Source organism: Oryza glaberrima, chromosome 8 (assembly GCF_000147395.1).
Source record: "Oryza glaberrima chromosome 8, OglaRS2, whole genome shotgun sequence".
NCBI lineage: Eukaryota > Viridiplantae > Streptophyta > Magnoliopsida > Poales > Poaceae > Oryza > Oryza glaberrima.
The window spans coordinates 1,491,577-1,560,192 of record NC_068333.1 but is presented as its reverse complement, the minus strand read 5'-3'; the positions used below and the strand labels follow the sequence as shown (position 1 = coordinate 1,560,192).

The window sequence follows — 68,616 nt, the reverse complement described above, 5'->3', positions numbered from 1 at the left end:
ATTTTCAACAGTGAACTGGTGTTGCTGAGGCAGATGCTGAGGCTGTTTCCCTTTTGAGGGGATGGTTTGTGGCTCTTTTTCTTGTTATCTTTAACATAGTTAATAGAGCCACCATTGGACTCTTTGATTCTTTCCTCCTCTTGCACACAATTAGCGATGAGCTTTCCAAAATTCCATTTCTCTAGATTTATGTTGAAGTTGACAATAAAGTTGTCAAAATGCTTTGGCAATGAGGCCAAAACCAGATGGACCAGAAAGTCATCTGTGATGCCCAAATCCATTGGCTTCAACTTGGAAGCCATGTTGCTCATCCTAAGAATGTGGTCTCTTACACCACCCCCATGGTACCTCTCTGTCACAAGCTGCTTTATCAGCTGTGTCGCATAAGTCTTTGAAGAACCAGTAAACTGGCTCTTTATTCTTTCGAGGTACTCAGAGACGGTGTCACACTCTGGGATTGAGCCCAATATGGTTGGCTCAATCGTGTTCTTTACCACAGCCAAACATTTCTTGTTAAGCTCTGTTTGGCTGTGGTAAAGAACACGATTGAGCTTAACAAGAAATGTTTGGCTGTGGTAAAGAACACGATTGAGCCAACCATATTGGGCTCAATCCCAGAGTGTGACACCGTCTCTGAGTACCTCGAAAGAATAAAGAGCCAGTTTACTGGTTCTTCAAAGACTTATGCGACACAGCTGATAAAGCAGCTTGTGACAGAGAGGTACCATGGGGGTGGTGTAAGAGACCACATTCTTAGGATGAGCAACATGGCTTCCAAGTTGAAGCCAATGGATTTGGGCATCACAGATGACTTTCTGGTCCATCTGGTTTTGGCCTCATTGCCAAAGCATTTTGACAACTTTATTGTCAACTTCAACATAAGTCTAGAGAAATGGAATTTTGAAAAGCTCATCACTAATTGTGTGTAAGAGGAAGAAAGAATCAAAGAGTCTAATGGTGGCTCTATTAACTATGTTAAAGATAACAAGAAAACGAGCCACAAATCATCTCCCTCAAAAGGGAAACAGCCTCAGCATCTGCCTCAGCAACAACAGTTCACTGTTGAAAAGGATCAGTGTCTCCACCGCAAGAAGACATGACATTACAAGAAAGATTGTCCTGACTTCCTGAAAATGATCATGGCAAAGAAAGGTGAGAACATTATTACATTTGTAAATGAATCTCATTATGTTGGTTATTCTAGATCCACATGGTGAATTGATTCTGGAGCAACTATTCATGCGTGTAATTGTTTAAAGGAATTCCGTTCGACGAGGACTACGCAAAGAAGCGAAAGATCCATTAGAGTTGCCAATGGAGTTGAAGCAAAAGTTGAAGCTGTTGGAGATCTTCGCCTAGAGCTCGCGAATGGCTTCACACTTTTACTTCGAGATGTTTTGTATGTCCCTTCTTTGCAAACAAATTTAATAAGTGTATCGAAATTGGATTTTGATGGATATGATTGCCATTTTGGAAATGACAAATGTGAACTATAGTATAATAATGCATGTATTGGTCTTGTTGTGTTGCAAGATGAGCTTTATTTTTTATCTCTTTCTGAGAATGTGAATGTTGTGTCCTCGTTGACAAAAGAAAACAAGAAAAGAAAGAGAACTCCTGATGTCTCATCGAAATTATGGCACTGTCGTTTAGGCCATATTTCGAGGGGAAGAATTGAGAGACTAGTTAAGAATGATATTCTTCCTCCATTGGAGTTCTCAGATTTAGAACAATGCATAGAATGCATTAAAGGAAAATTTGTAAAGAGCATCAAAAAGGGTGCAAAACGAAGCGCAGGAATTTTGGAGATCATTCATACAGATATTTGTGGTCCATTTCCTATGAAAAGTGTGGATGGCTATGACTCGTTCATAACATTCACAGACGATTACTCCTGTTATGGTTATATTTATCCAATTAAAGAAAAATCAGAAGCATTGAATAAATTTAAGATATTCAAAGCTGAAGTTGAAAATCAGCATGATATAAAGATTAAAATAATAAGATCTAACCGTGGGGGGGAGTACTATGGTCGGCATACGCCTTATGGGCACGTCCCTGGACCTTTTGCAAGGTTCTTGCTAGAGAATGGAATAGTAGCCCACTATTCAACACCGGGCGAACCTCAACAGAATGGGGTAGCTGAAAGGCGTAACCGTACCCTTATGGATATGGTGCGCAGCATGATGAGCTACTCCACCCTACCATTGGGTTTATGGATGGAGGCGTTAAAAACCGCCATTCATATCCTCAATAGAGTTCCAAGCAAATCGGTGCCCAAAACACTGTATGAGCTATGGACAGGAAGAGTACTAAAGTTATACTGCGATAACAAACCTGCAGTAATGTACGCTCACAACAATCAGTCAAGTGGTGCTGCCAAACACATTGACATAAAGTACTATGTTGTGAAGGACAAAGTCCGGGATCAAACAATCAGTCTCGAGCACATTAGAACAAAAAGGATGCTCGCGGATCCGCTCACGAAAAACCTACCACCCAACGTGTTCAAGGAACATGTAGCCGGCATGGGTTTAAGGGAAGCCTTATGAATCCTGGACTACAGGGCCCAAAAGTTAAAGTATAATACAGATGTGTATAGTGGCTATCGAATCCATCGGCGATTATCCGTGACGATGAAACATGCTCTATGTGCAAATCTGTGATGGAATAGAAAAAGGCTAAAAGAAATAGTGAGATCAAGGGGGAGAATGTTAGATAGATCTACCTCCCCTTGAGCCCAACAGCACAAAGGGACCTTGACCCGTGCCCTGATCGGGGGACGCCCAGCCCATTAGCTGGTGGGCCCCCGTCACCCTGCGCCATATAAACAGAGGTGGAGGCCGAGGTGGCACACGATACGAGGTTCACTGCCACCGCCAACTCCACCCACAAAACCCTAACTGATCGAGGGGGCGCAGCCAGTGACGGGAAGCATCACGCCGCGTCACGCCTCGTCGTCCTCGCCTACGACCGCCGCCGTCACGACCACCGTCGCCGCCGTCCACGTCAAGCGCGACAACAACGACGATGGCCGGCGCCTCTTCCTCCTCCTCAACGTCAACCAGTCGCATCCCTAAACCCTCTCACTTCCCTCTCTGTTGTTTCATCCATATTTGTTCATCCACCCAAGAGCTCTACCCGACTAGATCTAAGGCTAGACGATCCTATAGAAAACCCTAACAGTGGATGGATGTACTCACACTCTTTGTCCAGGTCAAAGAAGGCTATGTTGTAGGCACAAAATCGAGTAGGAATTGAGCAAAACTGCTTGGGGGTTATATTCGGTGATCTCTCGGCGTCGAACCATGTTTAGAACTTGAACCACCTTCTCATCCTATGTGAGCTCTGGTTCACTGTCCAGCTCCCAATTCTCCTCCTCCTCCTTCAGAGCAGCCATATCACTTTGCTTGGCATCATCCTTAGCACACGGTTCATCAGAATCATCCCCATTCTTGTCAATGCCAAATATACTAGCGTGTTCTCCGGCCTGGCAGCCACCATAGCTGCAAAACAAGCAAAGTTTTGGTTTTGATGTTTCCCATCCAACAAACAAAAAAAAAATACTCCCTCCGTTTCATATTATAAGACTTTCTAGCACTACCAATATTCATATAGATATTAATAAATCTATACACATATATATGTTTAGATTCATTAACATATATATGAATGAATGCGGACAATACTATAAAGTCTTATAATATAAAACAAAGGAAGTACCAATTAAGAGGGATATACTGACTGACGCAAACGAGTGAACAAAGCAGAACAGATGTACATGAATGATGAATGATCGATCAATTAGTTGTGGATTATATATACTCACATGAGTAATCTTTCTCCGAGTCTATGAGGCTGCAATCACGCTCGGCAGGAATATCAAGAACTGTCAACGCCGCCTTCTCTTCCCATGTGAGCTCCCGCTTACGCTTGCCTGCAACAATTGGAAGATTCAGTCCGCCGCCGCCGACGTCGTCGATTACCATACCGCTCCGCTCGCTTTCGTCCGCCATCTTGACGCCCATGAAGAAGAAGAAGAAGAACACAGAAAGAAAGGGGACACAGGTAAGAAAGATTAGGTGTTGTTCATGGCCATACAATGCGATTTCGTCGAAGAATCGGAAGAGAGAATCGAGGCGATCGAGGAGTGTACCGGCCGTAGACGTGTTCGCTGGCAGTGGCAGCCCTGATCGCCCCCTTAGGGTTTTCTCTTTCTTTTTCCCCGATTATGAAGAGGCTAGGGTTTGTTTGGTGAGGACGAAGAGTAAGTTACCTGATGGGCCTTTTTCTTTGGAAAAGACTTAACCTGATGGGCCTATAAAGAAGGAAAACCCATTTCACCGCAGCGGATCGACTTCTCGGTTGCGGCGTGCTAGGGAGTCAAAGTATACTTTTTTCCTACAGAATATATCTTCACTTCATGGGCCACAGGCCCAGGTCCAGAATAAAAGGTGAGGAAGACTTGTCACGAGTCTTCCCCGCACCATCACCGAGCAAGACGATCAATCGAGAGAAACCCTAGTGCATATTCACTTTGGAGCCATTTTAAACCTTATCAAATTTTAGTAAAGTTATCAAAAAAAAAAAAAGTGGCCACATTTAGTTTACTGTTAAATTTTGGTAACTATATAAGAAATCCTACCAAAATTTTAGTATAGTTGCTAAAATTATCAAAATTTGGTAAGATTTATTTTGGCATCAAAAGTGAACAGGCCCGGGGAAAGAAAACCCCTTTCACCGCAGCTGCGATCGATCGACTTGTCGGTTGCGGCGTGCTAGGGTTCCAGGAGAGATCGCACTCGCACCACGTACGGTACGCTCGCCTCCTCGATCGATCCCCTCTTCCTCTTGCTATATCGATGCGAATCGCGCGCGCATGCAGTTAATCCCAAATTAACCCTCGATCTCAACCTCTCCTGTTCGAATTCGTCTTATTCTTTTCTCCTTGGCGGCAAGATGGGGGATGCGAGCGGGCTGTGCGCGATGATGGAGCCCAGCGGCAGCGGCGACGAGGGTCCGGCTGCTGCTGCTGCTGCGGTAGTGAATAATCCTATGCAAGTGCTCGACCTGGAGGGGGAATGTGAGTGCGCAGTCCACAAATGTATTTTATTTTATTTTTATTATTAAATTGTTCATCACACGTTGGTTGCTTGATGCGATGCATAAAAGAACAAATCTAAATATTGCAAATTTTGCTTCTCTTCTGAATTTATAGCTGTGGCTGGCCACCTGATCGAACAACAAACTAATGGCGATGACAGCATTGGCAAGATGGGTGAACTAACCAAGAAGGTCACCATGGAGAAGGAGGAGGAGCATGGAGGTGGTATGGCTGCTGGGAAGGAGGAGAAGCAGCAGCCAACTCATCTGAAAAAGCAGCAGCAGCAGGTGGGAAAGGTGAAGAAGAAGAGGCTCCCGGATTTTGGACAGGAGTTGACATGGGAGGAGAAAGCGGTGAGCGTTCTTGACATCGTTCGCCGCTATCAGTTAACTGAATACGACCCCAAGTCAAAAGAATTTACCCCTACCCAGGTCAGTTTCTGTTTCTGCAACATGGCATTCTTTGACCACGACAAAGAGTGTGAGTATCCTTTCACTTATTCTAAATTTCTAAATTTGCACGTATCATTTCATTCACTTGTCTAATTAGTTCTCGATCCGTTTATTCCTATGAATATATGTAAATTCAAGCAATATATACTTGTGAAAACTTCTTCCTCCCTATCTGTTGAGTCTCTAGATCGATGTCATGTGTAGTAATAATAATGTTCTTGTTCGATTTCTGTTTCTGGCCCAATTTTTGCAGCAAAAATTAGTCCTGGGTCTCCGATTCGCACTATCCCTTCCTCCAAGTTTGTGATGTTGGAAGGCTCTGTTAATGTCATTGCAATCAAGGTCACCGAGTCTGATTCAGGTTACCCCATCAGCATCTTTGGAACTGTGCTGGCGAGGGATAAGCAGGACTACAGATGTGTCTATTTGTTCAGGCGTGATAGGGACCATCCCCAACTCATCACCTCGCCGGTCTGTATCCGATTCGTTCCTCTTCTCGAACACATTATATTCTTGACATCGTCTGAATTATAAGTGACATGCTTTTCATTAAATCGATGTACGTGCAGGAGGATACACTAACTCTTACAGGCCCAAAGAGAGGGCTTGCTACCAAAGGATCCATGTATTTTGAGTTCAATTTGAAGATTAAGGGGGATGGGGCTACTGACAGATTTCAGCAAAGGTTTCATAGAACATGATGCCGTCGCTTATGAAAAGCCACTCAAGACTTTAGAACTAGAAAGTTTCATGAGTAGAGTGGCGTTTATCTATACACCTGTTCCTTATGCTGTGCAAGCTACCCTTGCTGTCAATTTCTTGGAGGGGCTGTCAAATTTCACCGGTACAGTAAGTGCTTGGACTACTGGGAATGTTGAAAATGAGATCATCTTATATGACAGTAGAGTGGAAGGGACAGAGACAAGTGTTAGGAATGATGGACGTGTTACATTAACTCGTAATATAGTAGCTGTCGTGTGTAAACACAAGCTGGTGCTCAAAGTTTGTGTGTTTGAGGGTGGAAGTGAAGTTGCATGTTTTAAGTTTGTTCTAGGGCATCGTAATGAAGAATGTACTCAGAAGAAAGGCCCTTATGTGCTGCAAGTGAAGGTTAGGTGGATTGGAATCATAGAACACTACAATCGGAAAATGTGGGAGCGTATTGGGAGATTTGGAAATATTTTATGGTGATAGTATGTGAAACTCTGGGTGAATTATATGTGGCGCATACATCTCTAGCGAAGTATCTTTGTTATAGGCTGTAAAATGGGGCATGTTTTCCCGAATTTCCACAAATTGCATATCCAGGTAGAACTGTAAAGGAAGGTGAAAATAATAAGAATGATAGTTGGTGTCATAAGATCAGAAGAAGAAAAAGAGGAGCTCACCTGCTGAAAGTCCAAGGGGACCCATAGCCCTTGGTCCCTCTTCAATCTCTTCCCAAAATCTCTGGTCCTCTGACAGACACAGTATGACTGTTTCTGTAAACCGCATCAGTAGGAATGTAGCAAACCTTTCCCCTACTAACAAATTAACATATATGCCACAGTGCTCGCATGACGTTTAACTTTGCATATAATTCCTGCAATAATATAGATGAGATGCTGCAAAAGGTAATGTAATAGCATAAGCAATAACAAGGAAAATTGTAAGCTGGATGCAACTCCTTTTAACATATAAACATGAAAGAAGGGAGTTATAGACCACAGATTCACAAAAATAGTTTGGTTTACCCATTGTAGGACAATCCATCCACAAAACAATATGCATTTTACAGTCGTTGGATAGTATTTTTCAGAATTTGAAGACATTAAACTTTTGTTGGTTTTTTTTCACCGGGCCGGCAAAGATGCCGGCCGAAGTATATTAAGATAAAGCAAAGAATGTACATTATTGGTTACAAGCAGGGCCACATCCCTTTTAAGAGAGACAGAAAAAGCCGTCGCTCAAAGGAGATGGGGAGCAAACACACAAAAGACCTCTCCCAACAGAGCTACAACAAGCCTTCTCACGGAGGAGGGATCAAACCCGCCGCCAGCCACGTTTCCCATTCATCCTTGATCGTCGCGAATAGGCAGGCTGGTGACGAGGCTCGGCCATCGAACACGCGAGCGTTCCATTCCTTCCAGATCAGCAAGTCACCAAAATCACGCCCGCGTCAAAGGTTTTCCTCTCCTTCTTGGTAACCACCTTGCGCGCAGCACACCACCAAGTGGGCAAGTCATCATCTGGCACTGCATGAAGGAGGCCAATCCTGCCCCTAACTAGCCCCCAAACTTCACGGGAGAAGGCGCAGTTAAGGAAGATGTGGGTGCAAGATTCGATATCTTTGGAGCAAAGATGGCAGATTGGAGCCAGATGCCATCCACGCCGTTGCAAATTATCAGCCGTAAGGCAGGCATTCTTCATGGCGCAGAACATAAAGAATTTGCAGCGTTCCGGTGCGCGTGACTTCCAAATAATCTTGCCCAGCAAACATCGAGTACGACCAGCGGATAGCAACAAGTAGGCTGACTTGACGAAGAAGGTTCCGTTCTTCGCCGGCCACCAGACCGCCGCGTCAGCCACCGCGGGCTCAAGCTGTATCGAGGAAAGTAGGTCCCAGAGGGCAAAGAAATCCAGGTAAGCCTGAATGGATAGCCCGCCCCTGATTTTGGTTTTTTAAATTTACAACTACAAATTCCTTCTGGTTAAAGCACAACTCAAGCAGAACTTTATTTCTTCCCAGATAAAATAGCATATCTGAACATTTACGACAATCCAAATTTCCTCCTGTGAAAATCCAATAATAGTTTATTACTACCAGATTACTATACACCCTCATGCTGTTTTGGCATGCTTCCTTTTATTTATTTTCATCAAAATATAGTCTTAAAAGAATATCTGACATGTGGTTCAAAATATCCTACAAAATAAGATTTGTGCACGATTTAGTTCAGAACTAAACCAACCCCAAATAAACAATAAAAATATAAAATAATCCCAACCAAATCTTCGATAACCAAAATAACATCTCCATGCATTCATAAAGAGAACTTCTGGTGCTACGGTACTTGTTAAATTTTTCAGGAAATAATAATCATATAGATCAGAGAGCACATGATGCAAAGACATATGCAAACTAAGCAAACCACACAAATAAACATTTAATTCGTTTACATAGGAACACTTACTGTGGTAGACCACAAGGGTATATCCTGAGCAACCACAATCGATGAATATATGTCAAGCATGTATTCATTACTAAAAGCTCCCAAGTTCACAAAACAATAGCTTTTGCCACATGTTGTAAAATGGACTGATCACCTAAGTACATTAGTCCTAGCAGGCAGTTGATCACAGCCCATTCCTAAATGGGCTGGAAACTGCTGCTTAAGCTTTAAAAGCAAACAAAGGCATGCAGCTGCACATAAATCCCACCTACAACCAGATGCCTAAGTGTTAATATCAAGTAGAACTGTACAAGTAGACCTAAGCTATCCTTCTCTACATATCTTTGTTAGGGCCTTCCAGTTTCTTGGAGAAACTAATATATAGAGCTTGGGACAGATCAATAGTAATAATAGGAATGTGATCCAATGATCATGAGTTGCTTAATGATAATCTACCAGGTGTTTTATTCTTCTTCAATTCATTTGCATGCTCAATGAAATTGCCCTGCAGCTAAGATTTCATTAATCTTTGATGGAAGCATCAATGTTCAAACAAACTATAAAGGATAAGAACTTAGAGCTGACCGGCACAAAAAGAAAAAGCATTAATTGCTTCCGGTGATTCGAATTAACAAGTTGCTAAAATTGGAATCATGGGGGCTTTCCCCTCGCAAATGCCTTACATTAAAGGATGCAACATCACAACATATAAAATCTCAAAATAGAGGATTGGCTTGCCCAGACATCATAGTATACGCGCGTTACAATTGCTGCAATCACACAGTAATATTTCTTCTACAATTGATGAATTTTGCATTTGTGCTTAGAAACATCTTGGCAAGCTGAATCACTGCAGCTAGGAGCACATTGACAAATATTAGCTGGCTGAATTCAAATGGATGAGGGCGCAGAGACTGGAGATAGAACCTGCAATGTCTGGTGGTGGAGCTCTCACTCACACTCTCACGGCCGCGCCGTCGAGTGCCAGACTGCCAGCTAGCCGGCTTCACCGTTGATCCATGGAGACCACAAGAACCATATGCATGCGTGTTCTTGTCCGCAGAAGCTGGAGTCCTAGGTTCAAACTGATCCAAACTATGGAGGAAATTAAGAAACAAGAAATTAGCGAAATATCCTGGAAATTTGAATCGAAATATTTGGAAAAAAAAAAAGGGAAAAATTGGGCAAAACTGCATGGTGGAGCACCTGACCACCACACCACTGCTCGCGTCGCGTCGCTGAGGACGCCGCCGCCGCCGCCTTCGCGCGTCGCCGCCCGCGCTCATGCCATTTACACCACCGGGAGGATGGGGAGGCTGCTGTTCCAAGATTAGCTTCCCCCGCAAGCTAGTGGAGCTAGCTAGCTACAACCAAGCAAGCCTCGGAGGACGAGGCGGAGGCGGAGGCGCGCGGCGGCCCCAGCCCCGGCGGCGACGGCGGCGAGGTGGGTGGGTGGGTGGGTGGGTGCGGCCACGACGAGGGTTTGGGAATTTGGATGGGTGGGGGAGGCATGGCATGATGTGCTAGCTGGACTCTCTCTCTCCCTCTCTCTCTCTCTCTCTCTCGCCAATAAGACAAAACAACCCATGAAAAAAAAAAAGAAAAGCAAGCAATGCAAAAAAGAAGAAGAAGAAGGCAGCCGTGGTGGCCGTGAGCCCATGCCTCTCCTCGGCTCCTCCCCGACGCCGCCGCCGCCTCTTCCCCACCGCGCGTGAGGAAGACGACCACCTCACCGTCCATCCACTCACACCAAAGCACTTGTACTCCCATTTCTCAACCGCTTCTTCTTCTTCTTCTTCTTCTTCTTCTTCTTCTTCTTCTAAAACCCTCTTAAACCCTCTCCATAGCATATCGCTTTACATCAATGGCGCCCAAGAGGAGGAAAGAGGCATCCACCTCCACCACTATCTCTCCCCCTCTACCCGTACGTTCTTCTTCCTCTCAATAAATTTCTCAACCGATCGATCGCAATTTCTCGGATTTTTTTTTTACTTGTAAAGTAATCGATCGGTGTGTATCTCTTATCTCATCATCTTTTTCTTGCATTGAACAGCCCGGCCATTCATCAATCTTCTACCTGGAGTTAAGCAATCTCGCCACAAGCTATGGACAGCTGATGTCCGCGATTTCATCTGAGGCTGAGGTTATCATAACTCTGGAATCGCCCTCCAACAGCAAAGGGGTAAAGCAGTTTTGCAAGATATCCGACAAGCTGTACACTCCGAGCGGTGGAACATTCCTAGTGCAGATCACACCAGATAACTCAAGTCCTTTGGAAGATCGGCTCACTCTGCTATTCAGATGGAAAGACCTATATTTCGAAGCATTTCATAGCAAAGGCATACAAGAGTTACTTATACCATTAATTAGTTTGCTTCCATATGCATGCATTCAAGTTGATCTTACTAAGAGGCTTGAAATTTTTACTCTGTATGCTCAAGAATTAATCGATTGGTCATCATCAACTGTGTTGTAAAATTATCTCGCCCTCATACATATATGTACATGTTTTTTTTCGTGAACGTGCAAAACGTCATTCTATTTAGACGAAAGTAAGTCTGTAAACATGTTCTTGCTCACATTCGATTTTAGAGTGCTAATTATATCACATTCCCTTGATCTCTTTTTCTGAACAATCAGGGAAATGGTACAGGATGGGGGATGCTGAGGAGACTCTCCCTCCAAGATCCCAGCTGAATTATCCCATGAAGGAGCATCAGGGAATTGTGAAGATCCCGTTTGAAACCACATATGCGAGTGTTCTTGGGAAGAAGTCGTTTCAATGTGCCCCGATGGGTCCGGGTAGTTTCCACGCACCGCTGCTACAAGACTCTGATGACATCCGGAGAGGTTCATAAAGATTCATTGAAGCAACTTCTGGGAGATGGTTTCCCACTCGCTTTACCTGTGATGGGTATCTCTGAGCCCCTAAGGTTTCCCCTTTACCAGGAGTGGCTTCAGAATGTGTTGATCTTAGCTGGTGCCTCTGATGGAGATCAGCTTGATCGCGATCCATTGGACAACATGTTCGATAAGGTAGTTCCAGCCGAGCACTCCGACAAGTTCAACGCGTGGGGGACAATTTCTGATTGCATGTATGAGAAAAGGGGTTTCAAGGAGCTAACATTCGAGGCGACAGCGAAGATGATTGGGATCATCAAGAGGAGCACAACATTTCCTTTGCCAAAACCAGAGCCTCAGTACCGGAGGAAGGGAAGCAGTTCATCTTCTAAAGGAAAAGAGATTTGACAACGGGCTGTCAAGATCGATAGAGGCTGAACAGTAACTATTAGATCGTCTGCTAGATACTAGTACTACATATAACTATAGCGATGCAAAAAAACCCTCACTTCTGTCATTCTGTTTTGTTTGTGTCATTGTTCATATCGTCCTCTTACAACTACTGGATTCAGAACTAGTGGCGGGTGTGTGCATGTGTAGCGGCCTTACAAACATGAGTAACTGTAGGTGAAACAGTCAGTAGCTAGTATGCATGAATGATCAATCGCGCGCTTGATTAATGATGTGATGATATGATGATCAATTTCGGATGCACTATATATATAGCTGCAATTCATTGGTTTATCTAGTGCATATAAATTGATTGGTTAATTTGACAAGCTAGCTAGGTTAATATGATTGGATATATACTATCTCCGTTTCAGGTTATAAGACTTTCTAGCATTGTTCATATTCATATAGATGTTAATGAATCTAAATACACATATATGTCTTGATTCATTAACATATATATATATATGAATGTGGACAATACTAGAAAGTCTTATAATATGAAACGGAGGAAGTACCATATATAAGGGTGATCCCTTATATATGGTTTCTAATCCTTCGAGAGGGTGATCCCTTATATATGGTTTCTAATCCTTCGAGAGGGTGATCCCTCTCCTACACCTTTTTCTCTCAAATTCAACACAAAATAGCTATGGATATTTCTAAAAGTTTTTTAACAATGTAGAGTATAGTGGCATTTATCACTCCACCAAAAAAAATCAAGTTCAAACACAATCTACACATTGAGGGGGGGGGAAAAGAGACTTGAGTGTGAATAGCACCTATACTCGATCATACGTCGGGTTTGCTTTTTCTCAACGTATGATTTTGGTAATTTAGAATTGAGATTTTGTGAAGTGGTCCTATATGTATGTCGTATGAGTGTTATCAATCTTAGAACTTTTTCATAATTATTTAGATGATGTTTAAATAAACGACAGGTCCTCGATGGATTAAAATAGTTTGATATATATTATCTATGTTCGTGTACGTGGCGCGTGCATCCTCTAGCTAATTAAGATGAATTCATTAATATAATTCCATATTTGCAATCCTAAGCTATAGGGTTGCATGCTCTTGTGTACGTGCATCTTCGATCCCATGCATCCAGCTGGGCCACAAGGCCCACACAACATGCATGCAAGTGCATAGTTTAGCTGCTTAGTTATTGTGAGGCAGCCAGAAACAAGTGCAACGGCCACCGGTGTAGAAGCATAAGCAAGTTCAATATATATACTCTCTCCATCGTGTAATATAAGAGATCTTAGATACTTAAGATATCAAGGAGAAAAAAAAGGACTTGGTATTTTTCTAAAGTTACAGTGAGAAATGTATGAAGCGGGAATGTGATTGGGGATAAGTCAAGAAGAAATTTAAATGAGAGATAATAATTAGAGGAAAAAGTAGTACTCCTTCCATTTTATATTATAAGTCATTTTAATTTTTTAAGTTAAAACTTCTCAAGTTTATAAAAAAATAGCAATATTTTTATCAAAAACAAACATATTATTAAAATATATTAAATATTAGTTTGAATAAAACTAATTTCGTGTTATAAATGTTGTTAAATTTATCTATAAATTTAGTCAAACTTACAAAAGTTTAATTAAGAAAAAAGTCAAAACAACTTATAATATGAAACAGGCGGAAGTACTGTAGAATCCTTTATTTTTTTTCTATCTATATATGTACATAAACGCTTGTGCGCACATTGGATGAGTCGATGTCTTCTTTAAATACTTTTTATTTTACTAACATAAAAACTAAAAAAATGTCATATTGTAACACGACAATATAGCTTACGAGGGGATCGCTAATTCACATATGGGTGTGACGAACGTGGGTCACGACGCGTCTAACCGATTCGGCTTTAGCTTTACCCCGTTGACGCCAAGGAGTCAAACGACGATTCAGAAAGTGCTCTAGGTCTTGTAAACTTTTAACTTGTGCAACAAACTTTCATTAAAAATATATGGAACTTTCATTTCAGATCACAAACCTTTCAATTGAAGTTTAAAACTTTATCTCAAAATCATGAAACTTCCAATTGAAAGATCTGCAACTTTTATCTCAAAATCACAAAATCTTTCAACTCAAATATGAAACTCTCGTATGAAAAAATCGCAAAAAACTTTCAGGCTCAACTTCTGAAGTTAAATTTTTTGAGTTGGAGCTCTACCAACGGATCTTTATAAAACAAAATTTATGTTAAAACTTAATTTTAGAGTTGATTTTGTAGGTTTTTTTCATCGTAGTTTATTTTACAACATTTGTTTTTAAGCGTTAAGAACATATATATAAAAGTTGTACCCATAAATAATAATTTTGTTGTTGCTAATAAACCAATAAACATAAGCATACGAAAAAATGAAGCTGTAAAACTTACACCCTTACGCTTGATCCTCCTTCGGATCATGCGAATATGCGATCTGCTCGATTTTCCGCGCATGCTGGGCTTGTTGGGCCTGTCTGCATGCAGAGCCAAGAACAAGGAATACTATTGAGTAATTATTTAACCAAAAGCCACTATATAAATGTTACTAATTACCAGTTCGTGCTTTTGCTCCTTCAATTCTATACTCCAATAAAATTCAGTTGCGCGGGATGACCTTCAGGAATAACAACCATGCATATATAGATTAATCAGCTTGTTTAATTAACAATAGACTGCATTGTTCCAGGAGTAACTCTTAATGCATGATGCCATACATGCTCTAATTAATTATGATCGCGAGAGCTAGGGTTAAATTGATATGCCAGAAGTCTGTAATCAGCCACAATATGTGGTGACAACATTTTAGCAAATCTGAACCGGAAATGGTTCAAAGAGCAAAATTTCACCTGCCGACCAAAGGCGTCTGATTAACTAAAAAAGTTGTTTTCTCCTAAAAAATTATGGTGGTATTTATTGAATGTGGAAAGTTTTAGAGTGCCATGTATTTGTCCATTAAAATTACCAGCTTAACAAAAATTATAATGATTTCCCCCTTGCAACGTATTTTAGATTTTCTTTTCTTCATTTCTAATCAACACTGGTTTCTCATTGCTATGCACTTGTTCAACGATACTCCTACAATATTTATAGTCGAATTGTTCACATTTAGCATCAAGCTTTTATCTCAGTTTGTCATTTAGACAGCAATTTATTAAGATAAATCCGATTAAGCTCCTGGTATGTATCACTTGAACTATGGTCCCACTCCCATGCTTACCCCAGATTTTCGAAGTCTGAACTCTCGGAGTTGTAGCAGTAGGTAGTACTAGTATTTACACTCAAATTTGATTGGTGGACAACCCATCTTTAACCACGGGTCACAACCCTTAGTAGTCCCGGTTTTGCAACCGGGATAATCCCGGGTAAAATAATTGGGACTAAAGATCCATCTTTAGACACCTCAAAGTTGTATATTATCACCAAAAATTTGGCATCTCCTCTCAAACTCAAGAATTTTTGAAGCATGTCTCGGGCTAGCTGGAGGAGGAGGAAGATATATATGGATATGAATTTTAGTCCCGGTTGGTAGGTTGGTGTTATCAAACGGATCTAAAAATCGACACGATCTTTAGTCTGGTTGGTAACCCCCGAGCCCTGACACGGTCTGACACAAACAACAGGGACTAAAGATCCCCCAAGCCCTGACCCGGTTTTTCGAGCAACCAGGACTATTGTGGAAATCGGCCGACCCAGTATAGATCACTTCTCTAGTAGTGTTTGGCACCTAGATTCGAATTAGAAAAATATTGTAAAAATTTAGAAGGCGCCAAGTTTCCTTCATGGAGTCCGTCTAACCGACGCCTATGGGCCAGTCTGACTGGCATGTTGGGTCGGTCTAACCGGCGGCATGTGGCTGGTCGACTAGTAGAGTCCGACTCCAAAGCGAATTTCGTCGGGTCTTGAGTTTCCTTACTCGGAAAGGTATGTTTTGGGTTTCCATCGGTTTCAACCCCAAGTTAGATATGGAGGAGGACCTGTAGAAGGCAAGCCCAACCACTTTATAAGGGCCAAGGCCGGTTCGATTCAAAGAACCCCGACAATCTATCTACGCAATCGAATCGTTCTTTTACATTTACTTTTCAGTCATGTTTTCTACATTACTCTATTTTCATCCATCTTTATCAGTTTGCGCCGTAAACCGTTCTTCTTCGCTGCGAGAGTACGATTAACCCTTTGTAGGTTTGTCCCGTAAACCTTCCGTTTGCCCACGAGACGGATAGTTATCCTCGTAGCGATATAAATCGGCCTAGAGGTTGATTTTGATCTCTAAATCGACTCTTCTAGCTAGTTCAGCCATTGTCTATAAAACTCATCTTGATTTGGCCCTTTCACTAGATTGGGATGGTTGGCGACTCTATATCACCATAAGGTGTTTAGTAGTCAATCGTGTTTTGCAGCTTTACCAGAAAAGTTGCCAACAAGTAGATGTTAGTTTCAGTTCCTGTAAGAACAATATAATTAAAAATATGTGAAAAAGATACTCATGCTACTTCTTGGTACACCCTCCTCCAGTTTTATAATCATTTTACAATTTAGCTTGGAGGTTAAAAGGTATTTTTCCTTCATCAGTTTGATCATGCAAGTTTCCATGCACGAGTGCTACTTCTACATGAGGTTGACTGGCAATTTGTCAACAGAAAATGGCATGCATTCTGATGTGACTCCAAAAGGTTGGTATGATTATTTTACTTTGGAACTTGCCTGTCCTAATTAATACTAGAAAAACGATTCTAGTTGTTCCATCACATTGATAAAGTGACGAGAAAAATCAATCATGAAACAGAAAAGTAGGCTTACAGAAGTTGTTCTTTCTTTGTTTTACATGCGCAAAAAACTCAATCCTATACTTTGTTTTCCATGCGCGCTCTTAGTTTTTACAAAAATTAAGAGTGTGATTTCTTACTACTATGCATTTCTAACTTATAAATGGTGTTTTATAAAAAATATATATAGAAAAGTTGTTTTAAAAAATTATATTAACCTATTTTTCATTTGATTAATCATACGCTAACGAGTCTCTCTGTTTTGCGTGCGTGGGATTAGTTACCAACCATGGGTGCAGAACACAGCCTTAGCTATCTATAAATACGAAAAGAGGTATAATAATGATGCGTAACAAACATTCTTGAGAGTTTTTATTTAAGTGGTCTCGTTTGCCAATTCATGATGTCAAATTGACCTTGCTGGTTGAGAAGATTTGTGGATGAAGGTTGCTACAATATTAGATTATTTATTTTCGTCTTGAAGAACTTATTGTTGTATTTTTAGAGGGAACTTATATTATATTACTTCGTATTTCAGGTACATGTCTACATATATATGCAAACATGCCATTTAGTTATATGCAAACATGCCGTTTAGTTTCCTCTTTCTCCCATGCATTGTTCATGTGATGCATCAGTACGATGATCAACTACAACAAGATGTCCACTGCCTTCTGCCTTTGTTCTGAAAAGTACATTTGGATGTGCCTAGCCTTACCAAACAACAAACTAGTTTAATTAACCATAGCACTGAGCTTAAGTATCCATCCGTATATGATTAGCTTAATTTCTGACTGCGGTGCAGCCACCTCATTTTCAACCGTCGAAAACCGCTACAAAATATTTTGAATGTTACTTTCTCCGGATTTTAATAAATGACATAATTTATTTTTATATATGATTGGTCGTTCATATTAATTCAAACAATTATGAAAATATAAAAAATGTAAATCATGTTTAAAGTTCCTTTAATTGATAAAAACAAACCAACAAATAATAATTTCTTAACTTTTTAATAAGACAAGTGATCAAATGTATATTTATTTGAAAGTCAGTGTCCTTATATATTAAAAAAAGGGAAGTATTAAACAGTAATATGAAAAATTATAAATCATCCATAAAGTGACTTTAATGATAAAATGAACCATAATAAAACAAATGATAATAACATAATTTTTTAATAAGACGAATAGTTTTTAAAGATCAGTGTCATCGTCCATTAAAAAGGTAAGCTTTAAACAATAATCTTCCGTGCTAATATGTGGAATTCTGACTTCTCCCAACTTTAGAATAGTACACCTTAATGCATTTACATAAAAAAATATAAAATCATAAAAAAAATATGTGAAACCAAGCATACATGTAAAATTAATATAAGTTTGAACCTCAAATTGTCTACTTTGTATTATTCCTACAGCTAATATATTACTCTCCTTTGATCGGTCTCTAATATCATGCAGCATTTATAAAACCAACTAAAACCACTTGGTTTTTGTGGTTCAGTCATTTCGCTCCGGCTCAAGTTCACAAACCACGCAATCGAACTGGGTTTTTTTTTTCTTTCGACAAAATTTGTTCGAGCCCCACTGGTTCTCATGAAAAGCGATGAAAACCACTCAAAAGCGTATTCAGTTGGTGGACGGTTTTATAAATCCTGATATCATGCATCATATATTCATGAGAGGAGGGAGGAAGTGTATATAAATATTGGTCATTATAGGTCCGTTCTTTTCTTATTAAGATATAGATTTTCCTTGGTTTTCATTAGCATTTCTTCAAATCGTCAAACGGTACGTTTCGTAAAAACTTTATATAATATAGAAATTGCTCGAGCCGAAGATACCTGCTACCTGCTAGTAAAATAATTTGGCTGACGTCCCCAGGGGACGAAACCCTAGCCGCCGCCGCCGCCCCTCCTCCTCCCTCCTCCGTGCTTCGCCGCCGCCGGAGCTAGTCGCCGGCAAAGCCGGGCGACACACTGGGATGGCGGTGGCGGGGCCATCCTCCTCGGCTTCACCTCGCCCCGGCGCGGGCGTGGCGAGGCGAGGTCGTGGCGACGGGGACGGCGCGGCGGTGGGGCTCTCCTCGGCTCTAGCGACGGGCGACGGCGTCGCCAGATCCGGTCACCTCGCTTTTGGCCGGGGTGACCGGCGAGGGCTCGGTCGACGCCGGCGCCGCTCCGCGGACCTGGCAGGGGGTGGCTAGCGGCGGCGATGGTGGCGGATGTGGCGGCGACGAAGTTGGCGACGGCGGCGGACTGCGGCGCGTGCCGTGACGCCGGCCCTCATCAAGAACCTCGCCGCCACGAGGGAGGCGCGGCGCCCTCGTCAATGCTCCGGCTGTGCGTGCCCGTGACGCCTTCCTCCATGATGCCGGCGACCCGCGCTTCGCGCTGCACCTCCGATCCGTGCCACCCCGGCCGGATCTGGACGGCTGGCGTCTGGCGGCGCTGGCTAGCGACGGTGGTAGCTGACGGTGGCAGCTGGACGGGGGTGGCCGTGGTGGTGGCCGTGGCGGTGGCGATGGTGGCTGACGGTGGCGGCTGGCGATAGTGCTGGCTATGGCGGTGGCGGTGGCGGCTGTCGACGGTGGTACCTATGGCGGCGATGGTTGAAGGCCATCATCCAGCTGTCGGTGCGTCGTCGGCGACGGCGGTATGTGGAGGCGGGGAAGGAGGAGTCCGGGTGCGGGCGTGCCGTCGACGGCGGGAAGAACTGTGGGCGGTGGCCTTGGCCGAATCGCTGAAGGGACAATGTTGTTGACCGACGACGATCCTTCTTGTGCGGATTGGTGGTGTGGGTTTGGACAGGGAATCGCGGGCGAAAGCCTTGCCGAGCCATTTGGCCGGTTGACAACGGCGACGCCGTTTGGCGTCGTTCCCCTCCTTGGAGGCGTTGTTTTAGCATACCCCTCTCCTTTCCCTACCATATTCTCCGGGTGAAAACCTTGCTTCGGTTCCGAACGAGCGGTAGCGGCGATCCACGTCGCATCCTCCTTGGGGGCACCGTTTTGGAGAAACCTCTTCGTGCAAGGTTATTGTCAATGGTGTATGCATTGGCTTCGAACTTCAGTGCTAGGATTTGATGAGGCCTTCTAGCTCCACATTTTGTTTTGCTTTTCTCAGTTTGGGTCCTCTCTTCTCTTGTTTGGTGTGTTCAATTTGTCTTGAACTACACTCTCTTCTGGAGTGGATCTTTGTTATAATTGGCTGTAGTTCTTTTTGAGCAAAGGCCAGGATATTATATTCCATTATCTAAAAAAAATAGAAATTGCTCTAAAATAATAAATAATTTTTTAAGAGCAAGTTTAGTAGTAGAGTCGACTACTAGGTATAAATTAATATTAGAATTAACTTCTATAATAGATAAGTTAGAAGGGTGTCTCTAATTTTCTTCTTCAATCTTTTTATTACCTATGTAATTGATGAATTTATCGTAAAGTATGTAAAGAACTAGCTCTTTCTTATTTTGTTTATTTTTTTCTCCACGTAGGCTTATAAATTGGTTTATAGCCAATTATTAAATTTTCTTTAAATTTGTAATAATTATAACTCAATTAATAACGCGCATTTTGCAAGCTCTTACTTAATCATTTATTATCTTTATCGGTTTCAAACTGGGCCCTAGGCCATAAAACAAACGAGTGGTTTAAATTCAAGTGTCTTCCATGATCCAAGCTGCAAACGCCATGGCTACTCATCAGAGGAGACACCCCAGTGTCGCCGCCGAGCTGGAGGGCACGCTGCTCATCTCCGGCGACCTCTTCCCCTACTTCCTCCTCGTCGCCCTCGAGGCCGGCGGCCCGCTCCGGGCCGCCGTCCTGCTCGCCGCGTACCCCGTCGCCGCCCTCCTCGGCGTCGCCCTGCCCGACGACGACCTCGCCGTCCGCGTCATGACCTTCGTGTCCACCGCCGGCCTCGCCGTCGCCGACGTGGCGGCGGTGGCGAGGGCCACGCTGCCCAGGTTCTTCCTCGCCGACCTCAGCGACGCCGCGTTCCGGGCCTTCGCGCGCCGCGACGCCGCCGAGAGGTACGTCGTGACGCGGCTGCCGACGGCCATGGTGGAGCCGTTCGTCCGGGAGTACGTCGCCGAGGGAGCCCGCGTCGTCGGGGCGGAGCTGCGGGTGGTCGGGGGGCGGTTCACCGGCGCGGCGGTGAACGGCGACCGGAGCTTGGGCGCTCTGCAAGCCGTTCTTGGGCGCGGCCGCCGGGTCATCGACGTCGGGCTGTGCTCCGGCGACGGCGCGGCGAAGCGGCAGCCGGCGTTCATGAAGATATGCCAGGAGCGCCACGTGGTGTCCACGCCGGAGAAGGCGCCGGCGGCGCCTCTTCCGAGGAGCGAGTACCTCCGGCCACTGATCTTCCACGACGGCCGCCTCGTCGGCCGGCCGGACCCGCTGGCCTGCCTCGCCGTCGCGCTCTGGCTCCCACTCGGTGCCGCCCTCGCCGTGACACGCATCCTCATCGCCTTCTTGCCCTACAGCGTCGGCCTCCTCCTCGCCGCGGCCACCGGCTTCCAGATAAGAGCGCATCTCGGCGGCGCGCCACCGCGGTGGCGAGGGGGCACGTTGTACGCGTGCAACCACCGGACGCTGCTGGACCCGGCGGTCCTCTCGACGGTGGTGCACCGGAAGGTGACCGCCGTGACGTACAGCCTCTCCGGCTTGTCGGAGATGATCGCGCCGATCCCGACGGTGCGGCTGACGCGCGACCGCGGCAGGGACAGGGTGATCATGCAGTCCGTGCTCGCCGGCGGCGACCTCGCCGTCTGCCCGGAGGGCACCACGTGCCGGGAGCCGTACCTGCTCCGGTTCAGCCCCCTGTTCGCGGAGATCGCCGGCGAGGTCACGCCGGTGGCCGTGCGGGCCGGCGGCGCCATGTTCCACGGCACGACGGTTAGGGGGTACAAGGGGATGGACTCCTTCTTCTTCCTCATGAACCCGGCGCCGTGGTACCATCTGCAGCTGCTCGACCCGGTGCCATCCTCTTCTGCCGCCGCCGACGGTGATGGCGGCGGTGGCGACGGCGGCGAGTCGAGCCGCGACGTGGCGAACCGCGTGCAGCGAGCGATCGGCGACGCCCTCGGATTCGAGTGCACGGCGCTGACGCGCAGGGACAAGTACCGGATGATCGCCGGCCACGACGGCGTCGACATGCGCGGCAACGCCCGCCTCTAGCATATGCAACGGAAGCAGATCCTCTCACATGCAGTAATTGGGTCACCGACATGTGGGTCCCACTTTTACTATGGCCCACATGTCAGTAGCTCAACTGCGCTGTAGTAAAATCAGAGGATCTCTTTCCATATGCAACCTATATACAGCACGTCGCATATGATAGGCTAAGATATTGTAACCTAGTACAATGAATCTGGTCGGACAAACGTAACCACCAGTCCAACTAATCTGGATAGAGCATTAGCCCAGAATCCGGATTCGTAGATATGTCCTGTCCGATAATATATTGCTATATTTTAAGACTGAGATAATAATTATTAAGTTGTAAGTGTATTAAATAAATCCTTTCAATATGTTCTTGGCACATGTTCGTAGTTTAGATCAATTAATCAGTTGCCAGATCCAAATTGACCAAAATTTGGTCTAATTAAGTGTTGTGTAGAATATTTTTATTTATGTTCGATTGTTTCATGCATCATGGGTGTCAATTCAGTAATGAGCAACCACTAGCTCTCATCCAACTTGCATTGAGTGCTTGGCAGCATGGCAATTTAAATCCAGTGGTGTGTATTTATTATCCTCAGGATAGATCATGGACACATATTCCAAATAAATTGGAGATATTTTTATTTATTATTATTCATTGTAGATAAAAAAAAACATTAAGCATGACTGTCTCCAACAAGAAGGGGCAGGCATGCATGCATGCATGCAGCTTGTTGTACAAACTAGCAACAGGTTCACTTGAAATGAACCATCTTCATTATTCTAGCTGTCTTTGTCTCAACTCTCCATCTCCAGAAGTTCAGAATGCTCATGGAATGCTGCAACATTTAAAAATGAACAAACATATATATAAGCCACCAGTTGCAGTGTTTAATAGTGCATGTACAGAATAATTAAATACCCAAAAAAATACTCTTTTTGTTAATAAATATTTTTTCAATTTTGTTAAGAATTAGTCAATACAGTATAGATTTGTTGACAATCTCATTATATTTGTGTTTGAAAACAGAACTACCTGGGCCATGACCCTGTGCGGATGTACCTGGATCTAAATTTGTATGGGCTTTGACAAAATATTACCAAATATGGACCAAAATATGTTGGCCCAGATCTTGGCGTTGGGCTGGGTCCAATCCTTTTTCTTTTGAAATACCTTTTAATTTTTTTAAAAAAAATTGTTGTTTGAAAATCTACTGCTATTTCTTTTGTTGGGAAACGCCCAGAAATCTTCCGGCTAGCTCCAACGCTAGATGATTTGGGTTCGAAGCCTTACCCATTCTAATTATTTAATAGTAGATCATTCATTAATATTCGTGCCTTTTTAAGTCCTATTTCTATTCTTTTGTTGTTTGAAAATGCTTACGTGTTGCAGTCGAAGTCGAGGCTGAGCGGGAACGGCAGCGGCGCGGCGCATTTGGCCGGGAGGTCGCGGATGGCGTCGCCGTTGAGCCCCTTGAACCGCGCCGCCGCCTTCTTCACGCAGTCGCAGGCGAACCGCCGCTCGGCGGTGCCGACGGGCAGCGTCCGGAGGTGCCTCACGCCGGCGCAGCAATCCCCCGACGGCGCCGCCGCCTTGCCGGTCAGGTACGCCACGCACGGCAGCAGGCTCGCGTCCACGTCGCCGCACGTCACCGCGCCGTCGACGACGGACACCGCCGCCGCCGCCAGCAAGCAGCCGGCCACCACCACCATCGCCACCGCAGCCGCTCCCTTCATCTTCGCCGTCGTCTTCTTCTTCTTCTTCTTTCTTGTGTGTGTTGTGTGCTCATCCATGGCGAGAATGGCTTCGATTTATATAGCCTGGTACTTGGGGATCGAATTCAGTTGGATTGCCGTTGCAGCATCTTGTGAGTGATGATGCGAGCTGATGAGCTCAGAAATGAATTTGGATGTGTGTTGATGTGCTGAGAAATGAATGGCACCAAGAAGATTGGATTGGGTTGGGTTGGGATAGGAGGAAGATGATGCTCTGCATGAAGGCCACGACTACATATCGTAACAGACTCTGTTTCATGTGCTCACTCGGAAGTTATAGCTAGTATCATCAATTCTATCGAGCTAAGTAGCTTCTGCTACGAAATATATTTATCACAACCTTGAAGTACACGATGCGTATTATTTGCACGTACTAGAAGATATCTAGTCTCAAAGAACCTACTGTGTGAACGAAATGAATGGAATTCAGCAAGAAAGTGAGATTCATCAGCTGATGCTTAATTTCTTTGATTCATCAGCACTTGCATTCATCGTCACTGTCTACATGTGTGATTGATTTGATAGATACATGTAGAATTAATTCACTCTTAATTACGTTAAGCTGCATAGCTCGATCGGCTTCTCCTGTCTGCGTTATTGTCCACACGACGCCTAGCTCAAACTTGCTTGCCATGGCGACCGTACATCTGCGGCGGCAGGCGCGGCGTGGCGACGGCGACGAGCGGCTTGGCCTTGGGCATGGTCATGCCGTACACCTCCTGGGTGTCGATGTCGTCGGGGCGGAGGCCGTCCGGCGGCGACCAGTCGAAGCAGTGGAAGAGCCTGGCGAGCGCCATGAGCACCAGGATGACGCCGAGCGGCGCGCCGGGGCACTTGCGCTTGCCGGCGCTGAAGGGGAGGATCTTGAAGTCCGGCAGGTGGCTGATCTCCACCCGGCCGCCGTCCGCCGCCGCCGGCAGGTGCCTCTCCGGCCGGAACGCGTCGACGTCGTCCCAGATGCGGGTGTTCCGGCCGAGCGCGTGGGTGTTGATGAAGATCCTCGTCCGCGCCGGGATGTCGTAGCCCATGATCGTCGTCGGCTTCAGGGACTCGTGGGGGATCAGGAATGGCCCCGCCGGGTGCATCCGGAAGGACTCGCGGACGACGCACCGGAGGTAGGTCAGCTGGCCGAGGTCCGACTCCACCACCATGCGGCCGCGGCCGACGACGCCGTCGAGCTCCTCCTGGATCTTGCGGAGCACCCGGGGGTTCTTGATCACCTCCGCCATCACCCACTCGTTGGTCACTGATGATGTGTCGGTGGCAGCAGCAATCATGTCCTGTGTTGTGTACATGGATTAGTTTTGTTTTTGTCTACTTAGAACAGAATTGCTTATGACTAATTTGATGTCTTATGCAAGATTTCTGATACTGAAAAATGCAGTTGTATACTAGTAGCGCTAGCATGCACATAATGTGAAGAATAATACAGGTTGTTCAACATGTTTTCTTCTAGTTTACTTTCAGAAAATCTATCATTTCTTTACTTCTAATTTTCTTGTAGTCTCCAGGACAAGAAAGGATAGTTTGTACTTTGTACTGTCCATCACTTCACTGTGGTTCCAACATGTAGCACTAGAAATGAAATAACATGGTTTGCCAGAAGTAACAGATAAATTCAATCCGAAAAGCAAACATAGCTCATAACAACAGAAGAACCAAAAACTCTGCTGTGAAAACAGATCTTTAATTACCTTCCCTTTTATTATTTTCTTTAAAAGAACCAAGTCATCTATTGGTTGAATCTCAAAGGAGATAACATTAACGTGGCTAGATTTGTTGCAAACATAATGGCAGCTAGCAAATCATTTCAATTTCAAGAATAGACTATAACAACAAACACAGTGATGGCTTAGTTAAAAAACAAATGAACTTAGAACTAGACTAGAATAACAAAAACAGTAAACATACCTGCATCAAAGCTTTGATCTCGACGTCGTCCATGTGCTCTTTTCCGTTCTCGCCGGGCAAAGAAAGCAGTACATCAACAAAGTCCATGTCTTCTTTGTTATCATCATCAAGGGATGCACTCTTCTTGGCCTCCCTAGCCTTCCTGTGCTCATCAATAATCTTCTGGTGGAAGTCGTCCACCTTCTTCTCAACCTCCCTCATCTTCTTCTCACACCCATATGGATCAAGCCACCTCCAGGCTGGCAAGTAGTCCCCAAGATAGATCAGGCCCAGCAGCCAGAACAGTTCATGGGTGATGTGCATGAACTCCATTGCTTCACCAGGGCCTGCTGACTGCAGACCAAAGTACTGTTTCCCTAGCAACATCCTTGTCACGTTGTTCATCGAGAAGGCCCCAAGAACCTCTCTGAGATTCACAGGTTTCCCTGACTGGGCTTTAGCCCACACAAACTGACAGAGGTGCTCAGCCTCCAGTGCTCGGTGAGCAGCAAAAGATTCAAGCCGCTTGGTTGTCAGCAAGTGCTCCATGCAAACCCTCCTCATCCTCTTCCAGTTCGGCCCCAGCGGAGCAAGGGCCACATCACCGCACCCATAGGCAAGGTGAACAGCGGCCAAGGTCCGAGGCCGTGAAGCAAATACCTCATCTTGCCGGATGAGTATCTCACGGATGACTTCAGGGTCATCAGTGGTGATGGCATCGATGGTTCCAAGACGAAGATAGACCAGGGGGCCATACTTGGTGCAGAATCGAGCGAAGTCTTTGTGGGGAAGAGGGCTCAACTGGAGAAGGTTACCAAAGATTGGCCACCTTGGAGGTCCAGGTGGAAGCCTTCGCCTCATGCAATTGAGCTTTTTCCAGGACACTACAACAAAGATCCATGAGCATAAGATGATGGAAAGAAGAAAAGGATCCATGGTACAGAAACAGATGGCAATTATAGTCCTATTTATGGGATCTCATCAAGCTCTATGATAAAGCAAATCAAGTGACTAAAGTTGAAGCGAATTGGTTACAGAATTAGACTGGTCATGATTCTTGTGCTGATCTATATTGTTCAACATCTCAACTAACATCATATAATAAACGTCATGATCTTGACATGACAGATGGTGTGATGCAGAGCACTGAAAATGCCAAGGAAAAAGTAGAGGGAATGAATATAAAAGAAAGTCTCTTCAGATGTGCTCACCCAAAAAAAAGTTCTCTTCCATACTGTTATTCAGCAATGTGCTCAGTGCAATTCATTTTTTGCACATTTCTGTAAGTAACGCATAGATGACATTCAGGAGCAAGATTATACTATTGACGATTGGTGCTCTGCCTTTTCCTGTCAACATGACTGTATCTTGATGGTAGCTATTTAGAATACATCTCCTACTTCATCTACCACAAATAACATGCAGACATGACTCATGAACTGGCTTCTTCATCAATTGATGATCGGAAGACAACCTCCTGCATAAATGTTCTTGAATTTAAGCAAACAGCAACCAACAATACAACTATTCTTCAATGCTTTCCTGTAGCAGATGAATTCCGTGTATCAATCTTCCATTTACTGTCTAAACTTTAAGAAGAAGATGGAATCAATATAAAGATTATGACAGGTCTTAAATAACAAATACTGTAAATTCATGAACTACAATACTATCTAATTGTTACCCTCAGAAAAGAAAGGATCTATTGTTCCCCCTTTAACTATCAAAATCAGTGTAACCCCTACCCTTAAAACCACCAGTGTTATTCTGGCCAAATAAGACATTTTTTTGTGGTGAAAAGGAGTTATTTGTGCCCATTTTGGTAGTTGAAGAGTGCAAGTTAGATGATTTCATAGTTAAGGGTGAAAACTGAGCTGCATCAAAATGGACAAACTTAATCCTATAAGAAATAAGGACCTGCCAGAAAAATGGATCTCGAGTTCTGGGCCAACAGCATATCACCAAGCACCTGGTCAGATATCCACATTTTAGGCATTATGTACAAGTCATGTGATATCTTTTTTATGCCATCCTAATTCTCATTTAGCAGTGCCATGTAACATGATCATTCTTGTTTTCATCGGTCAGAGATCTAGAACTAGTCAACTAGAAGGTTCTCAGTATGTGTTATATTTCAGTGGCCTTATCCTGCATAATAAGGCTATAACCAGGCCTCTTACTGGCCAAGTTGGATAGCTGTACAACTTTTAGCATTTCTTCATCCTCCATCCCTGCTGAGGAGAACATCCTTGACAGGACTGTGTAAGCCGTTGCATCGTAAGGATCCTTCTCAAGAAGCTTCTGTGCTGCTATTTTTGCAAAAGCGAGATTAGAATGGAGACTACTAGCACTGAGCAAAGCTGCCCATGCATCAGAATGATCATTCTGGGGCATTGAGTTAATCATTTCCAGTGCTTCAGCAAGGAGGCCTGCACGACCTAAAAGATCAACCATACATGTGTAGTGCTCAGGGTTTGGCTCTACACCATAAACTGGTCTCATTGATTCAAAGTAGTTGTAACCTTGTTGAACAAAACCAGCACGTGCGCAACCAGTCAGAATTCCTAAAAATGTAACATGATTAGGCTTGTATCCAGCATTTTGCATTTTGGTAAATAGTTTCAGCGCATCTTCAACGAAACCATGTTGCACAAATGCTGTAATCATAGAATTAATAGCAATAAGGCTTGGGTTGCTAATGCTTGAGAAAACATGATAAGCCTCAGCCAACCTTCCACATTTTGCATACATCGATACCAAAGAAGTGTGAACGGCAGAGTCAAACACCCATCCCATGTTGATCGAATATGCATGAGCTTGCCTTCCCTGATTCAACATTGCCAGGCTAGCCAAAGCACTCAGCAGACAACTGAAAGCTATTGTGTTAGGTTTGCATCCTTCTTGTGACATGCGGCAAAACCACCGCACTGCACTTAGATAGTCCCCATTTGTGATAAAACTAGAAATGATCGCAGTCCAAGCGACCTCATCTTTTACTGGCATTTGCTCGAAAAGTTCAACAGATTCCCTCATCCAACCCCTGTTAGCAAACCCAACAACCATTGATGTCCAAGAAACAGCATCCTTCTGATGCATCAACTTGAACAGCACATGTGCTTCTTCAACCATGTCATGCTGAACGTAACCTGTGATCAGTGAGTTCCATGATACTATGTCTTTCTGCTGCATGCAGTCGAACGCCCTTTTTGCATCAACCATCCAACCAAAACGAGAATACATTATGATTATTGAATCACCCAAGAAAATATCCAGCTCAAATCCCATTGATATAATCAAATTGTGAATCTGAATCCCTTCTCTGGCAAGACTGGCCACAGCACAAGCATCCAGCGCAACTGAGAGTGTCGTTGTGTTAACCTGAACACCTTCTCTTCTCATATTCAGGAACAGGAGGAGACCATCTCTGCACATCCCACGTTTCACATATCCCCGAATCATCGAAGTCCAAGACACCACATTCCGCTCTGGCATGGCGTCAAACACCCTCCTCGCCTCTGACACACTCCCATGTTTACAGAGGCCATCGACCATGGCGCTCCAGGAAATGACATCCCTCACCGTCATTCCCTCGAACACCCTCAGTGCCATGGCAAGCTCCCCGACCCTCAAGTACCCAGCCATCAGCGCATTCGACCCTACTGGGTCACGCCACTGCCATGGCATCTCCTCATACACCAACTCCGCCTCATGCAGCATCTCCGCCTTGGCGAGCCCGGAGATGATGGCACCGTAGGACACCGCGTTCTTGGCCGGCATCTTGTAGAAGAGCGCGTGGGCAGCCCGCGGGCGCGCCGCGCGGAGGTAGACGGAGAGCAGCGCGTTCCAGGACGGGGCGTTGCGGCGGGGCATGTCGTCGAAGACGAGGCGCGCGGAGGCGAGGTCTCCCCCGTCGGCGTAGGCGGTGAGGAGGGCGGTCCAGGAGATGACGTCGCGGCTGGGCATTTGGTCGAACAGGAGCTGGGCGTCGCGGAGGCGGCCGCGGCGGCCGTACGACGTGAGCAGCGCGTTGAGGTGCGCCCTGTTGGGGCCGCGCGGCGGCGGAGGCTCCCCCTCCGGTGCCGGGAACCGGTGGGGGACGCCGGCGGCGAGCGCCGCGGTGGTCGGCGCTCTTGGCAGTCGCAGCGCGGCCATGGTGAGTACTGGACTACTGGGTTCACAGGCTTGCAGAGTGTACCCGCCGTATCCACCGTTCATTTTCATCCGACGTCTCGCTATAAATATATTTGAAGTTTAAAGCGAGATTTGGTCAAATTTTTAAAACTTTAGCTACTAATGCTATGGCCGTGTTTAGATCGTGTGCCAAAATTTTTAATTTTTTTTGAATTATACGGACACACATTTGAAGTATTAAACGTAGACTAATAACAAAACAAATTACAGATTCCACCTGTAAGCTGCGAGACGAATTTATTAAGCCTAATTAATCCGTCATTACCAAATATTTATTATAGCATCACATTATCAAATTATGGCGTAATTAGGCTCAAAAGATTCGTCTCGCAATTTACATGCAAAATGTGTAATTGATTTTTTTCGTCCACATTTAATGCTCCATGCGTGTGTCAAAACATTTGATGTGACGGAATTTTTAGAAGTTTGAAAGGAACTAGACATTGCCTATATTTAGAATGAATTTAATCTAGTAAGTTTATGATATCATATGATTCTATTAAATCTACTCATACTATGTTCTTTTTTGTTTTAAAACTAAACATTTAGGAAGTTCTTGACGATCAGAGTTTGAAATAACCAAATTTTACCTAAACGTTCAATATATATGACTGGAGGGAGTAATAAGAAATGGCACTGATCTCAGTAGTCATTTTGTAGCATAAAGCGTCAAAATGGGGGGGAAAAAGAGAGATAACACAAATGACAACAAATCTAGTTTAGTTTCTTCAACAGTTGAGTGGGTGCTATGCAAGAATAGCAATGACAGAGAAAATACATCATCGATGGAACTCATGAGTGGAGAAAAAAAGAGGCTATCTTTTACAAGAAAGAGAAGAACAGAAATGATTTTTAGCATCATCAGGATTCTGTCCAAGTTTCTAGGATTCTAGGCTACAAGAACAGGCATATATATCTGATAATATGCTGATCTGATCATCTACTACATCAAAATTGGGATCAATTACAGGAATAAGGACATCGACGCCACGAGATGGCGAATGGAAATCAGGCAAATGCATGGAACCATGGACCGGAGCTGCCTAATCTTCAAGCCCCAACATCACAGCCATGTGAAGCGATGAGCTCGATCGAGTCAACATTGCAGCAGCTAAGCTATTGTCAGGTGATTCTTCGTGTCAAAAAAGAGAACACCAGCCAGCCACCCCACCAACCAAAATAACCGGCAGGTGGAGGAGGAATGCTAAAGTCGAGTGACTGATTTAATCCATTTGTCGTCTCGCTATCTGTAGTTGCAGCAGGATGCTCGGCCCTGGACCAGCTTGTCCCAGAGGCACAGCATTTGCCTCGGTGACTGGTAATGCGCCGTGTAATAGTTCTCCAGGCAGCCGTACTGGCAGAACTTCCAGCTGTGGGAATACTTGACAGGAGACGTGGAGTTGAACTTCTCAACCCACAGCCCCATGCTTACGTCCTCCATCTTGAATAGCTGCAGTGCATGACCCAAAAAGGGAAACCGATCAATACATCGCCATAAAAGTTATACGTGATAGGCGTCATCGGAAGCTCACCCTTAAGCTCTGGTTGGCATGCTGAGACACGACGAATTTCGCTATGTCACCAGAAATCACATAACCGGGTCCATTTGCATAAGGTGGATAGATGTCTTCAGGCCACTCCTGCATCGAAAGTCACGAGGGTGTTCATGAACAGAATAAACACAGTTGCAAAGGAGTAGATAGTTTCCTTGGTTAGTAAAAAAGGGAGGGATCAAATATAAACAGAATATGAAACACTATCAAATGAGTGAACTTCAAAGTTGAATTGATTAATTTGAGGAAAAACAACAGAGACAGAGGGTATTACCTCTGTTGTAACTGTCCATTTACCCATTCTCAAGGGCCTATGCAAGAGGTTGAGGTTCCCCATATATAATGGCCTGCCACCATTGTTCAACTTGATGTGTCTGACAACCACATCTACCCTCACAAATGTATCATCGTCACATTTCATGATATGTACAGCAGCCAAATTTTGGACCTGCAAGGCAAAGGGAATGACAGACGTCAGGTTCGTTATTTATCAACACTATACTTATTAGTGAGCATGCTTTTGATGGTAACTAAAATTCGCATAAACTTCATCATGTCTGTCTGTAAGCCACAAGCGATGTTTGGAGGTCTTAGTTTCTACAAGAAGATACTTGTCTTAAGAGCTGTATGCAAGTGGTTTAGCTCCTGACTACAGCATGGGTTTCTGAGAAGTTTATATAACAATAAATTATTTGGGAGGGCTTAAGCTTCTAGTAGCTTTCATCTTAAGCTTAGGCCCTTCCAAACAGGCCAATGGCCACCTGCTCCCACTATTGAGGTTTGCAATAAGCCCATTCATAAGCAAGTATCTACTGATGGGAATAAATTATGTGTGTATCATAATTTCTGTACAGGCATACAGCTATTCTTACTTTGGTTTAGAATATTGGCGGAAGAGCAACAATAGAAGATTAAGCAAGAGTGGCTCACCCCGTACTCGCAAATAGCGATTGTCTTGAGAACCACCAACTCATAACGATCTATAAATGGCAAAATTACAATGTCTCCAAAGTATTCAGCTTCTCTCTTAAGCATTACATTGACCTCTTTCCTTGAATTCTGCAACCACAATTTGTAATGAATAAGATCGCAGCAATCACCTCATTTCCTACTACACTTTTGAATTTGTTTGTTTCTTCTATGAGATGGCAAACAATCAACCGATATATAACCATCGCTGGCGCGCACGATCAACAATTTGCATTTTTTTAGACATTTAACAAGGTATGAATAAATGATAAGGTAGTGAGTACCTATATGAACAATTAGAGATAAAGTATTACAAGACTAGAGATGTTGTGTATATGAAAACACAGAATCATCTGCACGTTGGAAAGTTCAAATATGTACCTACATTTTTACGGTTCATGCTTCCATCATCCCATTCTACACATAAAGAAAATCCATATAACCATGCAGAATGAAACTTAGAAGACCAGTAGAGAATCTGAAGATACATTTTTTTTAACTTAGCACACAAGCATCCTCAGTCATAACCTTAAACAGAATCAGTTCTGTAAGTCAACAACTTGAGTGTAGAATAGATTGACATGAATACTTTAACATAAATGGTCTTTTCTTTTCTGAGAGAAAGAGAGATAGCCGCTCTTTAACTTTCTTTGCTTTGTTAACATGCTATGTCTTATAAATTCAATTATTTTTGGATGAATATGCTTACCAGTGCAACAAAGAATCGGGCAACCACTTTAGATGACCGGACTTCTGAACTTTGCATCCATGTTTTTCTAACAGCCATTCGCTCAGCGAAATGATTAGAAGCAGAGAGTATTCCAATAAAAAGAAAAACTGGATCTTTTGGTAGTGGTCGGGTCCTCCATTTTTCTGACATCTCAAGAACTTGTTGAAGTGAAAAACTGGGATGAGACATAGGAAGTGCAGTGGCATAAACTGAATGAACATCCACATCGCCCTTAACAAATAACCCTGTTGCATCTTCAAGAGTGAAGCCCTGGAAATGATCACGGCTACCCGTAAGTGTTTCTTGTAATTATCACAACAGATAAATAGCCGGATGAACATGACTAGAGAGCATACTGGTCTGTAAGGGAAGGAGGTCACATGTCTTCCACCAACATATATATGGAAACCTTCAACTCCAGCTTGCATAGTAAGAACAAATAGCCTGTCTTCTACAAAAGGGAATGGCCATGTCATTGCAGGTTTCTTTGCACGCCCAATGAACCTCTTCAACCATGAAGTTGTCTTGGACTCCTTTGTGTCAACAACATCATCACGTATCCATTTTTCACATTTGGTGAACCCATCAACTGACCAAAAATACAAAATTGTATGCTTTAGCCAAATATGTTAACCTGAGGGTCAAAGTATATAGTGTTACCTACACTAAACACAACATTCTCACCTCATGTCAAAAGTGAAATTGTATGAAAATTTACAACACCTTAAGACTTCCTGGTGCATTAGGCATTTTGAGGATTCAATTCGGTAAGAGCTACTTCCTCCATTTCAAGTTATAAGACTTTCTAGCATTGTCCATATTCGTATATATGTTAATGAATCTAGACATATATATGTGCCTTGATTCATTAACATCTATACGAATGTGGGCAATGCTAGAAAGTCTTATAACCTGAAACGGAGGGAGTACTAAACACTACATACTCATTTGTTTGTGATGGTTAATCCGTACTATACATTATAGGTTCCTTAAATAAGCATTGCATTGGACTGGTAACTACTCGTTCTGTTAACATGAGAACACAAGCAATTCATTCCTAACTTCCACAGGTATAAATGTATGTATGCCAACGACAACATCAGTAGTAGTAAGTTATCACCAGACATCAAAATTAAGATCCAAGCTAGATTTAGAAGAGCAAATCATACCCTTATCGTCGTTGTCCTCGGGCGGCGACCCATCGCAGCGCTGCGCGGAGCCCCACTGCATCCTATAGCAGGTATTGTGCTCGATGATTGGTCGCTGGCTCCAATCCCCTCTCAACCTGGGGTTGAGGTGCAGTATCCTGGGCGGGTCCTCACCGTCGACGGCGCGAAGCCCCTGAAGCTCGACCATGAACTGGGAGACGAGCACGGTGCCATCCCCCTGGCGCATCCTGGCCAGCTGCGGCACGTACTCCTTGTGGGCGGCCCTGGGCGTGCCGACGACGGTGACGGAGGAGCCGGCGGCGAGGCCGCAGGGCAGGAAGACGACCCTCCCGCGCGCGCGCACGGAGACGGCGGAGGGGCATTTGTCGGTGGTGGCGGTGTCGACGGCGGCGAGCTCCCACGGGTCGCCCGCGAAGGCCGCGGCGTCCTCCCACGCGGTGAGGCCGAGCGCCCACGCGTCGTCGGCCATGCGGTCGAGCGCCGAGCGGTTGCGCGCCACGATGTCCGGGAGGGAGACGCGGTCGTAGCGGTGCCAGAAGGGCTGGACCTGGAACAGCGTCGCGTTGCCGTTCCCGTTCCCGGGGGAGGTGGAGGTGGTGGTGGTGGTGGTGGTGGAGACCGGGAGCGGGGGGAGGTGGTCGGAGGAGGAAGGGGAGGAGAAGGCGGCGTCGGTGGCGGCGAGGTCGGAGGTGGCGAGGTCGAGCACGCGGCGGAACTTGAGGGAGATGAGGAGGAGGTAGGCGGCCCCCGCCACGAGCACCAGGTGCGACGGCCGCCACCGCCGCGCCATTGCGCCACCCCCCCTTCCCCCTCCTCCTCCTTCCGCGGCGCAGTAGCGGGGGCCACGCCCCGCGTGCGTCTCCGGCGAGCGGCGGCGGCGCGCCGGATCTGGCGCGGCGCGCGGCGTGGGATCGGAGGGTGGCGTCGCCGTACGGTCCGGGCGATGAGGAGGAGAAATGGAAGGGGAGGGGGCGTCGCGTCGTGCGGGTGACGTGGCCTAGTGGGGAGGTGGGTGGGATTGAGTGTGTGGCTGGCTGGTGGGCCCGGACAACTGTACGGTACGGGAGCGTGCGTGTGACAAGGACACGTCGGATTGGAAACGTTTGCTGCCGATACACCTCCGTGTGACAAGAATGGTTTGTGGTTTGGTCACCTATAAAGAATGGACAAATTGAGTATCAAATTAATAAACAAACTGGTTGATAATTAAAGAATAGAGAATGGCCAGGGAGAAGTAACAGGAAGGAGGGGAGCTAGTCTAGTATTGTTTGCTGTTCTAATTTAACGTGGTACACTCCCTCCATTTTATAATTATAAGTTGTTTTAAAAAAAATTAATCAAATATTTAAATTTGACTAAGTTTTTGAAAAAGTGTAACAATATTTTTTTAAAAAAACACATTATTTAAATATATCCGATGTTACATTCAAGATACATCGGATTGAAAACGTTGCCGCCGGTATACCTCCAGGAGCATATGATACGAGGATGGTTTGGTCATCTATAAAGAATAGCCAAATTAAACATCAAATTAATAAACAGTCTGGTTGATAAGGGAGGGTTTATAAGCTTATAGGTAGGGAGAAGTAGCAGGAAGGAGGGGAGACAGTATTGTTTTCTTTTGCTTCCATGGCCACACTTTCTTTCAAGATATTGCTCAATGTATATACAAGTCTGTTGTAATTCGTAAGTGTAACTATACCACTTAAATAACCGCACAGAATATTGGTCCTAAACATAGTACTAGATATAACTTCCGTTCCAAAAATAAGCCAACCTATATGAGGATTTGACATCACCAGATTCATTGTTCCAGGTGGTGTCAAATCTTCATCTAGATTAGGTTTTTTTTTTGGAACAGAGAGAGTATATGTTATCGTGGACTTAGCGGTTTTCTATAAAAGTAGTACTATTATACTTCATCCATAGAATTATAAAAAAAAAACATGTTATTCAGGAGCTTTTTAGACCAAGAAATATCTAGACACCCTTATTTATGGTTCTATCTACTCTAATTACAATGCATGCATTCGTTAATCAAGAGTCTTTTGGTTGCCTCATCATGCAAGATGATTGCAAATGCATGCATCATAGTGCCCAATAGTTGATGTAAGGATGTTGGAGGAGTATTTTGAGAAAAGTGTGTACCCTATAATTTTCTATAGCCCCAAGAAACCATGACTTAATTTTTCAATAGCGAGAGGATAGTCGAAATTAGATGGAGATATTGGCGAGTGTGATTTGTTAATTAGCACGCTTCTTAGGAATACCAGCAAGGTTTACCTTTTTAATTTTTGAAGTTAAAACAGTTCATTAACCGATTTACCCAAAACCAATCGAAAACCGATAAAAATCGATGACTTTTGATCAACGATGCATGGAAACTGGCTAATAATAACTCTATTTCACAAACTGGAAAACGGTTTTTGTAAAAATCAATCAGTTCTGGGAACCCTGGTGAGAACCACGTTTGTTTCTCAATCTGTCACAATTAAACAACAAAGCTCCTCCGGAGATTTTGCGTACGTTTCAAGGTACTAATCCATCCGTCTCATAAAAAATCAATCTAGTCCTGGATGTGATGCATCCTAAATATGTCACATCTAGTTTTAGATTTGTTTTTTTTTTTGGAACAGAGGGAATAGTATTCTAGAAATATTAAATATATTTTGTTACAGTCGTGTAATTAATGCCATGATGCAGAGTGCACGTTGCATGCTCGAGACAACATGATTATGTGATGGGTCCTTTTTTGTTGGTGACATTTCTGCATTGGGCTGTGACAATCCTGAAAGATTCATGAACGAGCTGACGGCCTAGCTAGGGCCCATTAGTTCACTCATCCTTAGCACTGCATCATGGCAAGGTGGGCCTCATTTTGGCCCAACCCACAGAAACTGTAACTAGGCACCGCCCGCACATAGACATAACACTTTGGAATGATCTCGTGCATTTCATTTTCACACCATAAACATTTCGACGGGTCCACCGACTCATGTAAAAATGAAATTTTACAACCACCCAAAAAATACTTTTAATTGTTTCAAGGGTACACTCTTATAATTGGTAGCCAAAAGGTCTCTTATTTTACTATGTGTGGCATAGTTTGAATTGCTAGCTAAACAAATTATGAGTTTAACGCTATTCAATAATAATGGGAGTTGGGAATTTGTGCCATCACGTTATTTATCATTTTAATTTATTTTTATCTTTACCTTTTTTATTACTATTAAATTTATGACTGTGTGTCTATGAAAGAAGCCGGAGATGTAATCTATTTTCATTATCTAAAAATTCTTCCAAGGGTAGATATCATCTGTGTGCACTGCTTTGGTAGAGGAAGTGTGACTGTGACCGTCGGATTCGAACCCAACAGTCTAGATTCATCGGTAGCATAAGCATAGAGACTATAGAGAATAGAACTCTCTGGCTTTTACTGTTCGTTCGTTCATCCCTTTATTCTCAAGCAACTATTTTGGGCGTGCGCTGAGATGAGGATGATGGACGATTATTCGGCTAAAACATATAGGCCGTTACTATATAGATAAAAAAAGTTATTAGTTTTAAACATCGATTAGGCTGTGTTTAGTTCACACTGAAGTTTAAAAATTTGGTTGAAATTGGTACGATGTGATAGAAAAATTGTGTGTGTATGAAATGTTTGATGTGATGGAAAATTGGACGTTTGAAAAAAAAACTTTGGAACTAAACAAGGCCTTAGTTTAGTGCTAATAGTGTATCGGTGAAATGGGTGTAAAGTATACCGGTTCCTTGTAATGGAACCTATGCATATTGTCTATCATATTGTCTGACTAGTAGAAGTAAGATGGGTATATGTTTTATTGTGATATGATGTATATATGTGTGCCTATATGAACGTACGTATACGTCTCTATATATCGTGTTTAAAATAATACAGAGTATTAAAAAAATCCAATATTATAAATTTATAATATTATGTATGTGACACTAATGTACCTCTTCTAAATATCTAAAACATATTAACACTGCAAATTCTTGAAGCCTGACCACAAGCATCTCTAGATATTTATTGTAGCGCGAGAGAGAAACCCTTTTTCAGTATAAAATCCGCGGTAAAAATGTAACTAGTACTCTACCTGAGTTTATTTCACATACTCCTATTCTTCTTACAGTTGCAACATCCATTCTTCCTTTTTGTTTTGCTTCTCTCTTGTATGATTGTGAGTGTCCATCCAAGCTCCAATGGAATCTAGTAGAACCATGCATGTTGCCTTCAAACACAAGGCAGGCATCCGATTCCAAGCCCCAATCCAAAGCATGGCATGGACCCTAATCATGCGTGGCTGGCTGAACAGAGACAGCACCAACTTTTTGTGTGAAAAAAAAATGCCAAAAGTACAGGTATTACAAGCTTCCTAAGATATTCCATCTCTTCATATCTGCCTTTTTTTAGTGTTATTCCATACTGAGATGCAAAGGTAAATTTTTGTTTCAGGCTTCCCTTGAAATGAAGGTATTTTTTAAAAAAGATCTTCGTGGTAATTGAAAATATTTGATATTCTTATTATTCCCTCAGTCCCATAATATAAGAGATTTTGGAGTACAATTATATCGAATTAGCTGTATATCTGAAGCCAAGTGTGCAAGTAAAAAAGTTACTCGGTTCTGATCAGTTGAGGTATAACTGATAATCCTAAAAGAAACAAATAAATAAACTGAAAATAATTTATTAGTAAAACTGTTATATATGAATTATTAGCTGTTTAGAAATAAAAGTTGGAAAATATATTAGCATAAATTGTTTCCCCTAAAATCAACTTTCAAAATTTAAGTTTTGGTTGCCAATGGTAACTTAACAAAATGAAAGCCTGAACATGGGAATGGCTGTTTTGGATGCACCAAAATGTGCCTTAGGGCTGGTTTGGTTTGAGACCTAAATTGACCTTACCAATTTTTGGCAATGCCAAATTTTGGTAAGTTTTCGCATGACTAATTTTGGGAAGGCAAAGTTGTATTCGGATTGAAGCCAAAATAGCCTAAGTTAACTATTGAAATGGTCTATTTTCTTATGCATGCCAAAATTTAGACCTCAAACCAAACCAACCCTTACTAATCATCGGCGACTTCAGTACAGTGCATGGTTAGAGCTTGGATCGAGACAATTTTTTTGGTAAACCAATGCGGTACTCTACTAAAATTTTGAAACTACCAATAAATTGATTAGCTAAGAATTTGTTCACTACACTGTCAAAATAAAACCTAACTAAATACCGAGGTAACAAGATTTTACCACCATAATCTTGCCAAACTCTACCAAAATTTAATAATTCTTTAACCTTCTACTCCTAAAACTATACCAAATTTTGGTAAGGCATCAAACAAAACAACACCTTTATATTTCTAATTTTACCAAAATTTGATATTATCAATCGTTAACTTTATCACCAAATGGTAACATTTATTTTCGTATTAAAATAAACAAGCTCTAAAATGGCCCAATATGCCAAAGTATGGCCGGCATGAATCATATAGACTGTTCCTTTCCAGGAACTAAACTGGATGGACATCAGAGTGGAGTATGACTGTAGGAGTAGATGCCAAAGTGAGAATCATCTAGACCTCAATCTGGAGGGCCCACAGGTAAGACCTGATGCAAAAAGCCAATAACCTACCAACTGACTGATGAATTGATCTGAGCCTAACCAGTGTACTCCTACTACTGTTCAAGGAGGATTATTCTACCACCACCTTCTTCCATGGCTGTCAATAATGGTTGAAAGAAGACACATCTGTTTGAGGAAGTTTAAAATTATGAGAAACAGACCAATTTACAAAAATATAGAAAAACTGTACTTTTCTAGTTTGTGACTTCTAATTTATTTTTTAATTTCTATAACTATAGTTTCTCGAAATCTGAAAAAAAATAACTACACTATTGAGAGGAAGTTAAGTTGCAAGTGACAGGATCTTTCATTAAGGGTGTATTTAGTTCACGTTAAAATTAGAAATTTGGTTGAAATTGAAACGATGTGACAGAAAAGTTGAAAGTTTATATGTGTGATAAGTTTTGATGTGATAAAAAAATTAACAGATCAAAAAAAAAGTTTGGAAATAAACACAGCCTAAACGGTCCATCTGGGACAGAGAATCAGAAATCAGGGAGCCACAGTACAGTACACCCAAAGTGGATTGAGAGCCTGCTGGCAGTGGGCCCCACACCCTGACCATCACCACCTCTCCTCCACCTCCTCCTCCTTCCTTCATCAGTCATCACATCTCCTCTCCTCTTCCCCCTTCCAATTTCCATTCCATTCTCCTCCTCTGTCCTCTTCTCCATGGGAAACTGTGATGAGGCCACAAAAAAGAATGTTCTTGGATGCCCCCTGCCATAAACATTCCTAGGACCACATCCGCACCCAAAGACCCAAACAAACCCAAGAACCACCCCCCTGTTTCGGCCTGCACTTCACTTTACTCTCTCTCTCTCCCAGTTCTTCTACCACTGCAGGAGCAGGGATTGCTGGTTTCTTGGGTTGATTCTTTGGTTGGTGGTTTCTTCTCTTGGAGTTCTGATTTGGGGGGCTCGAGTTCCTGTCTCAAAGTTTCGATTTTGGGGGGGTTCTTGGGGGTGTCGGTGTTGATGGTTTAGCGAGGGATTTTTCTGTTGGGGGGTTTAGGTTGGTGTAGATCAGAGTTTTTTTTGGCTTCGAAAGGCATCTGCTTTCCGTGCGTGGGTGTGGGAATTTCAGGAGTTTTGGGAGGATTTGTTTTTCCTTTTGGGGGTTGAAGTAATCTCTTGTTCTGTAGATGTGCAACTTCGTCTGGCTGCTCCGTGTAATCTGCACGATCTTCAGCTTCGCCCTCTGATGGTATTCAGTCCGTGTTCTTCACTTTGGCGATTTTAGAGTGGATTGAGTTTTTTTTCCTCGGGGGAAAGTGGTGTTCTTGTTACTTTTTTCTCAATTTCCTTATTAGGGTTTGGTGTAAGAGTGTGTGGAAAGCTCGAACCATTCAGCCTTTGATCTGAAGAAACTCTGGTGGGCTGGTGGTTCATTGATGTAGTGGTATCCATCGTCCTGACCATTTTGGAGGAGCTCCACCATGGCCTGCCTGAAGCTAGGATCAAGAGCTGATGTCTTCAGAAAGCAAGGACAAGACTGGTATGAACAGCAGCTTGCTTTCCACAACATGTTTCTCTGTCAGGCCTAATCTGCATAATTAGTTCAGCTTTTTATCTTTTTTCTTTAAATGACAGTAGTACCACTATCATGCAATGCTCAATTGCTTTATTTGTTGGTATGGTTAGTAGTATAATTATCAGCCCATAAGAGTGTTTTGCCTGTGTGCTATTGGTCATACTACTAATAAAAATGTAGTACTATATATCACTAGAAGCTTCTGTACACACCCATGGCCAAACCTCTTGCTGTTGGCTTCATCTGGGGCTCTGATTATAATATCATAACCAACTTCTTCTGGGTGGAGGGCATTAATCAAAACAATTGAGGCCAGCTAAAAACTATACACCCTTTTTTGTTTTTAGCTTGCACAATTTTCTGGAGGATTTCACTATCAATCATCCAAGGGGCAGGCTGTTAGTGCAGATAGGCTAAGATTGCCATTTCGATGCGCACAATGCTCATACCGTGTTAGAGGAGTTCAGTTGAATTAAATTTGAAAATATAGTGTTCATTTGTTTTCTTTCTCAAGAATATTCGGGATGCAGTTTGTTTGACAGAAATATACTGTCGATCTCGCACAACTGTTGCACGACGATGGCTGCGAGACCGCGTGGTGTCGTGCGGCGAGGCTGCGAGACCGAGTGGTCTCGCATTACCAGCGGGTGGGACTGAACGGCTGGCTGCTTCCAACTGATTAATTATCCTGATTAGCGATTATTTATTTATTAATTAATCGCTAATCAGGATAGTTAATCACTGATTATTATTAGTTAATTGTTACTTAGGTAATTAATCATTAATTAAAGAGTAGCCAAAAGACATGGACGTTCGCTGTCGCTGATTCCATATGAGAGACCGATCGGTCTCGCTGTTCTGTTCTGCGAGACAGGGTGTGGCGCGCGACACCGCGCGGTCTCGCACTGTCCCCGCGCGACATCACCTTCGTCGTCATGCTCATGTCATTTTCGCTCAATGGTTCAGCGAGATCGATGGTATATTTATGCCAAAAAAATTGCATCCTGGATATTTTTGTGGAAAAAAATGAACAATATATTTTCAAATTTATCTCGAGTTCAGTTTATGTCCAGAAACTGGAAAAAAAAACCCTTTTTAGTACTGCTTTGGAATTTATTAGAGTAAGGTTTCAAGGCATTGGCAGGTAAATAGAATGTTCACTGTGCATACTGCTTGTCCTGAATTAGTACTTATTTATAGCAGCGTCGTCCCTTCCTGAGAAATATTATTCCTTGACTTTTGGGTTTCTCATCTTACGTTTACTTGTTGAGAGTAGTATGTAACTGTAGTAGTATATGCACATGGTGAGCACTAAATGGACCAAATTTATTCCTGTGCATTTGCTCTCTCATTACAATCATAGTGGGGTCTATGTGTGATGTGTCAGATACTGGTCCTGGAGTGCACTACTAAGTCTGCAACTGTTCAATGCAATTATGCGGGATACCTTCATTTGATATAGTCAGATATGTTAATCATCACCTTTATAGGGCATTTTATCTTTTTTAAGTAAACTGTTGAGTACATTTTTGATCAGTGCCAAACTTTGACAAATGCCAAGTTATGTTTTCTTAACCAACAGTGGTAAATGTATTTTTGGACAAGAGAATAAACAGATATGGTCATTTGCTAAAAAATATTTGTTTCATTCAAAACTGTCAATGATAAATACTCCTCCGTTTTGAAATGTTTGACACCGTTGACTTTTTAGCACATGTTTGACCGTTCGTCTTATTCAAAAACTTTTGTGAAATATGTAAAATTATATGCCTACATAAAAGTATATTTAACAATGAATCAAATGATAAGAAAAGAATTAATAATTACTTAAATTTTTTGAATAAGAAGAACGGTTAAACATGTGCTAAAAAGTCAACAGCGTCAAACATTTCGAAACGGAGGGAGTATCATCTATAGCAATTGACCATGGGGTGGCAGAAACCTAGAAGGATCTGGTTAGGTGCCCCACACTTGTAGAGTGGCTCTTGTGTCTATTCCAGTCCCTAAACTTCTAGCTTTTTACATATGAATTTTTTGCTGGAAAAATATTGTCCAAACTGAAAAGTATTGATGACGAGCATGTTCATTATATAGGTATTGCACAACCGGTCTTCCTAGTGATATAACCGTCACAGTTGGGGAGCAATCTTTTCATCTTCACAAGGTAAGATTTTCATCACTAGTTCATTCAAGAGTTCCTTTCTTTTGCAATATGTTTCTTTTAGCATTTATGCAACTGGCTTACGCTTTGCTTTCAGCCTGGGAAACCTTTTTACCAAAACATACTACTCCCTCTGTCCCAAAATATAAGCATTTTTAGAATAGTGAGAAGTCAAACATTTTTAACTTTGACTATTAATAGCAAAAAAACAAAAAAGATCAATCATGTAAAATTGATATTCATATTACTAGATTTATCATTAAACAAACCATCATAATATGCAACTATTTTTATTTAAAACATCTTACTTTTATAGATATTGTTGGTCAAAGTAGCATCTCGAAGACAGTGTCAGAGCCTAAAAATGCTTATATTTGGGACGGGGGGAGTAGATAATTTGTATTAGGGAGGGAAAAATAGATACAATCTTGTGAAGATAATTACTTTGTAAAAAGCAAGTTCTTTTTCTATTTTGCAGTTTCCTCTATTATCAAAGAGTGGCCTTTTGGAGCGTTGTATCCGAGAGAAGATTGAGAATGGAGACAACAGTTGTGTCATTGACCTATCGGATATTCCTGGGGGAGCAAAGGCTTTTGAACTAACTGCTAAGTTCTGCTATGGTGTTAAGTTCGAAATGACTGCCTCCAATGTTGTGCATCTTCGCTGTGCTGCTGAATATCTCGAGATGACTGAAGAGATTGCTGAGGGGAATTTGATTGCGCAGACAGAGAACTTCCTTACCCAAACAGTCCTTAGGAGTTGGAAAGATTCAATCAAGGCCCTCCATACCTGTGATGACATCATTGATCTTGCTGAAAAATTGCAAATCGTAAAGAGGTGCATCGACTCAGTTGCAACTAGATCATGTACTGATCCTGATTTATTTGGGTGGCCAGTTGTCCAGTACGGAGGCCCCATGCAGAGTCCAGGAGGAAGCGTCTTGTGGAATGGCATTAGCACCGGAGCAAGGCCAAGACATAGCAGCCCTGATTGGTGGTATGATGATGTTTCATGCTTAAGCCTTCCATTATACAAAAAAGTAATCTCAGCTATGGAATACCGAGGAATCAATCAGGATATTATTGTTGGATCCTTGAACCACTATGCCAAAAGGCGTTTACCTGGCCTGAATCGGCGTAAAAGCATCAGTGATGTCAGTAGTTGCCTTTCAATATCATCTTTAACATCAATCCCTTCTGAAGAGGAACAAAAGTACCTACTTGAGGAAATTGATAGACTGTTACCTTTCCAAAGGGGGGTCACATCTTGCAAGCTGTTATTTGGTCTTCTGCGGACAGCAATCATCCTAAAAGCCAGCCCTTCTTGCGTGTCAAACTTGGAGAGACGGATAGGTATGCAGCTTGATAAGGCTACCCTGGAAGATCTTCTGATTCCAAACATCTCTGAGTCTGTTGAAACGCTCTATGATGTGGATTGTGTCCACAAGATTCTTGACCATTTCTTGGCAATGGATCAAGAAACTGGTGGGGCTTCCCCTGGCCTTGGTGAAGATGCACAAATGTTAGCTTCACCATCACTTATGCCTATAACAATGGTCGCTAAGTTGATTGATGGCTACCTAGCTGAAGTTGCACCAGATGTCAACCTAAAGCTGCCAAAGTTTCGGTCTTTGGCTGCTGCTATACCAGATTATGCCCGGCCAATAGATGACGGACTTTACCGTGCCATTGACATCTATCTGAAGGTAATACTTTTGTATTCCTGCCGATTACTTCTGTTGACATGTTAACACGCTTGTTTGTGAAGCTTTTCAAGTCATTTGGCAAGTCAAAGCATGTTTTAAGTTTAGCATTTTACCATTCATGCATATCTCAGATCGTCATATATCCTTTCAAATTGTAATTTATAATCAAGTTTGTATTTCAAGTGATTTGTGGAAAGCCTCTCTTTCAGTTTAATTAGGGATTTAGCCTTGTATTTTGTTTCACTGGTAACTGCGTAAGCCGATTTCCTGATGAAACTGAAGAATGGATTCAGAAGCCTACTATTCAGGTAGGCTTGCAGCAATACCTGCTCCTGAAATCCTGGCCTATCCATGTGGATGGGATGGAATTTCAGGCCATCCAAACAATGCCTAAATGATTAAAGAACTGCACAGAACAGCTTGTCATGCTAATTGCCAATAGCTATTGCATTTTCCTAAAAAAAGGCTATTATCTTATAAACAATACCTATATCTATTAAAGTTTTGATCATGCATCTTGCTGTGTCATGTTGATCTTGCTGATGCTTAATAATTTGTCTGGATTTTTTCTCCATAGGCGCATCCTCATCTGTCTGAATCAGAGAAGGAAGAACTTTGCCGGGTGATGGACTGCCAGAAGCTCTCTCTCGAGGCCTGCACTCACGCGGCGCAGAACGAGCGGCTCCCGCTACGCGTCATCGTGCAGGTCCTCTTCTTCGAGCAGCTCCAGCTACGGAGCTCCATCGCCGAGTGCCTCATGGTCTCCGAGAACCTCGAAGGCGGCTCGAGGCAGCTCATCCCCACCATCTCCGGCGAGCAATACCGCCCCGGCTGGCCCCTGGCCTCCCGGGAGAACCAGGCCCTCCGGGAGGGCATGGACAACATGAAGCAGCGCGTCGCCGACCTGGAGAAGGAGTGCTCCACCATGAGGGATGAGATCGAGCGGCTGGGCCGCAGCCGGAGCACCGGCAAGGGCAGGTTCTCCCTCAACATGAAACCACAGATTTGCAGCACCAAGGAGGCTATTCCGACAACGGCGATGGCGACGGCGACGGCGAGCGAGGAGAAGATGGCCGTGGTGAAGGGTGACACCACACCACGGCTGAAGCTCAGCAGGCACAAGAAGAAGCTGTCCATAGAAGCATGATGATGATGATCCGCTGATCACTCACACTACCAATCCTTTTCACTTTTCTTCTTCTCTGAATTCTTGATAATCGAGTGCCATCAGCTCAGTAGATGTGTTGCCGTGTTGGTGTCGTAACTGCGAACTTAGTGAGTTGTTGTTAGAGTGTTTTACATCCATCCATCCATCCAGCAGGAGGAGAATCTAGTGAAAGAGCTGTTACCTGTTCATTTTCTGGTGCTAAGTTTTTGATATTTTCATCATCATAGTAAAAATTGCCAAAGTGTTGTTAGCATATCTGTTGGAATTTGGATCACATCTCATTGGATTGTTTCTTCTGTGCGTCGACAGTAGATAAATCGGCACGTTTGGTTCTTCGCCAATCCTAACATTATCTTATTTTTGCAACAGTAAGAGTTATCATTGCCATAATTTTGGTAGAGTTGTCCGTTTGGATTTTGGCCTCCCTTTTTTTTTTCCAATGGTTTTCTACCAAATTTGTTACTATGTTTTAGCCAAAATACTCTCCACAATCCGCAATGTAAGTTACTATCCGTAAGACCCATAAAAAGACCCATACATATTTTACATACAGTCCTTTAATTAATTTATTATTATTATACCAGGACTTGTTTTATTTTATCTACAATTAATCTCCAGAATTAGATTAAATTTCATAAAACTCCACCTATTATGATCCGAATTACTCTACCAATAAGTAAAAGAAAAAGAATTTTGGTTCCTTGGGCAACCGTGCCCTCTGCAGACTCTGGCAAGGCCCATACGCCGGAGAGCCCAATAAGGCCCATCTCCTGAGACCGCAACCGCCACGAAACCCTAAAACCAAGCCCATCAGGCCCACCAACCCGAAGCCACACCCATCCCTCTCCCACTATAAATACCCGCACCCCCCACCCCGGAAACCCTAGGTTAAAGCGACGCCGCCGCCGCAAGCCGTCCGCCTTGCTCCTCCTCGCCGAGAGCTTGGTCCTCGCCGTCTCCTCTCCCCACGCGCAGATCTAAGCCTAGGGTTAGGGTTTGTGTAGCTCGCAGCGATGGCGATCAAGAGGACCAAGGCGGAGAAGAAGGTGGCGTACGACAAGAAGCTCTGCCAGCTTCTCGACGAGTACACCAAGGTGCTCATCGCCGTCGCCGACAACGTCGGGTCCAACCAGCTGCAGGAGATCCGCAAGGGCCTCAGGGGCGACTCCATCGTCCTCATGGGGAAGAACACCCTCATCCGCCGCTGCATCAAGGTGCACGCCGACAACACCGGCAACAAGGAGTTCCTCGAGCTCATGCCCCTCCTCGTCGTAAGTCCGACTCACCGTGTTCTTGCGGTTGTTTTTGCCTACGCGTGTTTCTGGAAATCGATGTGATGTTCTTGCTTTTTTTTTTTGTAGGGAAACGTTGGCCTCATCTTCACCAAGGGTGACCTCAAGGAGGTCCGCGAGGAGGTTGCCAAGTACAAGGTATTACTGGCATTCAATCTGTGTTCTAGACTGCATGGATAGTAGATTGTATTGTGGTGATTCTGTAGTTTTTGTTGAATGTGATTCGTTGGGTTGCACGCTCGTAGTTGATTATATGTGGAAGATATTAGTAGTGTGTTATGTAAAAAAAATGCAAATCTGATGCTTGATGCGTTTGCTAGTTTATAACTGTTTTAGTGTTATTATGAAGCTTTCTGTGGAGCAGTTTATCCATATGCTATGTCGATATTTTTGTTGTATGATGCTAGATCTTCTGTTAGATGTTAAAGGACATATTCATCATCATGTAACTTTTCCAATGCGATTTGTCTCTGAAATATTGCATTGGTTTTATAATAGTAACTTGTTCTTTAAGTGAAATTGGTTGATGTTTTAGTGTGTTATCTTACAGTGATCATGGGAAGAATCTCAATTGTTAGTAGGTTGTGACAGTTTGATGCCCGATGAGTATTGCTAGTTTTTGCAAGCATGTACAACTTTAGGACATTATAGTCAATGTCATGCTCAATTTATTGCTAGGCCTATGCATGTTAAGTTTATCCATATGCAAAGTAGATGTTCTGTTTGTATGGAATTAAGTGTTATGTTAGATGTGATATCACAATATTTGACCTCGTCACCTTTTAGTGTACGTCTCAAGTTCTTTGGTTATATTGCAATGTCATGTTATAGATCCCAGTTCTTTGGAGTTTAATTTAGAGATTTCTTTAAATAGCCAGTAATTTATGTTTTTACAGTGTGACTTGTTGCTTGACTTATGCTTCTCTTTTCATTGCGAAATCTCAGTGCATACTTGTGATGTTATCCGATGAATGAATAACCCTGATTTGTTTTTGTTATAAAACAGGTTGGAGCTCCTGCTCGTGTTGGTCTTGTTGCTCCTGTTGATGTGGTGGTTCCCCCTGGCAACACTGGTCTGGATCCATCCCAGACCTCTTTCTTCCAGGTGATCATTTGTTGATTTGTTAATAAATACTATCTTGTCTGCTTAGTCAAGTAGTCAACTACATGTTCTCACTGTTCCTATCTTGTTACAGGTGCTTAACATCCCCACCAAGATTAACAAGGGTACTGTGGAAATTATCACCCCTGTGGAGCTCATTAAGAAGGGTGACAAGGTGGGCTCCTCCGAGTCTGCCCTGCTTGCCAAGCTTGGTATCCGCCCCTTCTCATATGGGCTGGTTATCACCAATGTCTATGACAGTGGGTCAGTCTTCAGCCCTGAGGTGCTTGACCTCACTGAGGATGACCTGATGGAGAAGTTTGCTTCTGGTGTTTCTATGGTTGCCTCAGTCTCCCTGGCAATCTCGTACCCAACTATTGCTGCTGCACCACACATGTTCCTCAATGGGTACAAGAATGTGCTTGCTGTTGCTGTGGAGACCGAATACTCGTACCCACATGCTGATAAGATCAAGGAGTATTTGAAGGTAATCTTGTTTCTATTTCACTTTATTATGATGTTTTCTTAATGCTTGATAATTGGTCTAACTAAGATAGTCAATAGATAAGTCAATAGATATGTCGGTACATTAACATCTTGTTTGGCTGCTTGGTGCAGCGCTGCTGCAGCGGCTGCCTAGCAGCATGCAGCTAGCTGGTGAACTGGTCATTTTTACTTATCTACATAATCGATTTAGTCGTTGAGCATTATTACATAGTTTAGTGAGCAATTGAATTTTTATGGTAGCAAGGAGTATTTCACTTGGGCTGTTTGTGCCTTTATTGGTTCATCCATGGTAGCAAAATGCTGTTTACCACACTAGAAAATAAGTTAATGCTGCTTTGGAAGCGGTTGCATCATGGTTTCTTACATATTTGTCTGGCTTATATTTCTCAGGACCCCAGCAAGTTCGCTGTTGCTGCCCCAGTTGCCGCCGACAGTGGTGCTGCTGCTCCATCGGCTGCCAAGGAGGAAGAGAAGAAGGAAGAGCCCGAGGAGGAGTCCGATGGTGACCTGGGCATGAGCCTCTTCGACTAAGCCTCTTGCCATATCGCTGCAAAGTTGAAAGTTTTGTTTCAAGTTCTGAACATCGAAGTTTGTTTTTAATCTTTAGCATATTAATTTTCTACTAGACAAGAATGTATCCAACAATGGTATCGTTAATTATGCATTTTGGTTGTGCCCGTATCCCCTGCTGTTTTTGGTGTGCCTGTGCGATGGCTATCGACTTCATCCTCCTGTGCATATCATCTTTTTCTTTATTCGAATGCATGTATCCTAGAATTGCGCAGCGATCAGATCATGAAGAAAGAACTAATGCCGTGCGTTTAACCGCCGTAAGTTTGCCCTTGTTACTGGAAAATTTATTCAGATTTTCACAGAAAGTAACTTTCCCATGTTTCTGTAAATTGCTGCAAAATTTTCACAGAAATTTCTGTACATTTCAGCTCTATTTTCTTGCAGCAAGGCAAGAAGTCTAAAGTCACTTGGTCAGATAATACTACTACTTGGTAAAATAGGTTTTTCCAGGCAAGAAGTCCAAAGCTTGGTTAAGTCAGTCACATGGTCAGATTCTACATCTCGATAAAATAGGTTATCTGTCTGGATATGTAGCAATCAGTGGCCTCCTATCCTGACCACAACCATCTCTGCTGCTCTGAACTTCTTATCTCGAATCGAAAAAAAAAAAAGATTCAGATGTCACGCAATCACGTTGACACTTCTCCTTCCTCGCTCGCTCACGCTGTTGCGTTGCATGCGCAATGTCGCAGCAGCACGGCCGCGGCCACATTGCCCACTGCCTCGGCGGCGCCCTCGCCGGCCGAGACACCGTCGCCGTCTCCGGCAATCGCCGCCTGACCGGCGCTGGCCTCGCCGACGGGGCGCGTAGGCTGGCCGCCGCCCTCTCCAACCTCGGCGTCCGCCGTGGTCACGTCGTCGCCGTCGTCGCCTTCAACAGGTTGGGACTTGGGAGCTAGCTTTGCATTCTCTTCAGCTTGCCTCTCTGATTTGAGAAATGAAACCCGTAATTGTGGCTGCTGATTGATGCACTCATGTGTTCATCCATGGCTTCCCTTCTGCTTTGCAGCATCGAGTACATCGAGCTGTTCTTAGCCGTCACTTACATCGGAGGGATCATCGCTCCTCTCAACTACCGCTGGGTAATAATTCAATTCCTTCACCTCATGTATCACAAATTCAAGGGAAAAAAAAGAGCTGCAATTCAAACATTTTGTCTGAATTTCCATGTGCTGTTCTAGCCTGTGTTGATACTTTATACTGAACATTGAACTGTGTCATCTTCCATGTGGGTGGTCAGAGCTTTGAGGAGGCCTCACAGGCACTGGAGCTTGTGCAGCCAACAGTGTTCATCTTCGATGGCAGCTACAGCTCATGGGCGCTTCGGCTGAAGGAGAGCAACAGCTTGACATCGGTTAATCTTTACCTCTTCCTGGGGAATCTCTGCAGCATCAGCCAAGCTGCAAACTGTAAGTTCTTCAGATTGTTATTTTATTATTGTGAACAAGCTGGGTATATTTATATGAGAATATTGTTGCCCTGTGAATTATGGCTCAGTGCAACTCGTATTTACACATGAAAATTTGTTTCAGTTGTATCAGTTGTATCAGTTGAGCAGATCAAGAGGAGCTCAGGAGGAACTACTAGAGCAGTAGAGCCTGTGTCTGCTCCAAATGATGTTGCTCTGATATGCTTCACATCTGGTAAGCGATTGCTCTTCCTGGCACTGAGCTGATTCTTCCCTCATTCTGCACTGAATTATCTGCACTTTGGGGAATTTCAGTCTGCGGCCTTTTATGCATGTTATAGACAGGTTGAATTGGGATCAGTTTGATTCTAAATAACCATAAGCTATTTGGATTTAGGCACTACGGGACGACCGAAGGGTGTAGCGATAAGCCATACATCTTTGATCATTCAATCCCTTGCAAAAATTGCCATTGTTGGCTATGGTGAGGATGATGTATGCTTTCAGGATCCAAATATTGTCACATGATTTTCTTGAATATATAGTTCACTTAATGTTGACATTATTTTCCTTAGCAATCATCTAGATGTGATATAAATGGAATTTCATCATACATTTGTCTGGCCTGCAGATCTACCTGCATACAGCACCTTTGTGCCATATTGGAGGGATCTCTTCATGCTTGGCAATCCTGATGGCTGGAGGCTGTCATGTCCTGATACCTAAATTTGACGCGAAATCGGCTTTCGACGCCATCCTAGAACACAGAGTGACTTCGTTCATCACTGTTCCTGCAATCATGGCTGACCTACTATCCTATGCTCGGTATGACAACGGCGATACAATATGATTCTGGAAGCCTAGGAATGAACAATTTGTTGGTGACTGATTAAAAGTTTTGGTACATCAGGAAACAGAAGATATTGAACCACGGGATGACCGTGACAAAGATTCTCAATGGCGGTGGCGGGTTGTCGAGTGAATTGATAACTGGAGCTTCTCACTTATTTCCTAATGCCACTATCTTCTCAGCTTATGGTATAACTACTTACCACTGATTTCAAGTTCATTTTTCCTGCAAAAATTCCCTAAAGTTAGGTACCATCAGGAGTCATTTTGATTCTTGCAAGCTGTAACATATCTCAAAAAACTGAACTGAGACATCACTGTTACTGTTACTATGAGCTCTGAATCATGTTATTGGCTACCTACTGCAAAGTTCACTAACTGGCTTAAAATTTTCATCAGGGATGACTGAGGCCTGTTCATCTCTGACATTCATGGTTCTCACCAGGCCAAAAATTCAAGAACCTAAGGACCAGTTAGGCAGCTCTTCTGAAGGTGTGTGTGTTGGCAAACCAGCGCCTCATATTGAGATACAGATCAACAGAAATGGAAGTAACAGTAGTTCTTCTTCACCAATTGGGAATATCTTGACAAGAGGCTTACATACGATGTCCGGATACTGGGTGAACAACAGCATAGACACATCAGATTCTGTCAGGAATGGATGGCTCGACACCGGCGACATTGGATGGGTGGATAAAACTGGTAATCTGTGGCTCATGGGGCGACAAAAGGGAAGAATCAAAACTGGAGGTGAAAATGTGTACCCAGAGGAGGTACTGATTCTACTATTAGTGCTGTAGTGCAATGTTCATAGGGTGACATTATGCTTATGCATATGTAGAAATGTGAAACCATGTTTAGGTGATTTTCATCTCAAAGTTTTCAGGTAGAATCTGTACTGTCTCAGCACCCAGGTCTAGCTAAAGCTGTGGTGATTGGCATGCCGGATAGTCGTCTCGGGGAGAAAATTGTTGCCTGTGTTAGCATCAGGGATGGCTGGAACTGGGTTGATGCAAGAGCTGTGCACAAGGGGGAAGGCAGAGAAGTCTCTGCACAGATGCTTCAAGACCATTGCCGTACAAACAAATTGAGCAGGTATTCTGTCTCAACATAGCGTTTCATTAGTCAAATTATCAACTGTTTCAGATCAGTCCTTAAACAATGGAAATAAATGAGAGATAAGACGGAAAGTTTGCTTCCTGATGCTCTATCAGGTGTCACTATATTCAGAAAATCTACCTGTGCCACTGATTCTTTGGATCAATGATGCAGCAACTAACAAGCAAATGTTATCTTTTACAACTGAATTTTTTCAGCTAGTACAGTGTTAGCTAATCCACTGATATCATGATGGAAAAACTTTAAATGGACTCAGCTCTAAAATCTTAGAATTAAATGACCCTCTCTAGGTAATCAGGTAGTAGTTCTTTTTTCTTTTTACCTTACTTATCAAATGATCAGTACTCCACTATTTTTTTTTTCTGAAACAGATTCAAGGTGCCAAGGATATATTATCAGTGGAGTAAACCATTTCCAGTGACAACAACAGGGAAAATTAGAAGAGAACAGTTAAAGGCTGAGATATTAGCAAGCATGAAACTACACAGCAATTTATAGTCTTAGGCTATTGTTAGTGACCATGGCAGCACAAAAAAGCACATTATGTTCTTCATCTTCAGCTGGTGGTACATGCACATGACAGCAATGTCCCAATTTTGGTCTCTCTTTTTCATTTTTACAGGCAGAATGCTATCCTACTTGTTATTTACTGAATTTGAGTTCAAGTATCCGATTATTTCATCAGCTAAAGCTAGCGGTGAAAATGGGGCGGGTATTTCCCGACCGCCCACCCGACCCGAGGCTCATGGGAGGAATATGGGACAAAAAATGGGATACCCGATACTATCCGAGTTCGAATCCGAATTCGTTAGAAAATATGGATAAGGATACAGGAAGTCATGTATCCGCCCATATGTCCCATATTATAAAATATGTATGAAAATCTATTATAAATCCACCTACAAACATGATAAAAAATGGTTAATCATTATTTTACGAGCTCACATGTAATATTGTATAATTTTTCTCTTGATGTATCTCATTTAATACTTTAATCACCTTTTTATATTTAATATCTATAATTAGAGATACAAATAGATGTCCGTTTCCAAATCCAATTCGAAGAAAATAATATGGAATAGGATACGGGATGAGTAATATCTTATCTAGCACCACCCGTATCCGACTCCGAATTTAAAGGAAAATATGGGTTAGGATATGGGAATGCCATAATCCGACCGTATCCACCCGTTTTCACCCCTAGCTAAAGCTGATGCTCATTTTTGCAACCTGATGCCAGCAATAGATGATTCATCTACATCATGACTAATGAATATGTGATTCTCAATTTCTCATCATGACATAACGACCCCAAAATGTAATTAGTCAACCATATATTTTCAGATTTTTTGTTAGATAATGGATATTAAACCCAGCCTTTGCATTTTGTTTGGCGGTGTGCATCTACCTTCGGATGCAGAGGCCGAGCGCTACCCGTTATCCAAAAAAACAGCCTTTGTTTTAACAGAAGCTACAGCCACAGTATATTTTTAGATAACAGAAAAGCAGATTCTTTTCATCGTGCCTCATCTCTCAGCCTTTTTATCACCCAATTCAGTCACCATGTACACAGCAAATTCAAACAAAAACAAATTCGAATTTGAAAATGCACGCAGTAAGTTAAGTAGGGTAAATTCAGTTCCATTTTTATGGTTTTTCACACACAAAATTCACACTTAAGTTATTCAATAATAAGCCAGGAAGAGCACATTGTATGCGTGGTTCACGCAATCTCGCATCACAATTCACAGGAGCCGCATGAGCTGCACTTACTGCTGCCGTCTCATCGGAAACCCGTGACGCGACGTCCACGTACGCATCCGTGGGCCCCACCTCCCCCGTCCACGTCAGCGCCGTTTGAAATCCCCTTCCCCGCGCGCGCGCGGGGGTATATATATAACGCGCCGCCGCTTCGTCCTCGCGTCTCCCTCCACTCGCTTTCAACTCCGCGGCGGCGTGATCCGCGTCGAGCCCGAGCACGGGGCGGCGGCGAAGGCGGCGGGTTCTCGACTTCTCGATCGAGGTTGGGGGACGCTTTTGCATGCGGTGGTTAATTTGGTTGTGTTTGATCTGGTTGTTTTGGTGGATGGATTTTGATGGGGGGATTTTGGTGTCTGCGCGCCAGGTGTTCGACGGAATTCCGCAATGCCGAGCGGAGGGAGGCGGCTGCCGCCGTGGACGTCGCCGAGGGGGGCGGCGCCGAGGTGGAGCCCCTGCACGCCTGCGGGCGCGGACGGTTCGGGCCGCGCCGCCCACGCCACGCCGCCGGCGAGCGGCGGGTGCTCCTCGCACGTGACGCCCCCGGCGAGCGGTGGTGGCGGGTGTTACGGTTACCGTGTCACGCCGCCGACGAGCGGCGGGTGTTCCCGGCCTCCTAGGGCGCCGCTGTCGTCGGTGGATTCGCCCTACGTGCGGGCGAAGCAGGCTCAGGTAATTGGAATTCGGAAACCATCATGTGCGATGCAATTTCGTTTACTCTGGAGAGAGGTTGCAAATTAGGTTGCTGAAGTATGCTCAATATGGTGACTGTGTGTACTATATTAATTTGAATAATGAGTAGTTTGTGAGGGAGAAGGAAGGGCAAAAGCATTTTGTGGTTGTTTTAGTTACAGTATTTTCCATTGTTTCATGATATGTTTGAATTGAATTTAGGATATCCTGGGGGCAAAAACTTCACAAAAAGCGATGGGATGGCATCGTTTTGGTGTGAAGCTTTTCTTGCTGATTAGCTTTTTTTCATAGTTTCTGCTTTCTAGAACTCTGTAATCTGAATTTGTTTCCAGTAATGGAAAGGGGAAGCTCTGCTTCTCTGTCCCCCCCCAACCCACAAAAAAAAAAACACTTTTAATTGAACCAGAAGAGAGAATATGAAGGTAATTTCCATCATATAGATAAAACTACTTCTATGTTTCTTTAACAAAACCAGTATTAGAGTAAAATCGTAAAGCGATATAGAAATTGTGTTCTCATGACTAGGCTCCCTTGTTACCAGAAATCTATTATACTAAAAGACTGATAGACCATCTCAAAAAAGATTGAATAGACACCAGCCACACCACCTGGGCAAGTTTTGATGGTGTGTTGCCACTAACGCATGCTATTCTAACTAGTAACTGTAGTGGGTACTAATTTTTCACTTAATTGTTGCTTCAACATATTCATGCTAAATCATTCAGTACATGTTACTTGCTTTTTTGCAAAGTGACAGCGTTTCTTTTTCTACAGCTCTTTCAGTTTTGTGAACAAAAATGCATGTAATAACCTGAATCTAGAAATTTTCATAAGCTAGATCTGAGGTTTTTGTTTTCTTGTCTTGTTTTCTGCAGGTGATTGAAAAGGACCCAAACAAGGCAGTTCCATTGTTCTGGGCGGCTATAAACAGTGGTGATCGAATTGAGAGCGCACTGAAGGATATGGCTACTGTACTGAAGCAAGCAAATCGAGCCGAAGAGGCTATTGAGGCAATAAGATCCTTCCGTGATCGTTGCCCAAATGAAGCTCAGGAATCTCTTGACAATATTCTTCTTGACCTGTACAAGGTATCTTGGCCTGTAAACCAAGAACCTACAAGCTAAATCTTTCTGTTGTAAAGTAATTCTGTGATTTGGTAGGCCTATAGCAGTAGATCCTAAAGACATCTAAATTGCTGCACTGATGACATGTTAATTTTAGATGAAGATGCGACCATTTCTGTTCTGATACTAGTCATTTTTATGTAAAACCAGAAATGCGGCAGGACAAAAGAGCAGATTGAAATGCTGACATTGAAGTTGAGAATTGTTGATGAGGAGCTAGCTTCTGGCAGGTGGAAAACCAAGTTGTCTAAATCTCATGGAAGAGTAGTTTATTTGTCTCTCAGGGATGAAAAAGCAAGGTATTTAAAATCTTTCGTACATTGCTATTCAACCAGTAAACATCATTCTGATGCTCTTATTTGTCTTGAAGGTTGTTGGGTAACCTTGCCTGGGCCCATATGCAGTCTGAAAATTATGATGAGGCCGAAATGCTCTACAGGTATACTTTTGAGTCCAGTTTTCATCAACATCAGATGGCTTGTATCTCCCAAAGTGGCAGTATTTATTTATCCTGATTTCTAGTTTATTAGAAATGCTCACATTTGGTGTTCATTTGAGAAAATTAAGAGGAAAAAATAGGCGCTACTATATTCCTTCAATAGTTCCATAGTGTGAAAACTGAAAACAAAACATGTATAGGCAGAGCTCATACCCTTTTCATTCAAAAAGGAAAACAAAACATGTGGCCGCACAGTTAAAATCATCTAGGTGGGCTTGAAATGACTATACTCAGCAGTCAGCACTTATGAATCCTAGAAGTAATTATATAATAAAAACCATTTATTGAAACTGCAAGCAACAATCAGCTCTAATGAATGCTGATACTAGTAGGAGTGATATCTGGTTTACGTTATTCAACTAATCCAGCTGGTACTGACTACTGACTAGCCGTATGCCATTTGACACAGGCAAGCTCTTGCTATAGAAGCTGATTATAACAAAGAGTGCAACTTAGCTATCTGCCTGATAAAGACCGGAAAGGTAGCCGAAGCTAAATACCTTCTCCAATCTATACCTGACAACTGCAGTGATGAAAGCCATGTGAGGTCTCTTGCTCGGGCCAGAGAAATGCTTATGGAACTTGAGTCACCAACACTCCATTCTCCCATAACTCAGATGAAATCTAAAGAATCATTAATCTGGCTTGCTATTGATGCGGAGAACCTTGGGCATTTACAGCCACAGGTATCCTCAACTGCTTTGACTCAACTGAAATCTGAAGAACCACATATTTCAGTTGCTGCTGATGCAGAGAAGCAGGAGGATTGCAATTCACAAGTATTTCCATCTCCCATTACTCAGATGAAACGTGAAGAACCAGAAAGTTTGATTGCTACCAGTGGGGAGAAGAATGAGAAATGCCTGAATGAATACCAAGATCTTTCTCGACTGTTCAATGATGCTGCTACACCCCAGTCGTTGCTTGAGAAACTACGAAAACGGCTGGTGAAAGAGGACACACTAAATATCAGCATACAGCACCAAGTTCAGATTCCTAGTTTTGTTGAATGCTTGCCAAACTCTGGTGGCTCCACAGATGCTGGTGAGAATACTAGGCCAGAGGGAAAGGCTCTTGTCAATGGTGTTAGAAAAACATGGGCTGATATGGTGGAAGAAGATGAACGTCAATTGGGTGATGTCAGCTCAACGATCGGTATGGACACTACTAAGCGAAATGTAAGCTGCAAGCATGCAAATGAGGAGATGTATACAACACCCTCATTCTCTCAAGAAAGCAGCGCCTTAAAAAGATCAAGCGTGGATGATCACCCACAGAGTTCTTCAGCGGATTCATGGAGACACAGTGACTCCAAAATATCCACAGATGAGAACGTGAACATGAAGTTTGTCAGGACTGCTCCACAATGGAGACAGCAGAAGGTGCAAGATTACAGTAACCGAGTCTCCCAAAGGCTCGACACAAGTCATCTCAGTGATAGAGCTGAAGGCACAGAGCAACCACCTTGGAGAAGCAGCACAGCTCAGCGTTCGCTTTTTCCTGACTGGAAATCCAAGTGTGAAAGATATGGACATGGTTATGTGCCATTTGGTGACAATGAACATTTTCAAGGTTCCAGTCACTTTGAGGCCACCAATCGTTGGCCTAAGAATGCGAGACCATGGAGGCCTCAGAACCGCCTCTGGGTCTTCCAAGAAATCACAAATGAGATCAACCAAAAAGTAGTATAAATACACATGTAATCCAGCAAGTAGTTGTTTGCACTAGATATGAGATAGGTGAGAAATAGCTCCTCATACAAAGTTCTGTTTTGAGAAGAGGCGCTTCTAGCGCTTGAACTGTAACAGTTTCAAAGAAGTAATCGTATTGCGCAAACTCTCCGAGCATTGTCATACACAGTTCATATGCCTCTCTGTATCTGAGATTGAGTCCACAAACACAACACACTGCCATTGTGCATGACTCATGGATTGTACCATTGAGATATGTAAATGTGAGCAACAATCTGGTTGTGATTCAGTTACAGTGTCTGAAGGAATCTTTTCTCCCCCATATACTACATTTCACAGCAGACTAGAGCACTGTGGCTTACCATATACACCACGTTGTTGTTTGGCACTACTGCTTTAGATGATACTGCATGGTTCCTTGTTGAATGTTTTCATCTGTTGGCTGGACATCTGCTGCTCCATGATGGGCTGCAAGATCTGAGTGTTGCTCCCCCCTCTGGGCAATTTGCAGAAATGGCAATGCAAATGCATCCAGCCACTGGGTAAGCAATGTATGCATGCATTATCTGCATCTGCATAGTGCTCACCCCTGTGTCATTTTGTAGGTTGTCTACACACTGGAGTCAGGTGGATTCCCCACCACTGAAGCTGAGAGAGGGTGCTAACATGGTGGTGCTGGTGCTGTCCTCAGGGACAGCAATGGCTGGCTGGCAGCAGCCTTGAGCTTCACCTCCCTTGCAGGGGCCGAGGTGATGCTGCCAGCTAAGCAGGGGCCGCGACGTGTAGCGCCTTGTCACCGCTCCTCGGCTTCCGCGACAAAGCTGCATGCCGGTGAGCCTTGCCGGCGACAAGGGACAAGTCCCTACAATAATTCTTGCTGCATGATTGGCCACACATGTATACACTGGTGAATGCTAGCTGCTGATACATTCATGATCAACCTAGCTCCAAGATCAGCTGCTACCAATGGCCTTCTCCATTGCAAATGTTTGTGAAGACTGTATCATGGCATACATGGTGCGTCCCTTATCTGGTATTCCGGTTGGATGGATAGCCAGATACTAGGAGAGACAATTTGATGCCATTGTCAATGACTGACTCTTCTCTATTTGATCATGTGTGATGAACAGTCAGCATCAGCAAGCAGTGTACTGTTCTACACATCTTGCTTGGATATGCAGCAGCTACCTTACACCGGGCATGTGATCACCATCAACAAATCTGAGGTACAATGCATACTGTGCAGTAGCTCTTCATCTGGATACTACTAATGTATAGCAATTTAACATGCAGACAGCCTAGTCGGCCGTACACTGACAATTTACCTGAATCGCCTGCACATGACTATTTCAGGCTGCTACTATATGAGGGACTGTATATCTGTTTGTCAGCTGGTATCTTCTCGATCTTCAGTAAAACCTCTTCAAGTCGTCGCTGGCTATCGAATTCCACGTGCTTATTAGGATTTTAGACATCGAAATGATTGTTAAGAAGGGTGTTAGATTGCAGGTAGTAATTGATCATGTGATTGCTTAGTGAATTAAGGCGATGGGATTAGCTAATCATTGTCTATTTGAATGTTGATACTTGTTAGAGTTGATTGGGGGTTCTTTTTATCGTAGTTTATTTTTCAGCCTTAACTTTTAAACCTCTAATAATACATATATAAAAGTTGTACCTATATTTTTTTTTGGCTGCTTCGTTCATTTTTCTATGACTGGTCGGCTGTAGCTCAAATGATAGTGTTTAGTATTCAAAACAAAATATTTCATCTGTTTCACAATGTAAGTCATTCTAGCATTTCCCACATTCATATTGATGTTAATGAATCTAGATATCTAGATTCATTAACATCAATATGAATATGGGAAATGCTAGAATGACTTACATTGTGAAACGGAGAGAGTAACAGTATAACTGTATACGTGTGGGCTCCTTGAAAAGCTAATATTAGGTGGAAATGGATTAGATTTGCAGCACACAACTGACAGATATATCAATCAATGGTGATATTCTCTTGAATGAAATCAATGGACATTTCTTGAATCTATCTGGAATCAAATTTGAATATATAGTATACAATTCACACAGTTTTCAGTCTCTGCATTGTCCTTCAGTCCAGCCACTTGTTTGGCGTCAGCTTTATTTGTACCTGTTCCTGTATGTGGATGCTTTTTATTACTCGATACAAACGCGTACAAACACTTCGCATGTTCCCGAATTCATTTTTTTTTGTTGAATCGATGTAACATTGACACTGGGTGCTCAAGATGTCGAAGTTTCGATTTATTCCAATAACAAAACCTGGAACAACCAGATTTAAACAACATGAAATATGATTCATTGACTTCATTAAAAAAAAATTGATACATTGAAGATTCATAGAGCTGGTACATGGAAGATTCAAAGCTATTGATCAAAATGAGGTCTTCAAATCCCCAACCACTCGAGAGCAGCTGCATGCTGGCTAGACTTGGTCATAATTTGGGGAAAAAAATCTCTAGAATTCACTCCTATATGATCACTCAGACGACAACATATAAATCAAACTTCATTAAAAAAAAAACATATAAATCAAACTGGTTAGAATTCTGAGCCCTGCTTCAAATTTTCGATTAGTCAAGCCTTGCATGGTTATAAACAGGCATATCTACATGAGGTAACTTTATGAAGGAGAAAATTCCGGATAAGCATGGAGTGAATATGCTATTTTCAAATCAAAGTGGCCTGAAAACATATATTTGAAATCAATGGTTAACTGATATCGTGCAATCCTTTTGAACATTTATGCACAAGAGTGTTAATGATGCTCATTTAGATGATTTTTCAGAACCTAAATGCTTTCCATTGTTATTCCCAAATCCATTTCAAAGAGGGAAATTAAGCTAATATGAGATTACATAGAACATCTCGCAGGATATGGTAGTAGCTAGTATCATGTTGTTTCAAAATGTCACAAAGATATGTACATTACTAGTATCTTATACATTACTAGTAACAATGGAGAGAACCATCAGTTTATATAATCATTGTGGGCAATTTTGAAAGGAGGATTTGATAGAAATCTGCATGAAAATCTTCCAAGGGAAAACTTATTTCCATTCATATTAGAGAAGAAAGGGGGAAATGGTAACTAGTTATTATGACAATTAATACCTGGAGGAGTACGTATAATATATCTATAAAAAATGGAGAAAAACAATGCATTTCATTTACCACGCATTAGCTGCAGGATATACAAATACTGTACGCAATGAATGCATTGCATTTATACTGTTTTGCAAATCACATTGAATAATACTGATCAAGATCAAGATCCAGTCGTCCGTGGAATAGCTGCCTGCAGGCAATTATCCCAAAAGAATAGTCCAAATCCATATATTTCTCCACAACAGAATAAAAAGGTATACATATATAAGAGATAATGAGATGACATCAAGGACAGATATTTATCAACAAACATAATATTAGCTTGCAAAAAGAATTTAAAATCGACATATATATGGCTTTACGAACCTCCCCCAAACTTCAACAAATGCACAAACGTTTGTCCTACTTGATATACATTTATCGAATTATCGTGTAATTTACCATGTAGAAGTCGAAGCACCATGCATAAACATAAAATCAAAAACATGCGTGGATAATATATGTAAGAAAACAATAAGCAACCAAGCCAATTCGGAGAAAGGAAAGGATTAATTAGGAGAAGGTTGGAAAATAGGAGGGAATATGCTTGGCTCCGTGCACGCCATCCATCATAGGCAACCTCTCGCAGAAGTTTGTTGCTCTAGATGAGTGGCATACAGGGAGCCAGGCACATTCCCAATATCATCACCTTTGCTTTAGATCAATTATCCATGCATTGATCTCCATCATCTCCTTCTCTTGTCACCTAGATCTCTCATCTTTGCTACACATATATCTCCATGCATGTCAATGCCATTGCTTATGCATGGATTTGCTACCACAATACATGTTGCAATATGAACAATCACCATCTCCTGAACTACTACTACACAATTTCTCCATGGATTGTTGACGAGGACGACAAGATCTAGAGAGAGAGAGAGAGATAGCTAGGAAGAACTAGAGAGAGAGAGAGAGAAATGATGTGGTGATGTGCAAGGTGAATGGGAGAGGATACTCTATATATAGGGGGGTGATGATGTGTGAGAGAGGAAGAATATTCCGTGCACATATACAAGCTATGAAAAGAAGACAACTCACAAAGTAAAAAATAGCTCCATGAAAACCGAGCTGGCTCTGCAGTAATTTACTCGTGGTAAAGAAAAAAAACGGTGATCTCCAACCAATTAAATCACTGTTCTCACCACTGCCAGCATAAAACAGTGTTAATAAGCAGGAACAATTCTTAGCCTGCATTGATTATTTTATCACCATTTTCGTACAAAAACATATAATTTCGACTGTAGCCAGATTGCTGTTTTTATTAATTGCCACACTACTGTACATTCTGCTCATGATGTTGCACTAGTAGCTGGAGTACCTAAAAGTTAACAACTATTTACTTGCTTTTTGATTTTTGCAGAAGTGCAGAGCATGAATGATTACTACTACATGAGTAGTGCAATTCCATCTTGACAAGCTGGGCCGAATGCATTGCTAGGCCAAATTTCTGTCTCACCCAACTCCCAAAGCTAGGTTGGGCTGGGCTAAATTTAAATGAATTTATGCACCCTATAATATATCAACAAGTTTTCTCTCTTTCAAATCTGAACCTAGAAAAAAAATAATGATAAAAAAAAATCTGAAGCTAGAAAGACTCTGAGCATGCTCTGTGAAACCATGATAATATTTTTTTATACTCTCCGAGTGCTAGATTGTACTTGTCAGCAAGCCCCTCGAAATTCCTGGTCGAAGAGGGAAGTCGCCGGCGAGGGCGCCACTGCGCCGACGAAGGAGGAGAAGCTAGCGGCGACGGAGTAGCAGTGGCGGCGGCGGCGGCGGGAGAAAGACATGAGGTCGAGGTCGCTGCACGGGTCCGGCGATGCATCGCGCTGGGACCCACCGCCGGTGACGGCCTCGGGAGGCGCCGACGGCTGCCACCGCCGTCCCGCCCCATTAATTTTGGGCGAGTTTGTTTGAAAACTTTTTATTGAGTAAATTTCACTGCCAATATTTAACTATTAATGCAAATTTCAATTTATTTTGACCTTACTTGCAACATGGCTAACGCTACCTTCATATTTTCACTTGCAACATGTGTTCTTCTACTTGTTGGTTTTCCACGTGCATACTTTCCCCACTACTAAATGGTATAATTTTTTTTTTCAAAAAATTCTATAAGAAAGTGATTTAAAAAATTATATTAATCTATTTTTTTAAAATTTTTTAATGAATACTTGATTAATCTGCTAATAAAATGACATGTTTTACATGGTTATGGATTAGTTCGCAATACACAACGTCATATATATTTGAGCTTTTGTACTTGTGACTGGGTCTATGGTTTGGGCCATCACGTTAGCTTCGGCCCACGCTGCGCATGCAGGAGACAGTGGGCCGTGTTCTATCACCGTGGGGCATTGAAGTCTAAGCGAGACGGCGCGAGAGTGGCTACTTTACTAGAGTGGCAAATAGTTAAATTCACCACTTTTTGAGCGCCGGAGTTTGTTCGAAAATTTTGGTTTTCTTGACAATTGAAAGATTTGCCATAGAGGGTGTGTTCGATATATATTTGTTGCGGTTGTACAGTGCAGCTGCTATGTTTTCTTTTGCGTGGGGGCATTGTAGCTGTGATGTGACTGCAGCAATATGAACCGAACATAGCCATATACTTCATCCGTCTCATTAAAAAATCAAATCCTGGTTACAAATCTGGACGTATGTACTTGTTAGGAATTAAAGAATAAAAAATTGTGGGTAGAAATATTAAAAATAGTAACATATTTCATTAAGAATAATTGCTAAATATACTTACCATCGATATTAAAAAAAACTTTCACATGGACACTAACAAATTCTTCAGATAAAACATTCTGTTAAAAACTTTATGTTACAAAAAGCTTATATAGACGAATAGACAAATGTCAATCTGTATTTTAAATATATTCAAAAATCACTTTTGAAAAATATAAAATACCATTAACATAACATTAGCCTGTAAAGGCCTCTTGCAAGCCCCACTCTGTCAAAAAAAACATAACATCTATGCATCATTCATTTATTTTTACATGTCTCTATGGCAAGAACATTCTGTATATATCCAAGTATCCAACTATATTTAGGAGGATAAGATTTGACTAATGTATGATTCTTCACCTAGTGCATATAAGCCATATACCTGAATTCGGCTGGTACAATATATATGTTTGCATGTAGCTTACTAGTCGGACGCCCAGAGTTTTTTCTCCTGAATTCAGCGGGGTCTAAGAACTTAATGTGATACTCCCTTTCGTTTATAAATATATATAGTTTAAATATGTATATATGGTGTCAAACATCAAAATATTAACTCACTAATATCTGCAACTGCAAAGTTGTGAAAATTTGATATGTAATAATGATATTCATAGAGTTGCCATAAAAAAATAATTTCATATAGTTTTATTTTTATATAATTTTCATAAACATATAGTCGTAAAAGATAAATGCCTAGATGATAAGTTAAAAATAAAGGAATGGACGGATAAGTTTGTGTCACGATCTATATGACAATAAAAAAAAAAATGGAAGGATTGAGTCCCTGCTTTCTGGGAATCATATCATATATGCCCAAAAATTTGCAATGCACATTCTGTGTACACCAACAAATTTCACAAAATTTTTAGAGAAAATTACACACATACTTCTAATAATTTATGCAAAGTATCATCTTTAGATTAATTATATTTTTAGTCGTGAAAAAAATAAAATTATAACAGATTTTCTTTTTTATGGTGAGAATATAATAAATTTAAAGTTAATATTTTATAGATATGTGCAATACTATTAGAAGCACATGTTTTTTTTTTAAAAAAAAATAGATGGTGGCATTTGTTAATTGATGTACACAGACTGTGATACCTTTCCTGTTTTCAAACTTGTAGAGTTACATGTGTGAATTAGTAAAAAAAAAAAAACCCCTTACAAGCCAAATTCCAACGAACAGTGTAGTACAGTAACCACAAACTAAATAATTTTTGTCCTTTCTTTTCTACAAGATTATCTGGAAGAATATTTGATTTGAATGTAAAGTTATCCTTGCCACGTAACCAGGCTCATCCCTTTCTCTTTCTTGCCATTTGTTTACAAGTGTTCTCTCTTCTTTTCTGCACTTGGCTCGATCGATCATCACCAAAGTTTAATTACCCTTCCGACAGTAGTTTACATTCCAATTTGATCGAATATTGGTGGAAAAGTGCAAAGGTGAGTCGACGATTCTCCACTTCACATCTTTAAATTAATTTGGATTTCAATAAATTTATTAGACCAATACTGATCGATCTTATACCATTGCTTGCTTCATTAATTAATCCTTCGGAGTCCTTTGTGTCGAATTTTGGTAAGTTGATACCGGATAAGCAAAAGCTGCATTGCTTTCTTGGCATGGATTAATTAGTTGAGAGCTTGTTTTTACACATCAAACTAATGCAAAGCACAGTCAGCTAATTTGATTCCCTAAAAGGTATAATTTGTAACTATAAATAAAGTTAGTATATATACACGAATCGAATTGTGGCTTCTTGGAAGTTCATAGAGGTAGCCATGCTCAGATAATGTGATTCGACCGGTTAAAAGCAATATATGATGTAACTATATATATAGGTGTCCTAAAATCTGTTCTAATCCATTTGCTTGTAGTTATATGTAATGAAAAACACGCCCTATTATGGAATGCACCATTTTTTCCATCAATCATAATAGACATCCATGAAAGATTAATGATATATATAGAATATTCGATTATGGGCAGCTGATTACGAGCGCTCACCCCTAAACCACCATATATAATTATATCATATCAGGGTATCAATAACCTCGACTAGCTAAATGACCAGCCAATTGTTTCTTCGTCTAAGCTATTGTAGTCATTCGGTTATCTTAGGTGGGACTATTAACAGAGAACCTAAGATAAAATTTTAACTTTATATATTTATATCTTATACATATTACAACTCCAAATCCTATATATTAATTGGTTTTGTACATATATTTGACACAAAATATATAACAATAGCCTTCTCACACGAATGTTAAAAATTTTGATTGGCGGCCCTAACGTCCTATATACTACATCTGTTTTTTTTAATATATGACATCATTGATCTTTTGACAAACATTTCTTATTCAAATTTCTTGTGTAAATATAAAAAATAAGTTATGTTTAAAGAATATTTGACGATAAATCAAGTCACAAATAAAATGAATGATAATTATATAAATTTTTCGAAGAAGACAAATGATCAAACTTATCTGAAAAAGTCAATAGCATCATATATTAAAAACAGAGGGAGTATCAACACACTTGTTTCACAAATATGCTTTCGACTTTGAATTTCATTTTTTTAGAAAAAAGAATTAACTACCTTTGACCGCAGAGAGAGCTTGGAGAGTATATGTATTGACACATTAAATTCAATGGACACGTGCTAGAGCTCGCATACTGATCGAACACGACCACATCATATATCCTTGTGGGCTTATTTAATTAGATATGCTACATGAATTAAACACGAGGGAAATTCTATATATTTGGATATAGCAATGAATTATTCTACATGAAAAACACGTACGTACGCGTCTGTGTTTGTATACTAATCAGCTGGTCGGCCAAGCGTGTGAGACCAGCCAAACAGGCTAGAATGTACGTAAAGTATATATTGTGTCGTGTGAGAGTACATATGTCAAGATTTGGATCTTGAGAAGATCAAGCTAGATAGATATTTCCATGGAGAAATAAAGGAGATCTGCAAGCAGCTAGCTGATTGATTTGCACTTTAATCTGCAACCTGTCACTATGAGCTATGCGCTAACTTTAGTACAGGATCCCTTGCATTCGTATAGGTGCCAGTTAAATTGAAACTGGCACCTATTCGATTGAGGAAAGGTGTCGCTAAATTGTTACCATCTAAAAAAATCAGCACCTATAATGAGCTCCTAACCTATACAAATAAGACAACCTCATCTTTTCGCTTATACTTATACTTATTAGTCAAAATTTAAATTTTCACTCTTAAATTTGGAGTTGATTTTGAGTTTTTTTTTATCAAAGTTTAGTTTACAGCATTTGTTTTTAGATAGTTAAGAACACGTATATAAATTTTGGCTCAGTAATCCGTATTTATATGCATATAATGACCTGCTGGTTTTCTTTTTCTTAATCTACTGCATTGCATTTTCTTTTTTACCATTACTTGATTGAGAAAATAATTTTAAGGTGATCCTTTCTTACCAACAAATAAAATACATATAGAGTTATAGATGGCTGATTGTTATGCATTATATTATTCCTAAGAAAACATATATACTTTGTTCATTTCAATTGATTTACTAATGGATCGAATGAAAAGAAGACCGTAAACCAAGGCTCACATATAATTGTCCTTCCTTGATTCAAAAATCTACATGCAAATAAACTAGTTGATCAAA

At 42.3% G+C, this 68,616-nt stretch overlaps 9 protein-coding genes, 2 long non-coding RNA genes and 2 pseudogenes across 15 annotated transcripts; 7 read left to right on the top strand and 6 right to left on the bottom strand.

Annotated features, from left to right (window-relative positions):
- The window catches only part of LOC127783330 (uncharacterized), a 6,741-nt pseudogene extending 2,713 nt beyond the window's left edge, over nt 1-4,028 (bottom strand).
- Nucleotides 4,029-4,747: 719 nt separating this feature from the next.
- On the top strand, nt 4,748-6,904 carry LOC127782648 (uncharacterized; annotated as a pseudogene).
- A 4,373-nt stretch (nt 6,905-11,277) lies between these two features.
- LOC127783008 (uncharacterized) lies at nt 11,278-11,804 on the bottom strand. The gene is made up of 2 exons (XR_008019245.1): nt 11,614-11,804; nt 11,278-11,540 (listed from the first exon to the last, which is right to left on the bottom strand). It is a non-coding gene; the product is annotated as an uncharacterized LOC127783008 (long non-coding RNA).
- Nucleotides 11,805-20,423: 8,619 nt separating this feature from the next.
- On the top strand, nt 20,424-22,289 carry LOC127783287 (glycerol-3-phosphate acyltransferase RAM2-like). The gene has a single exon (XM_052310529.1). The coding sequence runs from the start codon at nt 20,424-20,426 to the stop codon at nt 21,930-21,932; it is 1,509 nt and encodes a 502-aa protein (XP_052166489.1). The 3' UTR covers nt 21,933-22,289.
- A 1,008-nt stretch (nt 22,290-23,297) lies between these two features.
- On the bottom strand, nt 23,298-23,838 carry LOC127781998 (non-specific lipid-transfer protein A-like). Its single transcript, XM_052309071.1, has one exon. It carries the CDS (start codon nt 23,709-23,711, stop codon nt 23,298-23,300), a length of 414 nt encoding a protein of 137 aa, XP_052165031.1. The 5' UTR covers nt 23,712-23,838.
- Nucleotides 23,839-24,287: 449 nt separating this feature from the next.
- On the bottom strand, nt 24,288-26,935 carry LOC127783286 (cytochrome P450 703A2). 2 transcript variants are annotated; one of them, XM_052310528.1, is made up of 3 exons: nt 26,795-26,935; nt 25,605-26,467; nt 24,288-24,973 (listed from the first exon to the last, which is right to left on the bottom strand). In XM_052310528.1, the coding sequence occupies exons 1-3, from the start codon at nt 26,814-26,816 to the stop codon at nt 24,311-24,313; spliced, it is 1,548 nt and encodes a 515-aa protein (XP_052166488.1). In that variant the 5' UTR covers nt 26,817-26,935; the 3' UTR covers nt 24,288-24,310. The 2 variants fall into 2 exon arrangements, with proteins under 2 accessions (XP_052166488.1, XP_052166487.1); XM_052310527.1 differs by lacking the exon at nt 26,795-26,935 and having other exon boundaries at nt 25,605-26,681.
- A 775-nt stretch (nt 26,936-27,710) lies between these two features.
- LOC127783285 (pentatricopeptide repeat-containing protein At1g53600, mitochondrial-like) lies at nt 27,711-29,768 on the bottom strand. The gene has a single exon (XM_052310526.1). The coding sequence runs from the start codon at nt 29,733-29,735 to the stop codon at nt 27,711-27,713; it is 2,025 nt and encodes a 674-aa protein (XP_052166486.1). The 5' UTR covers nt 29,736-29,768.
- A 542-nt stretch (nt 29,769-30,310) lies between these two features.
- On the bottom strand, nt 30,311-35,130 carry LOC127783254 (hydroxyproline O-galactosyltransferase GALT2-like). The gene is made up of 7 exons (XM_052310492.1): nt 34,196-35,130; nt 33,383-33,615; nt 33,006-33,296; nt 32,258-32,386; nt 31,602-31,775; nt 31,307-31,414; nt 30,311-31,224 (listed from the first exon to the last, which is right to left on the bottom strand). The coding sequence occupies exons 1-7, from the start codon at nt 34,983-34,985 to the stop codon at nt 31,018-31,020; spliced, it is 1,932 nt and encodes a 643-aa protein (XP_052166452.1). The 5' UTR covers nt 34,986-35,130; the 3' UTR covers nt 30,311-31,017.
- A 5,307-nt stretch (nt 35,131-40,437) lies between these two features.
- LOC127782132 (BTB/POZ domain-containing protein At1g30440-like) lies at nt 40,438-46,698 on the top strand. Its single transcript, XM_052309205.1, has 4 exons — nt 40,438-41,337; nt 43,468-43,537; nt 44,013-45,239; nt 45,817-46,698. Exons 1-4 carry the CDS (start codon nt 41,279-41,281, stop codon nt 46,384-46,386), a joined length of 1,926 nt encoding a protein of 641 aa, XP_052165165.1. The 5' UTR covers nt 40,438-41,278; the 3' UTR covers nt 46,387-46,698.
- Nucleotides 46,699-47,289: 591 nt separating this feature from the next.
- On the top strand, nt 47,290-49,989 carry LOC127782011 (60S acidic ribosomal protein P0). Its single transcript, XM_052309086.1, has 5 exons — nt 47,290-47,678; nt 47,769-47,837; nt 48,706-48,804; nt 48,896-49,288; nt 49,699-49,989. Exons 1-5 carry the CDS (start codon nt 47,421-47,423, stop codon nt 49,837-49,839), a joined length of 960 nt encoding a protein of 319 aa, XP_052165046.1. The 5' UTR covers nt 47,290-47,420; the 3' UTR covers nt 49,840-49,989.
- A 123-nt stretch (nt 49,990-50,112) lies between these two features.
- On the top strand, nt 50,113-54,208 carry LOC127782010 (2-succinylbenzoate--CoA ligase, chloroplastic/peroxisomal). 4 transcript variants are annotated; one of them, XM_052309084.1, is made up of 10 exons: nt 50,113-50,761; nt 50,891-50,963; nt 51,122-51,290; nt 51,414-51,524; nt 51,687-51,784; nt 51,921-52,114; nt 52,200-52,327; nt 52,538-52,911; nt 53,046-53,233; nt 53,629-54,208. In XM_052309084.1, exons 1-10 carry the CDS (start codon nt 50,565-50,567, stop codon nt 53,753-53,755), a joined length of 1,659 nt encoding a protein of 552 aa, XP_052165044.1. In that variant the 5' UTR covers nt 50,113-50,564; the 3' UTR covers nt 53,756-54,208. The 4 variants fall into 4 exon arrangements, with proteins under 4 accessions (XP_052165044.1, XP_052165043.1, XP_052165041.1 ...); XM_052309083.1 differs by having other exon boundaries at nt 51,423-51,524; nt 53,025-53,233; nt 53,629-54,205; XM_052309081.1 differs by having other exon boundaries at nt 53,025-53,233; nt 53,629-54,204.
- Nucleotides 54,209-54,891: 683 nt separating this feature from the next.
- On the top strand, nt 54,892-59,315 carry LOC127781452 (uncharacterized). Its single transcript, XM_052308407.1, has 6 exons — nt 54,892-55,280; nt 55,383-55,687; nt 56,584-56,796; nt 56,983-57,131; nt 57,203-57,271; nt 57,741-59,315. Exons 2-6 carry the CDS (start codon nt 55,403-55,405, stop codon nt 59,020-59,022), a joined length of 1,998 nt encoding a protein of 665 aa, XP_052164367.1. The 5' UTR covers nt 54,892-55,280; nt 55,383-55,402; the 3' UTR covers nt 59,023-59,315.
- Nucleotides 59,316-59,634: 319 nt separating this feature from the next.
- LOC127783331 (uncharacterized) lies at nt 59,635-60,855 on the top strand. Its single transcript, XR_008019289.1, has 3 exons — nt 59,635-60,039; nt 60,153-60,248; nt 60,376-60,855. It is a non-coding gene; the product is annotated as an uncharacterized LOC127783331 (long non-coding RNA).
- The last annotated feature ends 7,761 nt before the right edge of the window (nt 60,856-68,616 follow it).

What these genes read in the sequence shown, in the direction of transcription:
- LOC127783287 (XM_052310529.1), top strand. Translation starts at nt 20,424, where the DNA reads ATGATCCAAGCTGCAAACGCCATGGCTACTCATCAGAGGAGACACCCC.
- LOC127781998 (XM_052309071.1), bottom strand. Translation starts at nt 23,711, where the DNA reads ATGGATGAGCACACAACACACACAAGAAAGAAGAAGAAGAAGAAGACG.
- LOC127783286 (XM_052310527.1), bottom strand. Translation starts at nt 26,519, where the DNA reads ATGGATCCTTTTCTTCTTTCCATCATCTTATGCTCATGGATCTTTGTT. An exon ending in AGATCAAAGCTTTGATGCAG is followed by an intron (nt 24,974 to 25,604) that starts GTATGTTTACTG and finishes TACACAACACAG; the next exon opens with GACATGATTGCTGCTGCCAC.
- LOC127783285 (XM_052310526.1), bottom strand. Translation starts at nt 29,735, where the DNA reads ATGGCCGCGCTGCGACTGCCAAGAGCGCCGACCACCGCGGCGCTCGCC.
- LOC127783254 (XM_052310492.1), bottom strand. Translation starts at nt 34,985, where the DNA reads ATGGCGCGGCGGTGGCGGCCGTCGCACCTGGTGCTCGTGGCGGGGGCC. An exon ending in TCGCTATTTGCGAGTACGGG is followed by an intron (nt 31,776 to 32,257) that starts GTGAGCCACTCT and finishes TTTGCCTTGCAG; the next exon opens with GTCCAAAATTTGGCTGCTGT. An exon ending in AATGGACAGTTACAACAGAG is followed by an intron (nt 31,415 to 31,601) that starts GTAATACCCTCT and finishes CTTTCGATGCAG; the next exon opens with GAGTGGCCTGAAGACATCTA.
- LOC127782132 (XM_052309205.1), top strand. Translation starts at nt 41,279, where the DNA reads ATGGCCTGCCTGAAGCTAGGATCAAGAGCTGATGTCTTCAGAAAGCAA. An exon ending in AATCTTTTCATCTTCACAAG is followed by an intron (nt 43,538 to 44,012) that starts GTAAGATTTTCA and finishes TCTATTTTGCAG; the next exon opens with TTTCCTCTATTATCAAAGAG. An exon ending in CCATTGACATCTATCTGAAG is followed by an intron (nt 45,240 to 45,816) that starts GTAATACTTTTG and finishes TTTTCTCCATAG; the next exon opens with GCGCATCCTCATCTGTCTGA.
- LOC127782011 (XM_052309086.1), top strand. Translation starts at nt 47,421, where the DNA reads ATGGCGATCAAGAGGACCAAGGCGGAGAAGAAGGTGGCGTACGACAAG. An exon ending in AGCTCATGCCCCTCCTCGTC is followed by an intron (nt 47,679 to 47,768) that starts GTAAGTCCGACT and finishes TTTTTTTTGTAG; the next exon opens with GGAAACGTTGGCCTCATCTT. An exon ending in AGATCAAGGAGTATTTGAAG is followed by an intron (nt 49,289 to 49,698) that starts GTAATCTTGTTT and finishes TATATTTCTCAG; the next exon opens with GACCCCAGCAAGTTCGCTGT.
- LOC127782010 (XM_052309081.1), top strand. Translation starts at nt 50,565, where the DNA reads ATGTCGCAGCAGCACGGCCGCGGCCACATTGCCCACTGCCTCGGCGGC. An exon ending in GACCTACTATCCTATGCTCG is followed by an intron (nt 52,115 to 52,199) that starts GTATGACAACGG and finishes TTGGTACATCAG; the next exon opens with GAAACAGAAGATATTGAACC. An exon ending in AAAATGTGTACCCAGAGGAG is followed by an intron (nt 52,912 to 53,024) that starts GTACTGATTCTA and finishes CAAAGTTTTCAG; the next exon opens with GTAGAATCTGTACTGTCTCA.
- LOC127781452 (XM_052308407.1), top strand. Translation starts at nt 55,403, where the DNA reads ATGCCGAGCGGAGGGAGGCGGCTGCCGCCGTGGACGTCGCCGAGGGGG. An exon ending in TGCGGGCGAAGCAGGCTCAG is followed by an intron (nt 55,688 to 56,583) that starts GTAATTGGAATT and finishes TGTTTTCTGCAG; the next exon opens with GTGATTGAAAAGGACCCAAA. An exon ending in GAGGCCGAAATGCTCTACAG is followed by an intron (nt 57,272 to 57,740) that starts GTATACTTTTGA and finishes CATTTGACACAG; the next exon opens with GCAAGCTCTTGCTATAGAAG.